General features: G+C 48.6%; 1 protein-coding gene across 1 annotated transcript; it reads right to left on the reverse strand.

The window, feature by feature from the left end:
• Positions 1 to 1,554: 1,554 nt before the first annotated feature.
• On the reverse strand, positions 1,555 to 40,413 carry LOC142311614 (keratin, type I cytoskeletal 47 kDa-like). Its single transcript, XM_075350176.1, has 8 exons — positions 39,988 to 40,413; positions 39,074 to 39,156; positions 37,401 to 37,557; positions 36,351 to 36,512; positions 35,893 to 36,018; positions 34,477 to 34,694; positions 22,137 to 22,276; positions 1,555 to 1,750 (listed from the first exon to the last, which is right to left on the reverse strand). Exons 1-8 carry the CDS (start codon positions 40,411 to 40,413, stop codon positions 1,650 to 1,652), a joined length of 1,413 nt encoding a protein of 470 aa, XP_075206291.1. The 3' UTR covers positions 1,555 to 1,649.
• Between the last annotated feature and the right edge of the window lie 31,676 nt (positions 40,414 to 72,089).

A 72,089-nucleotide genomic window follows, 5' to 3' on the forward strand; every position in this document is an offset into this window, starting at 1 on the left:
AGGATCGCTACTTCCAATAGGTGGCGCTGTGCTAGAGTTTGTCTCCTTTACTGGAGAGACAATTTGAATATATCCTTCAGGTCTATGGATACAAGAAAAAAATTGAATGCGGTACAGAGACACAGTATAACATCTGATTTTTATGGATACATTACAATTCTTTAGCATAGGAACTTAAAATGGTCCTGTAAATGATTAGTAGCTGCTATTCTCAAAAACATATTGCACATGGATAAGTGAGGAAAAAAATCATCCCACTTTTCTGGATGAAACTATGACCAATTTTTTTATATGTGGTTGTTTGAACCTACCCTATCTGTAAGATACGCCTATTCTACTAGGTGCCTGGAGAACTAGCTGTGTTACTGGGGTTTAGGAAGATATACAAACATTTAAGGGTACTTTGCACGCTGCGACATCGCTACTGCGATATCATCGGGGTAAAATCGAAAGTGAGGCACATCCAGCGCCAGTAATGGCGTCGCAACATGTAAAGCCTAGATGCACCGATAAACGATCGCAAAAGCGTCGTAAATCGTGATCTGTGTAGCGTCGGACATTTTCATAATGTCGTTCCAATAGGAGATACGATGTTATTCCTCGCTCCTGCGGCAGCACACATCGCTGTGTGTGAAGCCGCAGGAGCGAGGAACATCTCCTTACCTGCCTCCACCGGCTATGCGGAAGAAAGGAGGTGGTCAGGATGTTTACGTCCTGCTCATCTCCGCCCCTCCGCTTCTAATGGCCGCCTGCCATGTGACGTCGCTGTGACGCCGCACGACCCACCCCCTTAGGAAGGAGGTGGGTCGCCGGCCAGAGCGACGCCACAGGGCAGGTAAGTGCGTGTGAAGCTGCCATAGCAATAAGTTCACTACAGCAGCTATCACAAGATATCGCATGTGCGACGGGGGCGGGTACTATCGCGCTCGGCATCGCTAACATCGGCTAGCGATGTCGCAGCTTGCAAAGTACCCCTTAGAAATCATAACACACAATGAATCCCAAACGGCAGACCTCTACATATCTGGATCCGAAACAAAAATCTGTAACAGGGTCCTCTGACTTACAATGGGCCATTTATAACACTGGTGTCTTCTGAAGTGATAGAGGTACCAGAGCCAGGATGAGTGTTACCTCTAATCCTCCTCTATGTATGGGACTGATGGACCTCAAAATTTTAAACTTGTATACAAGTGATTGATCAACTCTGTTTATACAAGAGTTCTGCCTATAGGATCATTTACGGTATACACACGCTTTCAAAAAGCCAGAGGTGTGCACCATCGAAGTCGGATAATTAAATAAAGATTTCCCTCCAAGTCCCAAACCTAACCCCCTGCATCATCCCAGGGATGAAGTACCTGTCACACCTCCTAACAGCACCCACAAAGGTGGCAACCCCTGCCTCCACAGTAGACCATCACCACAAGGGACCCTCTATTTGTTCTATTAAGTAGGAGAATCTACTATGAATACCCTCTCAAGAAAAACAAAAAGACATAAGCAGTGGGATTACTATGCAGACAGATTTATTTAATCATGTAAAGTTCCCAATTTCATTCATTCTCATCACAGTGATAACAGAGGATTATACTTCATAAAGCCCACAAGCTCCATGTCCAGTTGTGGTGAGGTCTTGGTCTATCTTCTTAATTCAACTTCTCTTCAATTTCATTGACAGAAGAAGAAACCACCTTTCCATTTACCACTTCTTCTATGATGGTCTTTACCCTTTTACATTTGGTTGGGTCTGTAATAAAATGAGTGTGTAAGTAGAATAATAATGTGCTTTTCTATACAAAGGACATTTCTCCATATCACAATCATCATACTTAAAGGGAACCGGTCAGGTACAATATGCACCTAGAACCACAAGCAGTTCTGGGTGCATATTGCTAATCCCTGCCTAACCGTCCCTGTATCTAGTAGCAAAGATAAAGAAAGCTTTAGAAAAAGTATTTCTAAAGATTCTTTATGATATCCTAATGAAGCCAGGGACTAGTCGCAAGGGCATTAGTTCCCTTGGCTAGTTGGCCCCTTAGCATGTTAGCATGCCCCTGTGGGTGTACTAACATGCTAATGAATGCACGTCAGAGGCATGGTTGCTCTCATCTCCGCCGCCATTGCTGGTTTTCGGCTCAATGCACATGATCAGAATGACCCCGGACTTCCGGTCATGCGCATTATACCAGTTTGAAGCCAGGACGCGCACACCCGGCTTCATAGTATGCAGGACTTCCGATCATGCGCACTGAGCAGAAATCCAGTTGGGCACGGTGGCAACAGAGAGTGGTGAGATAGACCCTGACTTGACTCTAAAGCTGGGTTCACACATAGCGACAGCGACAACGACATCGCTGTTACGTCACCATTTTCTGTGACGTAACAGCGACCTTGTAAGTCGCTGTTATGATCGCTGCTTAGCTGTCAAATACAGCGACGCAGCAGCGATCATAACGTTGCTACATGTACAGAGAGCAGGGAGCCGCGCACACTGCTTAGCGCTGGCTCCTTGCTCTCCTAGCTACAGTACACATCGGGTTAATTAACCCGATGTGTACTGCAGCTACATGTCACAGTGCAGAGAGCATGGAGCCGCGCACACTGCTTAGCGCTGGCTCCTTGCTCTCCTAGCTACAGTACACATAGGGTTAATTACCCGATGCGTACTGCAGCTACATGTGTACAGAGCAGGAGCCGGCACTAGCAGCAAGAGCGGTGGAGGCTGGTAACGAAGGTAAATATCGGGTAACCAGGGAAAGGTCTTCCCTTGGTTACCCAATGTTTACAGTGGTTACAGCTTTCCGCAGCTGCCAGACGCTGGCTCCTGCTCCCTGCTCGCTTCATTTCGTCGCTCTCTCGCTGTCACACACAGCAATGTGTGCTTCACAGCGGGAGAGTGACGACGAAAAAATGAAGCAGGACATTCAGCAACGAGCAACGACCTCACAGCAGGGGCCAGCTCGTTGCTGGATGTCACACACAGCAACAGCGACGGGACGTCGCTGCAACGTCACAGAAAATGGTGACGTAGCAGCGACGTCGTTGTCGTCGTCACTGTGTGTAACACCACCTCTAAGGTCCAGTCACACTAAACAACTTACCAGCGATCCCAACAACGATAGGGATCGCTGGTAAGTTGCTAGGAGGTTACTGGTGGGATCGCTGGAGCGTCACAGTGTGACATCCCACCAGCAACCTGACCTGGCAGGGATCGCTGGAGCGTCGCTACACGAGTTGCTGGTGAGCTCACCAGCAACCAGTGACCAGCCCCCAGCGCCGCGTGGAAGATGCTGCGCTTGGTAACTAAGGTAAATATCGGGTAACCAACCCGATATTTACCTTGGTTACCAGCGCACGCAGCTACACGTGCAGAGAGCAGGGAGCGCTGGCTCCCTGCTCTCCTAGTTACAGCACACATCGGTTTAATTACCCGATGTGTGCTGCAGCTAAATGTGCACAGAGCAGGGAGCAGCGCACACCGGGTGCAGCTGCACAGGGTACATATATAGGGTATAGAGTACAGGGTGCAGCTGCACAGAGCAGGGAGCAGCGCACACCGCTTAGCGCTGGCTCCTTGCTCTCCTAGTTACAGCACACATCGGGTTAATTACCCGATGTGTACTGCAGCTAAATGTGCACAGAGCAGGGAGCAGCGCACAATGCTTAGTGCTGGCTCCCTGCTCTCCTAGCTACAGCACACATCGGGTTAATTAACCCGATGTGTCCTGCAGCTACATGTGCACAGAGCAGGAGCCGGCACTGACAGTGAGAGCGGCGGAGTCTGGTAACAAAGGTAAATATCGGGTAACCAAGGACAGGGCTTCTTGGTTACCCGATGTTTACTGTGGTTACCAGCCTCCGCAGAAGCCGGCTCCTGCTCACTGCACATTTAGTTGTTGCTCTGTCGCTGTCACACACAGCGATCTGTGCTTCACAGCGGGACAGCAACAACTAAAAAATGGCCCAGGACATTCAGCAACAACCAGCGACCTCACAGCAGGGGCCAGGTTGTTGCTGGAAGTCACACACAGCGACATCACTAGCAACATCGCTGCTACGTCACAAAAGTTGTTCGTTAGCAGCGATGTTGCTAGCGATGTTGCTTAGTGTGACGGGGCCTTTAGGCTGCGCATTTATTAGCATGTTACCACCACCACAGGGGTGTGCTTACATGATAAGGGGGCCCAGTAGTCAAGGGAAGTAACGCCCTTGCGACTAGTAGCAGGCTTCATTAGCATATCTTTTTCTAAAGATTTCTTTATCTAGGCTACTAGATACAGAGACACTTAGGCAGGGATTAGCAATATGCACACGGAACTGCTCATGGTTCTGGGTGCATATTGTACCTGACAGGTTCCCTTTCAAGGGTTTATACAGTTTTAAACTTTCATAAGCCATCATATTAGATCCATGAAGTTCCGGATATTGCCCCTCTTTTGATCAGCTGTTGGAAGGGGCTGCAATCCATACTGTTTACGATGTCTATACCTGCTTTTTTGCCTGCATTATAATTTTATATTGGCCATTCAACATATTGCAGATTTCTTCCATTTGCTTTAGTGCAACATTTTGAATGACCAATAAAAGCTATGGTGGTCACAAGTACGAACCATTCTGTAACATATTATTTAGTTGGATATACGAAAGAATATTTGCAAACTTTTCAAGCAATAGACAACCAATAAGCTACTGTTTATTATGGTTCTACCCAATGATATTAATTTCATTCTACTATTTGTCAAAGATTAGGAAACATGGCTGCTCCATGAAATGATCTTGTCTGTAGCTTGTGAATATGAGTGACACTATTTCTCAGATTAAGGCCGCTTTACACGCTGAGACATCGCTCAAGCGATCTCGTTGGGGTCACGGAATTTGTGACGCACATCCGGTCGCTTTAGCGATGCCGTTGCGTGTGATACCTTTGAGAGATTTTGCATCGTTGCAAAAACGTGCAAAATCGCTCATCGGTGACATGGGGGTCCATTCTCAAATATCGTTGCTGCAGCAGTAATGAGATTGTTCCTCGTTCCTGCGGCAGCACACATCGCTCCGTGTGACACCGCAGGAACGAGGAACCTCTCCTTACCTGCCTCCCACCTGCAATGCGGAAGGAAGGAGGTGGGTGGGATGTTCGTCCCACTCATCTCCACCCCTCCGCTTCTATTGGGCGGCGGTTCAGTGACGCAGCTGTGACGTCGCTGTGACGCTGAACGAACAGCCCCCTTAGAAAAGAGGCGTTTCGCCGGTCACAGCGACATCACAGGGCAGGTAAGTAGTGTGACAGGTCTGGGCGATGTTGTGCGGCACGGGCAGCGATTTGCCCATGTCGCACAACCGATGGGGGTGGGGTCCCACGCTAGTGATATCGGTCACGATATCGCAGTGTGTAAAGCGGCCTTAAGTCAGAGATGTTTTTTAAAAATTATGGGTAGAGCTGGGCTCAACCGCCTAAGGAGGAAGGTGCTTAAGGGAAAGAAAGCGCTAAGTAATATATTGGATCCCAAGCACTCAAATTAGGACAAAGAGAATAACTGCAAAAAAGTGTTATTTTATTGGACTATTTGCAAAAAAGAAAACGCCACCACAATATAGCAAAAGCCGACGTTTCGGCCTGTTAGGCCTTTTTCAAGGTTTTTGCCTATGAAAAATGATAGAAAGTATATTACAAACCACAAAGTGTCAGAAAAAACAAAAAAGTTTAACAAACATATATATGTACACACGCATATTTATATACAAGGTATTTACACGTACGTATAGTGGGAGGGTGGATAGGACGAATTAGACGTCACGGGATTGTACCATGTGGCGTTTGCTTTGCTTTGCAAGGGTACGTCACTGAATAGAGTAGAAAGCAATTAATTAGCACCAAAAAAGGGAAATGTCATAGTCATACAGTAACATGCAATAAAAGTCAGTGAGCTCATATTAGATAGCTGTCCTAGGTCAAACCAGGAGGAGACACATGAATAGACAGGGAATCATACTAATGAAGGGACATCGTAGAGAGGGCTATATGCATCAGAGCAACAGCAGATTAAGGCAATGCAGAGTACATAAACAAAGGGTACATCAGAGCATAAATTCAGACAAGCATGTTATCATTGTCACATACCGGAGGCCAGGGAGGCCCAGAAGACAGGTGGAGGAAGAGAAAGGATGCCTGTGGAGAGAGATGGTGAGGCAATGGTAAATACAAGGACGTGCCTGGTGAAGTAGATCAGCAGTTGTGGACTGGTGAGAGCAGAACGCATCTATAGCAAGTTACCTGGATATCACAAGGAGTGGGGACAGGGTCCCAGGGGTCTGTGATGGAGGCAGGAGGCATGTCGGTGTGGTGTATGGCGCGTATTTATAGCCACTTCCGGGTGTCCGGTACTAGGGCTACTGCGCCTACGTGTATGACGTTGGTGGTGGCGTGGGAACGCAGCTGCGCCTGCGTGGAGCGTCACACTAGGGGCGGGGACAGTACTGGTATGTTGAGAGGTGTGTGCGATAAAGCGTCACTTCTGTAATGTCTATCGCGCATGTGCGCGTGACGTCACTGCAGCGCAACTGCGCATGCGTGAGGCGTCATAACGGAGGCACTGTTTTAGGAGGTGTGTGCTAGTGCTAGTGTGCATGGAGGGGGCGTCATCTAGTGGGTGTGGGCCAAGTCCACAATAGGGCATATGGATGATAGTAATAAGAGGCATCATCCATATCCCCTATTGTGGAATTGGCCCACACCTACTAGATGACGCCCCCTCCATGCACACTAGCACTAGCACACACCTCCTAAAACAGTGCCTCCGTTATGACGCCTCACGCATGCGCAGTTGCGCTGCAGTGACGTCACGCGCGCATGCGCGATAGACATTACAGAAGTGACGCTTTATCGCACACACCTCTCAACATACCAGTACTGTCCCCACCCCTAGTGTGACGCTCCACGCAGGTGCAGCTGCGTTCCCACGCCACCACCAACGTCATACACGCAGGCGCAGTAGCCCTAGTACCGGACACCCGGAAGTGGCTATAAATACGCGCCATACACCACACCGACATGCCTCCTGCCTCCATCACAGACCCCTGGGACCCTGTCCCCACTCCTTGTGATATCCAGGTAACTTGCTATAGATGCGTTCTGCTCTCACCAGTCCACAACTGCTGATCTACTTCACCAGGCACGTCCTTGTATTTACCATTGCCTCACCATCTCTCTCCACAGGCATCCTTTCTCTTCCTCCACCTGTCTTCTGGGCCTCCCTGGCCTCCGGTATGTGCCAATGATAACATGCTTGTCTGAATTTATGCTTTGATGTACCCTTTGTTTATGTACTCTGCATTGCCTTAATCTGCTGTTGCTCTGATGCATATAGCCCTCTCTACGATGTCCCTACATTAGTATGATTCCCTGTCTATTCATGTGTCTGTGGCGCCCCTGACCTGGTCAGGCACCACTGAGTGCTGCACCCATGCTGGGAACAGTACAATACAGGTAATCCAGAAGGCTGACAGGGGTGTGGAACACAGGCGCATAGTGATCAGGTCTCACACATGTACCCATGAGAGGACCCCTGGGGGTCCCAGGAGGGGGCAAAGCCTATACCTCCACTGGAATAGTGGCAGGGGGTCAAAAGCCTCCATCTCCTCTCAAGGGGTGTGGTGGAGAGTCTGGTTGCTAGGTGGCGTAGGCAAGAACAGGAGAGGAGGAGCAGTGAGTCAGTTAGAGCAGAACTCCATAGGGCTCAGTGAGGAGCAGACCTGTGGGGCTGTTGCTGTCTAACAGCGCCCGCGCAGTGGCTACAGACGGGGGAGAACGGTCAACTAGGAGTGCTGCCTGAAAGCCAGCTTCAGCTAGAGAGTGCAACGGAGTGGGAAGTAAGGAGACTGCTAGAGAGCACCAGGCCCAACCGGGCGGCAGATCCCGAAGCGGGGATAGATTCAACTTTCTTCTGCTAAACCTGCCGGTGTGGGGCTCTTAAAGCCCACACCACAACACTACAAAAGCCGCAGCCACGTAACCACAGTGAGGGCCCATAGGTCATAGGAGGCAAGAGGCTGGAGTGGCCTGGTCCGGGGAACAAGCACACGGCAAACAACAAGGGGAGAGAGGCTGCAGCATCTTCCCTGGGTGACCCCCATAGGGACTCAAAGTCGGGGTCACCCCAAACCACCAAGGGCTAAGGAAGGCGAGTCAGTAGTCACCCTCATAAAGTCAGCCTGAAGGATACCTGGTTCCTACCTGGTTCATCTCAGCTACGCCCGGGTTACTCACCCTGCCACCTGAAGTGAGTAAAAACCCTGAAAGACATCCTGCCTGTGTGGTCATTCTGCGACTTGTGGTACTACAAACCTACACAGGGCCCTGGGGCTTGCCTCACTCTCAGGAGGCTCCTACATCTAACTGCACACACCATCAGCCCCAGGCGACCCTCAACCTGCAGTGGCGGTCCCTACTGGCCGCAATACTGAGAGTGGCGTCACGATCAAAAACAGAAGATTTCCTACCAGTGACGGAGATCCAGCAACGTGGAGTCCCTGAAGGTAACGCACCGACACCGACACTACACCTGCGGGGCTTCACATCTGGCGTCACGAACAGGATAAGGACTAGACCTGTTCAGACAGGTGACCATGTGCCTGGGCGGTCCGCTTGAAAAATTGGAAGCGCCGCCATATTGCCACCATGAAAAGCGCGCTGGAAAACAACAGCAGCCCGCGCTGGAAGAAGTTACCGCCCACGAAGAGGTGTGGCTACCCAGAGATCCCCTGCAGAGTTCTGACCTTGCCGGCTGTGAGAGCGGAAGCGTCCAGAAACGGCGAGAGAGAAGGGAAGCCACAAACCTGCTGCTGCGGAGAGCAGAAATGGAATCCAGACGCGGATACCCAGAACCAGGCTCTGCTGCCTGGTGGTGCCGGGAGCTTGCCCTCTTCTGTGATCAGCTGGAGGCCAGGATTATGCGACGGCTCTATGAGGAACGCAAGGAGCTTCTAGAGAAGGCTGCAGCGGTCCGGACCTATGAGGAGAGAGCCGCGCGGAGCCTGCCGGATCGAGCGGCGACGACGATTCAGACCCCGCTGGGTGAGTCCGGTGTTGCCCCGGCTAGAACAAGAGCCCCGACCCTAGCTGCTACGACCGCGGTCCCAGAGGAGGCGCCCGGTGCGGCGACGCTGAGTGAGGCCGCAGCCACGCTAGGTGCGGCCCGCCAAGCCCAGGCCGCTGCAGCGATGCCCCGCCTGTCCCGCAGGGCTCCGACCACCACGGCAGTGCTCATCCGTGCTGCAGGTGTAACGCTGACCCAGGCTGCCACCCTGCTGAACCCGGTCCGCCAAGACCCCAACGCAGCAGTGACGCTTGTCCGCGCCGCAAGTGATATGCTGAACCAGGCCGCAGCCCCGCCGGGTGCGGCCCGCCAAGCTCCGATAACTGCAGCGACGCCCGGCTCAGCCTGCACGGACCCCATCGAGGCTGCGACGCCAAGTGAGACCGCGGCTGCAGTGTCCAGTCCGGCCCGCCGGGAACCGGCCGCGACAGGAACGCCAATTCAGGCCGCCGCCATACAGGGCGCGGCCCGCCAAGACCAGGCCGCCGCCATGCCAGGCGCGGCCCGCCAAGAAAAGAAGACTACCTCATCATTTTCCCCGGCCTGCAAGGCCAGAGCAGACACCGCTCCCCAGTCCAAAGAGGTCCCTGCTAGGAAGACCCTGATAGGAGAGGACCCCGAATACTGGAAGCTGAAGGCTGATCTGGAGGCCCAGTTCCCGCAAGAGATGGTGGATTGGTATCTGCTCCCTCCGCATACCCCCAAGGAAATACAGGCAACCCCTGCAGCTGCGCCGAAGAGTCCGCCGCCTGGGCCAGCTGAAGAACACTCATCCCCAGCGCTGCCACAACCAGAGTGCAGCGAAGAACTAAGGGGGAGAGGAGACCAGGAAGCAGAAGGGCTGACTCCGACGCCAACCGCAGCAGACCCCTACCCAGAGCCGGAGATGCTGCCCTATTCCCGCTGGGAGGAGGAAGACTTGACACCGTCAGCAGATGAAGATCAACCCAAAGACCTCACCTGGGAGCCCACAGGCATGAACCCAGCCCGCAAGACACGGCGCAGCAGAACAAAGTATCCTCCAACACCACAGTCTCCAGAGCAGAGAGAGGTCACAGCCAGAGACCTGGAGGAGAAAAGGTGCCTAAGAAGGTCCAAAGCCCAGGCCAGAGGACCCCTGTGTTATGGCGTAGTGGAAGATTTCAATCTGAAAAGTGGTTATGGATTCATTGTAGCCCCTGGCATCAAGGAGGGGATATTTGTTAACAGGAGAGATGTAAGCGCTCATCTGCCTAGAGGACACCCTGGCCGAAATCTAAAGATGGGAGACTCAGTTCAGTTCACCATGCATCAGGGCGAAAGGGGATTGTATGCCCTGGACGTAGCGCTATGTCCCAGCAAACCTTACAGCCATCCCATGCTACAAGAAAGACAAGAAAGACAAGAAAGACAAGAAAGACAAGAAAGACAAGAAAGACAAGAAAGAAAAGACAGAGATAAAGAACCAGATGTAGAAACAGACGAAGATCAAGAAAGGAAAGATAAAGAACCTATAGATGAAACAACCACAGACAAAGATCCTACAGATGAAACAACCACGGACGACGACGGAGAGCAAGAAAGTCACAGGTGCCGGTGCCCTACATGCCCACGCCCTGGTGAAATGGAGGAGTAGAGTAGAGAGAAGTAAAGAAATACAGCAAGTTACCAGTTGAAGTTTTGATAAGTTTTGTTTGCAACGTTTAAGAAATGCGCCCACAAAAACTATTGTGAGAAAACCATAAACCTTAAGGCTATGAACTGGCTATAGCCACAAACTCTCGCAGTGTAAATAGTTACACCAGTGGCACCACCACCAGGGCCAGCCTGTTTAGGGGCTTGGCTCGTCTGCAACCAGGGGGGGCCCGTCCGTAGAAAAGGGCCTTGGCTCACCTGCGACCAGAGAGCACGCCTGTTTATGGGGCCTTGGCTCACCACCACAAAGAGGGTATCTGGCCAGCACCAACTGTGGAGGCCGCCTCTGCATCCTGCCAGAAGAGGCTGAAGGCGCGGATCCACCAGGCCAGGTATACCCTGAAACCACCAGCCCATGAAAGCCGCCTCTACATCCTGCCAGAAGTGGCTGAAGCCGCGGCCAACGGGAGAGGAAGATTGGAGGAAAGGTCTGGGGAAACGGATGGCCCAGACCTGGTTACCAACAGGACCGGTGACCTGCCTCCTGAGAGGGTTTTGGGTGGGTTAACGGACTTGTGGGTGGAGGGTGGTGATGTACGATAACTGGTGATCTTAAAATGTTTTACCATGTTTTAATGTTTTATGCATTTTAAAATGTTGTCTTGCAGCCCGAGGACGTGCTGGTGATAACTAAGGGGGAATGTGGCGCCCCTGACCTGGTCAGGCACCACTGAGTGCTGCACCCATGCTGGGAACAGTACAATACAGGTAATCCAGAAGGCTGACAGGGGTGTGGAACACAGGCGCATAGTGATCAGGTCTCACACATGTACCCATGAGAGGACCCCTGGGGGTCCCAGGAGGGGGCAAAGCCTATACCTCCACTGGAATAGTGGCAGGGGGTCAAAAGCCTCCATCTCCTCTCAAGGGGTGTGGTGGAGAGTCTGGTTGCTAGGTGGCGTAGGCAAGAACAGGAGAGGAGGAGCAGTGAGTCAGTTAGAGCAGAACTCCATAGGGCTCAGTGAGGAGCAGACCTGTGGGGCTGTTGCTGTCTAACAGCGCCCGCGCAGTGGCTACAGACGGGGGAGAACGGTCAACTAGGAGTGCTGCCTGAAAGCCAGCTTCAGCTAGAGAGTGCAACGGAGTGGGAAGTAAGGAGACTGCTAGAGAGCACCAGGCCCAACCGGGCGGCAGATCCCGAAGCGGGGATAGATTCAACTTTCTTCTGCTAAACCTGCCGGTGTGGGGCTCTTAAAGCCCACACCACAACACTACAAAAGCCGCAGCCACGTAACCACAGTGAGGGCCCATAGGTCATAGGAGGCAAGAGGCTGGAGTGGCCTGGTCCGGGGAACAAGCACACGGCAAACAACAAGGGGAGAGAGGCTGCAGCATCTTCCCTGGGTGACCCCCATAGGGACTCAAAGTCGGGGTCACCCCAAACCACCAAGGGCTAAGGAAGGCGAGTCAGTAGTCACCCTCATAAAGTCAGCCTGAAGGATACCTGGTTCCTACCTGGTTCATCTCAGCTACGCCCGGGTTACTCACCCTGCCACCTGAAGTGAGTAAAAACCCTGAAAGACATCCTGCCTGTGTGGTCATTCTGCGACTTGTGGTACTACAAACCTACACAGGGCCCTGGGGCTTGCCTCACTCTCAGGAGGCTCCTACATCTAACTGCACACACCATCAGCCCCAGGCGACCCTCAACCTGCAGTGGCGGTCCCTACTGGCCGCAATACTGAGAGTGGCGTCACGATCAAAAACAGAAGATTTCCTACCAGTGACGGAGATCCAGCAACGTGGAGTCCCTGAAGGTAACGCACCGACACCGACACTACACCTGCGGGGCTTCACATGTCTCCTCCTGGTTTGACCTAGGACAGCTATCTAATATGAGCTCACTAACTTTTATTGCATGTTACTGTATGACTATGACATTTCCCTTTTTTGGTGCTAATTAATTGCTTTCTACTCTATTCAGTGACGTACCCTTGCAAAGCAAAGCAAACGCCACATGGTACAATCCCGTGACGTCTAATTCGTCCTATCCACCCTCCCACTATACGTACGTGTAAATACCTTGTATATAAATATGCGTGTGTACATATATATGTTTGTGAAACTTTTTTGTTTTTTCTGACACTTTGTGGTGTGTAATATACTTTCTATCATTTCTCATAGGCAAAAACCTTGAAAAAGGCCTAACAGGCCGAAACGTCGGCTTTTGCTATATTGTGGTGGCGTTTTCTTTTTTGCAAATAGTCCAATAAAATAACACTTTTTTGCATTTATTCTCTTTGTCCTAATTTGAGTGCTTGGGATCCAATATATTACTTAGCGCTTTCTTTCCCTTAAGCACCTTCCTCCTTAGGCGGTTGAGCCCAGCTCTACCCATAATTTTTGACATTTATTTATGCTGGCACTCCTGCGCAGCACCTTCAATGTCTCTCCCCACACTGTCATACAGTAACGATCAAGCTGCGACTGTCCTGGCTGGGATAGCAGCAACTAATCAATTTCTTACTGTATCAACAGAGGAGCTCCGCACTAGAGATTACCTTAAAGAGTTAAAACGGCACACGTCGTTGGAACTCCATGCAATAACTCTTGCGGAATATCACAAAGCACAGCGTACCCCCGAGGGCTTAGAGTCCCTTTAAAGCCCACCCTTTTTGCAGATAATCCCTCATACTGTGACCAGTTTGAGAGTATCCTGAACAAGTGTTCTCTTGATATTATTATCTTGACATTGGACTATTTGCAAAAAGAAATCAACACAGTGGACGTCAATATAAAAACTATAGAGGAACAGCTGACCCAGACCCTTCCTGCAGCGGACTTCTCTACACTAAGAACGAAAAATAAAGAAACCATCACAGAATTCCAGCAAACTCTACAGACCCGTAAACGTTCGAAATTCATACGTGACCAGGACGACTATCTCAAAAACCGGGTCTACAAATGGCGTACCCCCTCATTTCTATCCGAGAGAAGGCCCTCCCATCGAGGAAACTACACAAGTGCATACAGTTCGGACAGCGATCAGAGCAATTCTGGTCCCTCCCCTTCTTTTTTAGGCACAGGTCTACAACCAAGAGGCAAACCAGGAGGGGCAAGAAACAGGGCTCCCCCCCACAGGATAACCACGCGGTCCCAGGTAGGGAAAACATCGTGTACAACATTTCCTCAACAATCCTCACACCCACAGAAACCAAGGTTCTACAGAAATGTCTGACATTTTGCCCTACACCCCCACTCAATACCTTCACTTTAGAGCAGGAACTTAATCGTTTCTTTAGGAACCTCCGTCTGAAGGCCCATTTTTCCACCCCTCTGAATTCCCTGGACAGTAACTCCGCTACCTCCACAACAAACTCTCCACCTTTAGCCTCCATTACACTACATGGCTTGGGTCTTCGCAACCCAAGCTCCTTCCAACCCCCGAGGAATTATCACCCCATCGAAACCTACGTATCCTTGGTCACACGGGATATTGATAAAATTAAATCTGACATCGGACATGGACACATGCACCTGCGCCACAACATGACTAACGAGGAATCCAGAGCCCTTACTTCACTCAAGAACAATCCCCATCTGGTGATTAAACCAGCAGATAAAGGGGGCGCTATTGTCGTCCTTGATAAATCATATTACATATCTGAGATTAAAAACCAGCTCAGTGACACGAACACATATACCCCAATCCCACGGGACCCTACCACAACAATCAATTCAATTATCCGTGACCTTGTTGATTTTTATTCTAAAAATGCAACAATAGATCACAAATTGTCTGAATTCCTAATCAATAACCATCCAATCACACCCGTATTTTACACCCTTCCGAAAATTCATAAGAATCTCACCTCACCCCCTGACCGACCCATTGTCGCTTCCACAGACTCCATCCTATCTCCCCTAGCCCGCACCTTGGAAAAAATATTCACTCCTCTCATTCCCAAGACCCAGTCACACCTAAAGGACACCACCCATTTCTTGGAAGTTATATCCAACACTAATTGCATCACCAACAACTGCCTTCTGGTCACCATGGACGTTACCAGTCTATATACCAGCATCGACCACCAGGGGGGCCTCGAGGCGGTGATGTGGTTCCTTGACAAACACACCGATTTTGACAGACTCAAAAAACAGTTCTGTTTGGATACCCTGAGGGTGGTCTTGGAGAACAATTTCTTCCTATTTGAGGACACATTCTATTTACAGCGTAAGGGGACCGCTATGGGGTCAAACGTAGCGCCCCCTTACGCAAATATATACATGGCCAAATTTGAGGAAGATTTCGTCTACTCTCACCCCCTCTTCTCCACTCATATCCCCTTGTGGAAAAGATACATAGACGATATATTTTTCGTCTGGAATGGCAACGAAGAATCACTTACCGAATTCTTCCACAGCATCAATACAGTTTCCCCCAATATATCGTTCACCCTACATTACGACAAAGATTCCATCAACTTCCTTGATACCCTGGTCAATAAGGATTGCAATGGGAGGTTATTTACGTATATCTATACCAAACCCACTGATAAAAATAGTCTACTCCTGTATAGTAGCTGTCATCCTAAACACATCAAACAATCCTTACCGATCTCCCAGCACTGTAGAGTGGACAGAATCGTCTCTGATCCCACAGTCCGTCAACTGCGACATGAAGAGATGAGCAGAAAGTTTCTGGCTAGAGACTATCCTCGCCATATTGCAGCCTCCACTACCCGGGTACATGATTCAGAGCCCAAACCTAATCCGCGCATCCCATTCATTAACACTTACCATCCCTTTTCCCCATCTTTTAGCCAGGTCATCAAAAGACATTGGCCAATCCTTGGCAATGCCTATCCCGGAATTGCAGAATTCCAAAATCCACCACTTATTTGCCACAAACGTCCTCGCAACATTAAGGACGCTGTGGTACGAGCAGACATTGGCTCCTCCACATCCAAGGACAGACAGAATTTTCTCTCCACGCCACGCAAGGGTACATTCCCATGCCTCCATTGCGTTCAGTGCTCTAATGTCACAAAAGGGGAGAATTTCACACATCCACGAACCGGCAAAAAATACCCTATCAAGGGTTTCTATACTTGTGACACTAACTTTGTTGTTTACTTAATCAAGTGTCCTTGCGGTCTCGGATATGTTGGGGAGACCACCCAACATATCCGAGACCGCATCAGTATTAATTTTCAGCTACCATCCTATTCAGCAACTGTGATATACAGTTAGGTCCAGAAATATTTGGACAGTGACACAATTTTTGCGAGTTGGGCTCTGCATGCCACCACATTGGATTTGAAATGAAACCTCTACAACAGAATTCAAGTGCAGATTGTAACGTTTAATTTGAAGGTTTGAACAAAAATATCTGATAGAAATTGTAGGAATTGTACACATTTCTTTACAAACACTCCACATTTTAGGAGGTCAAAAGTAATTGGACAAATAAACCAAACCCAAACAAAATATTTTTATTTTCAATATTTTGTTGCGAATCCTTTGGAGGCAATCACTGCCTTAAGTCTGGAACCCATGGACATCACCAAACGCTGGGTTTCCTCCTTCTTAATGCTTTGCCAGGCCTTCACAGCCGCAGCCTTCAGGTCTTGCTTGTTTGTGGGTCTTTCCGTCTTAAGTCTGGATTTGAGCAAGTGAAATGCATGCTCAATTGGGTTAAGATCTGGTGATTGACTTGGCCATTACAGAATGTTCCACTTTCTTGCACTCATGAACTCCTGGGTAGCTTTGGCTGTATGCTTGGGGTCATTGTCCATCTGTACTATGAAGCGCCGTCCGATCAACTTTGCGGCATTTGGCTGAATCTGGGCTGAAAGTATATCCCGGTACACTTCAGAATTCATCCGGCTACTCTTGTCTGCTGTTATGTCATCAATAAACACAAGTGACGCAGTGCCATTGAAAGCCATGCATGCCCATGCCATCACGTTTCCTCCACCATATTTTACAGAGGATGTGGTGTGCCTTGGATCATGTGCCGTTCCTTTTCTTCTCCAAACTTTTTTCTTCCCATCATTCTGGTACAGGTTGATCTTTGTCTCATCTGTCCATAGAATACTTTTCCAGAACCGAGCTGGCTTCATGAGGTGTTTTTCAGCAAATTTAACTCTGGCCTGTCTATTTTTGGAATTGATGAATGGTTTGCATCTAGATGTGAACCCTTTGTATTTACTTTCATGGATTCTTCTCTTTACTGTTGACTTAGAGACAGATACACCTACTTCACTGAGAGTGTTCTGGACTTCAGTTGATGTTGTGAACGGGTTCTTCTTCACCAAAGAAAGTATGCGGCGATCATCCACCACTGTTGTCATCCGTGGACGCCCAGGCCTTTTTGAGTTCCCAAGATCACCAGTCAATTCCTATTTTCTCAGAATGTACCCGACTGTTGATTTTGCTACTCCAAGCATGTCTGCTATCTCTCTGATGGATTTTTTCTTTTTTTTTCAGCCTCAGGATGTTCTGCTTCATCTCAATTGAGAGTTCCTTAGACCGCATGTTGTCTGGTCACAGCAACAGCTTCCAAATGCAAAACCACACACCTGTAATCAACCCCAGACCTTTTAACTACTTCATTGATTACAGGTTAACGAGGGAGACGCCTTCAGAGTTAATTGCAGCCCTTAGAGTCCCTTGTCCAATTACTTTTGGTCCCTTGAAAAAGAGGAGGCTATGCATTACAGAGCTATGATTCCTAAACCCTGTCTCCGATTTGGATGTGAAAACTCTCATATTGCAGCTGGGAGTGTGCACTTTCAGCCCATATTATATATATAATTGTATTTCTGAACATGTTTTTGTAAACAGCTAAAATAACAAAACTTGTGTCACTGTCCAAATATTTCTGGACCTAACTGTATAGCGGCTAAAGCCTATGTCGTTTTGTATAAACGCTTCAGACTACCATGTACATATCCAGGTATTCATGTATTCATGTACTTTTGCAAGTTCTAATTTATTCTTATTTTCTTTTTCAGAGGTATTGACCACCTTCATCACGGGCAGGATTCCACTCTCACATCCTTATCATGGGCACCACCTTTCTATAAGGTACCATCCCTAAACACCCCCCTCTCCCCTTTTTTCTTCCAGGCACACAGATTAGTCTCAGGTTACAGATGGACTCCCAACCCACGGTCTCTACTTCATATACTACACTACATCTGCACATCCATTTACTTCCCTGCAGCTTTATATCATCACTTTCAGACCTTCCTCTTCTCTCCTTTCTCTTTCATATCTCTTTCACACACATCTTAAACCACCCCCCACCAACCTTCCCCCCCCCCCTTTTTCCTACTCCTCTGCCCTAACAATCTGTACACACACACATTAACATAACCAGTAATAAGAGGGAATTAGCCATACCCCTCATTCTGCCTTCCTACAGTTTTTACTTTTTGCATAACACACCCCCATATCCATAAACATCCTTAAGCGCATACAACTCCTTATTGATAATATTCTATGTTTAGAAGTATCCCGCATCAACCTGCCTCTTATTACCATCATCCATATCCCCTATTGTGGACTTGGCCCACACCCACTAGATGACGCCCCCTCCATGCACACTAGCACTAGCACACACCTCCTAAAACAGTGCCTCCGTTATGACGCCTCACGCATGCGCAGTTGCGCTGCAGTGACGTCACGCGCGCATGCGCGATAGACATTACAGAAGTGACGCTTTATCGCACACACCTCTCAACATACCAGTACTGTCCCCGCCCCTAGTGTGACGCTCCACGCAGGTGCAGCTGCGTTCCCACGCCACCACCAACGTCATACACGCATGCGCAGTAGCCCTAGTACCGGACACCCGGAAGTGGCTATAGATACGCGCCATACACCACACCGACATGCCTCCTGCCTCCATCACAGACCCCTGGGACCCTGTCCCCACTCCTTGTGATATCCAGGTAACTTGCTATAGATGCGTTCTGCTCTCACCAGTCCACAACTGCTGATCTACTTCTAACTTTGTTGTTTACTTAATCAAGTGTCCTTGCGGTCTCGGATATGTTGGGGAGACCACTCAACATATCCGAGACCGCATCAGTAAACATAAATCTACCATACGTTGTGGTCAAACTGCACTTCCGATTCCAGCACACTTCATCGCTAGGGGTCATTCAATATCTCAACTTAGGTATCAGGTTTTGGAACACGTGCCGTTACCCAGGAGGGGTGGGAACCGTGTTCAAATCCTTAGGGACCGCGAGGCCTACTGGATACATACATTGCAGACTCTAGAACCATGGGGCATGAACAGAGAATATGAAGTTAACTATTAATTTTCAGCTACCATCCTATTCAGCAACTGTGATATATAGCGGCTAAAGCCTATGTCGTTTTGTATAAACGCTTCAGACTACCATGTACATATCCAGGTATTCATGTATTCATGTACTTTTGCAAGTTCTAATTTATTCTTATTTTCTTTTTCAGAGGTATTGACCACCTTCATCACGGGCAGGATTCCACTCTCACATCCTTATCATGGGCACCACCTTTCTATAAAGGCCCATTCACACTAAGCAACATCGCTAGCAACATCGCTGCTAACGAACAACTTTTGTGACGTTGCTAGCGATGTTGCTGTGTGTGACATCCAGCAACAACCTGGCCCCTGCTGTGAGGTCGCTGGTTGTTGCTGAATGTCCTGGGCCATTTTTTAGTTGTTGCTGTCCCGCTGTGAAGCACAGATCGCTGTGTGTGACAGCGAGACAGCAACAACTAAATGTGCAGGCAGCAGGAGCCGGCTTCTGCGGAGGCTGGTAACCAATGTAAACATCGGGTAACCAAGAAGCCCTGTCCTTGGTTACCCGATATTTACCTTTGTTACCAGCCTCCGCCGCTCTCTCTGTCAGTGCCGGCTCCTGCTCTGTGCACATGTAGCTGCAGGACACATCGGGTTAATTAACCCGATGTGTGCTGTAGCTAGGAGAGCAGGAGCCGGCACTAAGCATTGTGCGCTGCTCCCTGCTCTGTGCACATGTAGCTGTAGCACACATCGGGTAATTAACCCGATGTGTGCTGTAACTAGGAGAGCAGGGAGCCAGCGCTAAGCGGTGTGCGCTGCTACCTGCTCTGTACACATTTAGCTGCAGCACACATCGGGTAATTAACCCGATGTGTGCTGTAACTAGGAGAGCAGGGAGCCAGCGCTCAGTGTGCGCTGCTCCCTGCTCTCTGCACGTGTAGCTGCGTGCGCTGGTAACCAAGGTAAATATCGGGTTGGTTACCCGATATTTACCTTAGTTACCAAGCGCAGCATCTTCCACGCGGCGCTGGGGGCTGGTCACTGGTTGCTGGTGAGGTCACCAGCAACTCGTGTAGCCACGCTCCAGCGATCTCCCTGCCAGGTCAGGTTGCTGGTGGGATCGCTGGAGCGTCGCAGTGTGACATCTCACCAGCAACCTCCTAGCAACTTACCAGCGATCCCTATCGTTGTTGGGATCGCTGGTAAGTTGCTTAGTGTGACTGGACCTTAAGGTACCATCCCTAAACACCCCCCTCTCCCCTTTTTTCTTCCAGGCACACAGATTAGTCTCAGGTTACAGATGGACTCCCAACCCACGGTCTCTACTTCATATACTACACTACATCTGCACATCCATTTACTTCCCTGCAGCTTTATATCATCACTTTCAGACCTTCCTCTTCTCTCCTTTCTCTTTCATATCTCTTTCACACACATCTTAAACCCCCCCCCACCAACCTTCCCCCCCCCCTTTTTCCTACTCCTCTGCCCTAACAATCTGTACACACACACATTAACATAACCAGTAATAAGAGGCAATTAGCCATACCCCTCATTCTGCCTTCCTACAGTTTTTACTTTTTGCATAACACACCCCCATATCCATAAACATCCTTAAGCGCATACAACTCCTTATTGATATTATTCTATGTTTAGAAGTATCCCGCATCAACCTGCCTCTTATTACCATCATCCATATCCCCTATTGTGGACTTGGCCCACACCCACTATATGACGCCCCCTCCATGCACACTAGCACTAGCACACACCTCCTAAAACAGTGCCTCCGTTATGACGCCTCACACATGCGCAGTTGCGCTGCAGTGACGTCACGCGCGCATGCGCGATAGACATTACAGAAGTGACGCTTTATCGCACACACCTCTCAACATACCAGTACTGTCCCCACCCCTAGTGTGACGCTCCACGCAGGTGCAGCTGCGTTCCCACGCCACCACCAACGTCATACACGCAGGCGCAGTAGCCCTAGTACCGGACACCCGGAAGTGGCTATAAATACGCGCCATACACCACACCGACATGCCTCCTGCCTCCATCACAGACCCCTGGGACCCTGTCCCCACTCCTTGTGATATCCAGGTAACTTGCTATAGATGCGTTCTGCTCTCACCAGTCCACAACTGCTGATCTACTTCACCAGGCACGTCCTTGTATTTACCATTGCCTCACCATCTCTCTCCACAGGCATCCTTTCTCTTCCTCCACCTGTCTTCTGGGCCTCCCTGGCCTCCGGTATGTGCCAATGATAACATGCTTGTCTGAATTTATGCTTTGATGTACCCTTTGTTTATGTACTCTGCATTGCCTTAATCTGCTGTTGCTCTGATGCATATAGCCCTCTCTACGATGTCCCTACATTAGTATGATTCCCTGTCTATTCATGTGTCTCCTCCTGGTTTGACCTAGGACAGCTATCTAATATGAGCTCACTGACTTTTATTGCATGTTACTGTATGACTATGACATTTCCCTTTTTTGGTGCTAATTAATTGCTTTCTACTCTATTCAGTGACGTACCCTTGCAAAGCAAAGCAAACGCCACATGGTACAATCCCGTGACGTCTAATTCGTCCTATCCACCCTCCCACTATACGTACGTGTAAATACCTTGTATATAAATATGCGTGTGTACATATATATGTTTGTGAAACTTTTTTGTTTTTTCTGACACTTTGTGGTGTGTAATATACTTTCTATCATTTCTCATAGGCAAAAACCTTGAAAAAGGCCTAACAGGCCGAAACGTCGGCTTTTGCTATATTGTGGTGGCGTTTTGTTTTTTGCAAATAGTCCAATAAAATAACACTTTTTTGCATTTATTCTCTTTGTCCTAATTTGAGTGCTTGGGATCCAATATATTACTTAGAGATGTTTTTTAAGTCTTAAACCCAAATGATCAGGCCACCTTAGCAACCCATCTTCTTTGAAATTTTTTCGAACATAATCCAATATATGACAATTATGGTCAATCTCTAAGTATATTTTAAGTCATGGTCAATGACTGTTCCAGTTTAGGCAGTTTCTTTCTGTGGGAAAATTATTCCATATAGGAGTGTTTCTATGTTTCATAAAGGTATAGGATAATGGAGAACATATATTACCTTTTTTTGAATCTAACGATGCCATGTTCACAGCCGCTGAGGATGAGGATGAGGAAGAGGATGAGGATGATACAGTGGATGACTTGCTTTTGCTGGCGCTTGAGCCTGAGCTTGAGCCTGAGCCTGAGCTTGAAAAGTTCCTGTTAATAGAATATCATAAATTAGTTTATAGCTTTCTTATCTATTTGAATATCAATTTTGTATGTTGTACTCCCAAAGATAATTCCATGACCTTTCATGAATACAGTAAACCAGCAGGAAAGTGATGAGATAGAAGTTTAAATATTAGTGAGGTTTTTATAGTTTAGAAAATATATTTGAGCTTCTCTTTCTTGGAATCAGAATAAGTCTCTGAGAATGTCCCCTCCTCAGTCTGATCACACCCACTCTCCAACCTCAGATGGTCAACCATTGACAACACCCCTCTGATTTGGTAGATGGTACTGATAAAAGTAGCATGAACATTTTTGTTAAATGGGTTTCTCCTTTTAGAAAGTGATGGTATTCAGAAAGTTTATGTTACTTTCAGCAGTGTTATCTACGAAAGTAGAGGGGCTGGTATAGAAGTTTGGCTAAGAAAATAGCTTAGGTTGGAGGGTGGGTGAGATAGAGAAAGCACAATGAAATGTTAGGTCATAAACATGGAACTCTTGTGTTTTAGGTAGAGGTGGAGTATTGTGAACAAAGGACAGAAGAAGGATGGCTTGATAAAGAATGGGGAGAGAGCATGAGGTTTGCCAGGATACATTCAAGATTGATGGTAGGAAAATTTGTAATACAGAACAGAAATCAAAAGCCTGGGTCAGCTATTTAATTTTATTATGTGTGAATGATGATGTCTCTACTAGGACTACTACTTCTGGTATACTACATGTAATATGTGGTTTCCTATAAAGCAGAGGAATTCACAACTAAGTCAGAGCAGAGGAGCTTCCTTTAGATGAAGAAATGATGTATTACTTCAAGATCACAGCCAAAGCCAGGCTTGGAAGTGAAGCAGATAAACTGTAGGTGTAAGCCTGAAGCAATACACAACTTGACATGCTATTAGCATTACGGTCTGTTGTAATTACGGTGTGCGAGGTCTTACTGTGAAGCAAAGCTGAATTTCTGAGTTATGATACTGACAATGAGAAGTGTTAACAGTATTATTAAGTGACACATTTTAGAAAAAATTGCCATACTTGGGGAATTAAATTTGAAAAAGATTAAATTATCTCTAATAAATGGATGATGGCTCAGTTAGGCTACATTCCGACAAACCGGATGACACTGCGTTCTAGATGCAGTGTCATCCCTCTTGAAGAGATGCGCGTGTTCTGAGCAGGAGAACGCACCGTCTGTGCCCACGGTTCAGGGCACTGCGGACTTTCGCTGTGTTTTACCCGTTGAAAAAACTCACTTCTTTGAAGCATAAATTGACATGCTGCGGCTCAGGAAGCCACGTCGTACGTCAGTTTACAGTGAACATGATATTTCTATAAATCCCATCCATTTGGCTTCTATAGTACAATGCAGCATTTTGGACACAGCGGAAATATGCTGCTTCAAAAACGCTGCTCATCCTGATCATGGGAACCCGGCCTTACATAATATGCAACGGGCAAAGTAGCTTTGATTTCACTTGTGGAGCCAAATGGCAAGTGCAGTTTTTCTATACCTAATCTTAATATTTGCACGTTTTGCCACTTATCTGTGGTAAACTTAAGGCTATGTGCACACAGTGCGTTTTTCTCGGCGTTTTTGCGCGTTTTTCGGGTGCGTTTTTGGCCTCAAAACTGCATGACATTGCTCCCCAGCAAAGTCTATGAGTTTTCATTTTTGCTGTCCCCACACATTGTTTTTTCTTTCAGCTGCGTTTTTGTGGTGACCACAAAAACGCAGCATGTCAATTATTCCCGCGTTTTTCACTGCGCTTTTCATCCATTGAGTTCAATGGGATGCTGAAAGACGCAATGAGAAACGTAAATAGCTGCGTTTTGGTGCGTTTTGGTGCGTTTCTAAGACCAAAAATGCAGCTATAAACGCAGGAGGTGGGTAGTAAAGTGACGTGTACAGGAAGAGGATTCCTTCTGTCAGTATATACAGAAGCGAGAATCCTCCCGGTACCGTCACCGTCGCTTCCATCTCCCGTCCTGTGCATGTATGTGTCGCGGGCGGGGAGGAGGGTGTCAGCACACCGCGCTCACCCCTTCTGCTCGGGTCCGGCAGTTGCTCCTGGTGGCTCGAGCTGTGGGCCGGATCCCGGGGTGTCTCGAGCGACACTCCTCGCCCGTGAGTGAAAAGGGGGTGTTTGTTGGGGTTATAGTTCGTGACGCCACCCACGGTTGTGGTGATTGCACCACCGCTGCTTTGGATGGGGATCCCGGGGATGGTGATGGGAGCAGCCAGGTGTTGTGTTGCCCCTCCGTGGGTAGGGGTTGGTGATCCCGGGGCCCAGTGGGGTGCAGGGGCGCAGGGGCAGCGCTGTGCCTTGCGGCACTGAGGTACTCACTCAGCCAGTAAACACGACACAGTTCTCGGTAAACAAACGGCTGGTTGGACGGGTCCCTCGGACGGTTCACGGTGCTGCGGTTCCCTGCAGTTAGCGGTGACGGTCTCTTCCCTGCACCTTTGAAATGTCTTGTGGTATCGGTGGATTCCCTCCGGTTACCCGCTCCCCGGCTGCAATCTGGGCCGGAGGAGCTCTACACTTTGCCCGCAGGCGCCGGCCCTCGGAAACTGGTGCCTTGGCGGTGGCGGTGTTTCCCCGTTGTGGTTGGACCTTTGCCGTCAATCAGGACTTGCTTGTTGGGAGATCTACGTCCCCTTCACTAACGGATTTAGCAATTTACAGCGACTCCAAGCCTTGCTGGGATCCGAAAGCCCCTGCTCTGGTACTGACTGCCCTTCGTATACTGCTCCAGGCCCTGGATACACATAGCCTCCGCGGCCCTTCCAGCAACCTCCAGACAGTCTCACTGCAGATCTTCACCGCTGTCTGCTGACCTTGCTGTTCTGGCCCTACACAAAGCTGGGCTCTCAGGCTTTCTTTCCTTCTGTCACTTTACTGGCTTCTCTCCTTTACATTTCTCTACTTTCACCACTTTCACTTCTCTGTTTACTCTAGCCCTCTGCTAGACTTCACTCTGCCTTCACTCTTGCCCTCCCTGGGCTAATCTCCTGAGCTCCTCTGCACTCTAGCCCTGCCTGGGCTAATCTTCTGTTCACTCTTTCATGTCCCTAGCTGGACTGCCTGGTTTACTTCCTGCCTCCAGAGTTGTGAGCTCCTAGGTGGGCGGAGCCAACCGCCTGGCCCACCCCCTGGTGTGCATCATCAACCTCTGGAGGAAGGCAACAAGGATTTCTGGTTAGCTGGTGTACCTGCAGGGAATGTGGGGTGCGTGTGTGTTGTTATCTGTGTCCCCTGGCTTGCCCAGGGCGACACATTCCCCCTTAGCAAAACGCAGACCGTCCTCGGGCTGCCCGTCCAACACCGGTTTTATTTTCCTTTTTGTTTTTCTGAAAAGGTAAAACGGTATAACATTATCAACGGTAAATAATATACATTTTTAATCAAAAACTCTTCCAAAAACGGGAGGCACATTTACTTAAACGTTTCAACGGTATACGGTCACGGTTTCCGCTCTCTCCCACCCAAGCAACCTGGCCCTGATGCTGCCCCTAAAACCCAGGCAGCACCCCTTGACCCACAGTCCAGCACAAGTCACCCGAGCGGGATCTGTCCTTGCCCTCCAGAGGGTGGCCACCGGTTCCTTTGGTGGCTGGGCCCTGGCCTGCTCTGCTCAGGGCCCTCCCTCTAACCTGCCTCTCCGGAGGCGGCATTGCGGAAACGGTAACGGTACCCAACATATTTACATGCCACTAACGTTTGTGGTTGCCCTGCAGAGTTCACGGGCTTGTCCATGGATAGTTCCCATGCATTTTAAACGGTCCCCACGGGGACAACGGTGCCGGCTCCGGCCGGTTCAATCAAGCAGACAATCAGGTGACAAACTTCGGTAAATCATTTTTCATTTTTCAAAACTTTCAAACTTTTTCAAACAAACACACACCAACCTTTTACATTTGCGGACCCCTTTCACTCATAGAACGGTCTCCCTGTACCTAAGTGGGGGTCTACCTAGGTTGGAACGGGTGGACCTTCGGGGCCCGGTGTCAGTGGTGCTAGACAGTGGGGTAGAGGGAACAATCGGTTCCTCCTCCCTGCTACAGTGTGGGGCAGGCGGAGGTGCAGGGGGGCTGGGTGCAGGTTCATCCCTGGGCACTGGCACTGGTTCTGGCTCACGGTTAACCTCTTCCACTACTTCTTCATCCACGGGTTGTGGGAACAGTATCACTGGAAGTATCACCGCGCCGTTCTGTGTAGGCCAGTTTGCTGGGAAGTCACCCATTACAGTGTGGATTACCTCTGCTGCCTTTTCCACTGGTGGAGGAACCGGTACTTCAGCCTCTGCTTTCAACGCTGGGGGGCATTTTTTTAGATGGTCCCGAGAAACTGTGGCCAGGGTGTCCCCTTGGTCACGACTGATCTGGTAGGTCTTCCCATTGTCCCACTCGGTGGGTTGTACGACGTAAGGGACTTGCTCCCACTGGTCATCCAATTTGTGGGCTTTTCTCTTCCGTTTCAGCACCACATCTCCTGGCTGGAAAGGACCTGCAGGCGCCTTCTGGTTGAACCGGTGCTCTTGCTGTTCTCGACTTCGACTGAGGTTTTTCTCCACATACTCCTGGATTTGCCGGTACTGGGCCCTCCTCCGACTTTCCCACTCTGCCGTTGAAGGGAGTGCTTCTGGGGCTTCCAACCCCATCTCCAGATCCACCGGCAGGCGGCCAGGCCGAGCCCTCATCAGATACGCTGGGGTGCACTTCGTCGAGCTGGACGGGATATTATTATACATGTCGACCAAGTCAGGTAGCTTTTCCGGCCACATGTTCCGTTCTTCCAGCGGTAGCGTCTTGAGGAGCCCCAGGACCAAGTGATTCATTTTCTCGCACATGCCGTTGGTTTGGGCGTGGTACGGAGTGGTCCGGATCTTCTTGCAGCCGTACAACTGGCAGAACTCGTGAAACACCTCTGCTTCAAAAGCCGGGCCTTGGTCAGTCAGCACCTTCTCGGGGTACCCATGGGGTCGGCAGAAATAAGCCTGGAACGCTCGAGCAGCGGTTCGACCAGTTAGGTCCTTAACGGGGACTACCACCATAAATCTTGAGTAGTGGTCTACCATGGTCAATGCGTAGGTGTACCCACTTCGGCTAGGGGTGAGCTTGACATGGTCCAGGGCGACCAGCTCCAGCGGCTGGTGGGTGACTATGGGATGTAACGGTGCCCTCTGGCTAGTCTCGTCCTTTCTCCTCAGTGTACAAGGACCACACTCTCGACACCAGGCTTCCACCGATTCACGCATCCCACTCCAATAGAACCGCTCCCTCAACAGCATCTCCAGCTTCTTCCACCCGAAGTGGCCAGCACCATCATGGTATGCCCGCAGTACAGTGGCGACATCAGCCTGAGGAACGATTAACTGGCATATTTTCTCATGGGTCTTCGGGTTGATCAGCTCACGGTACAGCCTCCCTTGGTGTAGGTAAAGCCGCTTCCGTTCTTTCCACAAGCGTTGGGCTTCGGCTGGAGCGCTGGGGTCCATTCCCATGGCGCCTTGTTCCACCAGAGTCTTGACAAGGCGGACAGCCGGTGCTTGGTCCTGGGCGTCCTGCCACTCTTGACTGGGCCGCGGGTCCAGATCCACCCTTTGCTGACAGACTTGTACTCTCTCAGTAGGCAGCTGGTGAAACGCAGGCAACTCGATCTCCTCGAGGTCGTCATCCTCGCACCCCTCTTCTGACAAATGGGGCATCCGGGAGAGTGCATCAGCATTTATGTTGACACGACCAGCGCGGTACTTTATGGTGAAATCATAGTTGGCTAGCCGGGCTACCCACCGCTGTTCCAGCGCGCCCAACTTGGCCGTGTTCAGGTGAGTCAGCGGGTTGTTGTCCGTAAACGCTGTAAATTTGGCTGCCGCCAAGTAGTGGCGGAACCGCTCCGTGATAGCCCACACCAACGCCAATAGCTCAAGCTTGAAGGAGCTATAGTTCTCAGGGTTCCTTTCGGTCGGCCGGAGTTTTCGGCTAGCGTAGGCAATCACCTTCTCCTTTCCATCCTGGACCTGGGATAGGACCGCTCCTAGCCCCACATTACTGGCGTCTGTGTGGAGGATGAACGGGCTCCCATAGTCAGGGTACACCAGGACCTCTTCTCCGGTCAAGGCCGCCTTCAACTGGCAAAAGGACTCCTCATGCTTGTCCTCCCATGACAGTGGGGCCCCAATGGGTCTACTACCTTTGGTCTGTCCCACGAGGAGATCTTGCATGGGGGCAGCCATCTTCGTGTATCCCTTTATAAAGCGCCGATAGTACCCCACCAGACCCAGGAACTGCCTTACTTCCCTCACTGTAGATGGTCTCGGCCAGCTCTGGATGGCAGTGATCTTCTCAGGGTCGGGGGCGACACCATCCGCACTCACCACATGTCCTAGATACTGCACCCTGGGTTTCAGCAGATGGCACTTCGAGGGCTTCAACTTCATCCCGAACTTGGCAAGGGACGCGAACACCTCGGCCAGGTGCTCCAGATGGGCCTCATACGTCTGGGAATAAACAATCACATCATCCAAATACAGCAGGACGGTCTCGAAGTTTAAATGTCCCAGACAGCACTCCATCAACCGTTGGAAGGTCCCGGGGGCATTGCACAGCCCAAACGGCATGCCATTGAATTCGCAGAGCCCCATCGGGGTGGTGAAGGCGGTCTTCTCCCGGTCCTCGGGGGCCACGGCCACTTGCCAGTATCCGCTGGTGAGGTCAAGGGTCGAGAAGTAGTTTGCAGTTCTCAGTGCAGCCAAAGATTCTTCAATACGAGGCAATGGATATGCATCTTTATGGGTTATCTGGTTGATCTTCCGGTAGTCCACACACATCCGCATGGTACCATCCTTCTTCTTGACCAGTACCAACGGAGCGGCCCAGGGACTACAACTGTCCCGAATAACCCCTGCCTCCTTCATATTCTTCAACATATCTTTGGCACACTGGTAATGTGCAGGGGGAATAGGTCTATACCTCTCTTTGATAGGGGGATGCTCACCGGTGGGAATGTGGTGTTGGACCCCCTTGATCTGCCCAAAGTCTCGGGGGTGCTCCTGAAAACCTGTTCGTATTCCTGCACTACCCTGTGTACTCCCGCCCTGTGATGTGTAGGGGTATCATCAGTGCCCACATGTAGCTGTTGGTGCCACTCCTTGGTGTCCCCCTGGGATGGGGAAGTGCTGGTGGTAGGTGGGAGTGTGGATGGACGGGCTTCCTGGATAGTGTGAGGGTCCAGGGTGAGCAGTTTGGCAATGGTGGCATACCGGGGGAGCCTGACTTCCTCCTCTCCACAGTTTAACACTCTCACAGGCACTCTCCCTTTCTTCACGTCTACCACCCCTCGGGCGGCCACTACAGTGGGCCAGTGCTCGGAAGGCATGGGCTCCATCATCGCAGGGTAGTCACGCCCCTGAGGCCCTACCGCTGCCCTACACCAGATCATCATCTCACTCCTAGGGGGCACAGTCAATGGAGCAACATCCATCACTCGCACTCCACCAATCTCCCCTCCGGTTGAGCTTACATGCTGGCGGTACATTAGGGCGCGGATCTCACGCTGCACAGCCCTCTGCCGGCTCCCCGCCGCCGTGGCGGCTAGCTGCTGCAAAAGGTTCAACACATCAGTCATGCAGTGTTCCATCACATTGGTTCCCAACACTATTTTCGGGTTATGATCACTAGGCTCATTCATGATCACAATCATACCCTGGTGTTGCAGTTCAGCTTGCCCCACTGTCATAGCCACCTCTTTATACCCCACCTGGGTCAATGGAAGTCCATTAGCGGCAATCAAATTTATACTATTGTCCGGAGGCGCCAGCTCGTCTGTGGCCCAATATTGCTGGTACAATGTGTACGGTATGGTAGTTACCTGTGATCCAGTGTCCAAGAGAGCCATCACGGGTATGCCGTCCACAGCCACAGGGATGATAGGGCGGGCCCCGACATATCGGTCTCGCCAGTCCGGGGGGCCACGGTGTTCTACTCCTGAGGATTGGCCCGGGGCCCCAGGGGTTGCTCGTTTAACGGGCACTGTCGGTAAACATGGCCCGGCTTACGGCACTTGTAGCAGATTGGAGGTCTGCTCCGCGGGTTGTTAGCGCTTCTCCGCTGCATCCAGGGAACATCTTCGGGACTGTCAGCAAGCTGTATCTGCGCTGGGGGCTGAGATCTGGTCAGAGGTTGTAGCGCAGCAAGGATTTTGGCAAGGTCTCCGTCCAGGCGACGGACCTGGGCTGCCAGTTCTTCCACTGTGCTGCTTGAGGCTGCAGATAGTAAGGAGGTTGGTTTGGCTGGAGCCGCCACAACGGGAGCTGTCTCGACGGGCCACGGGACGGGTTCCAGAATTTCAGCAGCTGGGGGCTGTAGTGCTTTGATAGCCCGCTCCTTTAACACAGCAAAGTCCACATCAGGGTGTTCCAGGGCCCACAGCCGGAGTTCTTTACGATCCTCAGGGGACCTCATCCCCTGCGCAAATTGCTCCACCAACATCTTGTTGCTATCCGCCTCATTAATAGAGTTCACCCGCTTCAGCGTGCGGAGGGCGGTCTGCAGACGTAGAGCATAGTCCCGAATGCTATCCCCAGCTCGTTGCCGGCACTGGTAAAACTGCATCCTCAGCTCAGCTTCAGTCCGGGTCTCGAAGGCAGTCTGTAGCTTCTCGAAGATGGTGGCTACAGAGAGCCGGTCCCCCTCGGCCCAGGTCTCCGCTTCCTGCTCCGCCGCACCGGTTAACTGGCCTAGCACTATCGCTGCACGTTGCTTATCAGTCAGGGGGTACAGCTCTAGCAACGGGTTAAGCTTTTTCCGGAAGGCCTGCAAGGCATCCGGTTTCCCGTCATACTGCGGTAGCCAGGCAGCTCCGGGCGCATAGGGCAAGGAAAACGGCATGATCTGAGCAAGCGCGGGGGCCGCGGCACCTCCCGCCAGTACGGCCGGGACCTGGGCAGGCCCATTCCCATCCGCGGGTGCCGCTACGGCTGCGACCACCGCTCCTCCAGCGGCTCCGTCGGGCGCAGACATCTTGTTTCCGTCCCCCTTAGCTCTTTCCGGCCCCTCCTCTCTCGGGGCGGGGTTTTGGCCTTCGCGCCTCTACTGCTCGAGAAGACGCTCGAGCGGGAACTTTTCGCGCCAAAGATGGCGGCTTCTGAAATTTTTCTGCCGGATGCCTCCGGCGGTAACAAGGCGCACCTCTACCTGACGGCAGAGCGGTAAGATCCTGTTCGTGACGCCAAGTTGTCGCGGGGAGGAGGGTGTCAGCACACCGCGCTCACCCCTTCTGCTCGAGTCCGGCAGTTGCTCCTGGTGGCTCGAGCTGTGGGCCGGATCCCGGGGTGTCTCGAGCGACACTCCTCGCCCGTGAGTGAAAAGGGGGTGTTTGTTGGGGTTATAGTTCGTGACGCCACCCACGGTTGTGGTGATTGCACCACCGCTGCTTTGGATGGGGATCCCGGGGATGGTGATGGGAGCAGCCAGGTGTTGTGTTGCCCCTCCGTGGGTAGGGGTTGGTGATCCCGGGGCCCAGTGGGGTGCAGGGGCGCAGGGGCAGCGCTGTGCCTTGCGGCACTGAGGTACTCACTCAGCCAGTAAACACGACACAGTTCTCGGTAAACAAACGGCTGGTTGGACGGGTCCCTCGGACGGTTCACGGTGCTGCGGTTCCCTGCAGTTAGCGGTGACGGTCTCTTCCCTGCACCTTTGAAATGTCTTGTGGTATCGGTGGATTCCCTCCGGTTACCCGCTCCCCGGCTGCAATCTGGGCCGGAGGAGCTCTACACTTTGCCCGCAGGCGCCGGCCCTGGGAAACTGGTGCCTTGGCGGTGGCGGTGTTTCCCCGTTGTGGTTGGACCTTTGCCGTCAATCAGGACTTGCTTGTTGGGAGATCTACGTCCCCTTCACTAACGGATTTAGCAATTTACAGCGACTCCAAGCCTTGCTGGGATCCGAAAGCCCCTGCTCTGGTACTGACTGCCCTTCGTATACTGCTCCAGGCCCTGGATACACATAGCCTCCGCGGCCCTTCCAGCAACCTCCAGACAGTCTCACTGCAGATCTTCACCGCTGTCTGCTGACCTTGCTGTTCTGGCCCTACACAAAGCTGGGCTCTCAGGCTTTCTTTCCTTCTGTCACTTTACTGGCTTCTCTCCTTTACACTTCTCTACTTTCACCACTTTCACTTCTCTGTTTACTCTAGCCCTCTGCTAGACTTCACTCTGCCTTCACTCTTGCCCTCCCTGGGCTAATCTCCTGAGCTCCTCTGCACTCTAGCCCTGCCTGGGCTAATCTTCTGTTCACTCTTTCATGTCCCTAGCTGGACTGCCTGGTTTACTTCCTGCCTCCAGAGTTGTGAGCTCCTAGGTGGGCGGAGCCAACCGCCTGGCCCACCCCCTGGTGTGCATCATCAACCTCTGGAGGAAGGCAACAAGGATTTCTGGTTAGCTGGTGTACCTGCAGGGAATGTGGGGTGCGTGTGTGTTGTTATCTGTGTCCCCTGGCTTGCCCAGGGCGACTCATATGCTGCCGTGCGGCGCCATGTACAGGCAGGAGGTGGAAGCGGCTGTGAAAACAAAAGTTAACAGTAGACAAAAAAAAAAAAGTTATACTCACCTGTCTGCAGACTCCCGGTGCCATGCCCGCTCCCAGCTCCTCTCACGGTATCGCCGCCCCGGCTGTGTGCAGACGGCCGGGAAAGCTCCGATGGATGCAGGACCTGGCGATGGATCACCTGATGCAGTCACCTGACGCCTCAGCTGATCGTAAGTATCGCGGTGACGCGGGCGCCCGGCCGGTATCAGCGGATGCGTCAGGAGACTTCATCCCTGATTACCGGCAGCTGCTGCAGTGATCGGACAGGATCAGACTCCCGCCCATCGCTGCAGGAGCTGCCGGTAATCAGCACATAAGTGAGTATTATTTTTTTTTTTTTTTTTGCACCGATGCATCTGCTGATTGTATAATCGGCTTTTATACAATCAGCTGATGTGTGATGGGATTCAGGCCCTTGATCCTGACACATCATCTGATCGCTTTGCCTTCCAGCAAACCGATCAGATGATATTGGATCCGGATTGGACGGCGCGGGACCCTAACCCAGGATTACTGTGGAGGGGGGTTCTTTATTTCAATAAAGATGGAGTCACTAATTGTGTTGTGTTTTATTTCTAATAAAAATATTTTTCTGTGTGTTGTGTTTTTTTTTTATCTTTACTAGAAATTCATGGTGGCCATGTCTAATATTGGCGTGACACCATGAATTTCGGGCTTAGGGCCAGCTATACAGCTAGCCCTAACCTCATTATTACCCGGCGAGCCACCCGGCATCAGGGCAGCTGGAAGAGTTGGATACAGCGCCAGAAGATGGCGCTTCTATGAAAGCGCCATTTTCTGGGGTGGCTGCGGGACTGCAATTCACAGCAGGGGTGCCCAGAAAGCTTGGGCACTCTGCACTGTGGATTCCAATCCCCAGCTGCCTAGTTGCACCCGGCTGGACTCAAAAATTGGGCGAAGCTCACGTCATTTTTTTTTTAAATTATTTCATGAAATTCATGAAATAATTTAAAAAAAAAGGGCTTCCCTATATTTTTGGTTCCCAGCCGGGTACAAATAGGCAGCTGGGGGTTGGGGGCAGCCCGTACCTACCTGCTGTACCCAGCTAGCATACAAAAATATGGCGAAGCCCACGTCATTTTTTTTGTTTGGGGGGGCAAAGAAATCCTGCATACAGTCCTGGAAGGAGGATGCTGAGCCTTGTAGTTCGACAGCTGCTGTCTGCTCTCCTGCATACACTATTGGATGGAGGATGCTGAGCCTTGTAGTTCTGCAGCTGTCTGCTCTTCTGCCTACACTAGTGGAGAATGAAGAACACATTGAAGAAGGAAATGACATCAGACCTACCTTTTTTTTTTGTTCACTGATAAAAAACGCATAAAGACGCAGTGAGCAAAAACGCAGCAAAACGCAGCAAAAAAACGCACCAAATCGCGGCAAAACGCGTGCGTTTTTTGCCGCGTTATTTCGACGCAGGTGCGTTTTTGTGCGTTTTTAGCGGCCAAAAACGCACAAAAACGCAGCGTCAAAAAGACGCACTGTGTGCACATAGCCTAAAACTATTTTATTAAAAAAAAAAGTTATTGTTTCGGTCTAAATGTTTGCTTTGTTGATAATGAGTTTTGTATATTTTTATGTTGCTTACCCCAATTCTCCCTCCAGCAGGCGGCGGTATGTTTCAATTTCCATTTCCAGCCTTGCCTTGATATCGAGAAGCTCTCTGTACTCTTGGCCCTGTCTTTCTATGTCCGATCTGATCTGTAGCAGCTGCTCCTCAATTCCATTGATAGCAAGCTGGAGCTGCTGCAGTTGTACTCCGTAGCGGCCATCTGTCTCAGCCAAGGTATCTTCAAGAGATTTTTTCTAAATGCAAACATAGTTTACAAATTCAACAATGATCAGTTTATCCATGGTGCTGTAATTTAGCTGAGAACCACCAAAGGCCGAGTAGTCAAGGGAAGTAACGCCCTTGCGACTAGTAGCAGGCTTCATTAGCATATCTTTTTCTAAAGATTTCTTTATCTAGGCTACTAGATACAGAGACAATTAGGGGTGCTTCACACACAGCGAGCTCACTGCCGAGATCGCTGCTGAGTCACGCTTTTTGTGACGCAGCAGTGACCTCATTAGCGATCTCGCTGTGTGTGACAATGATCAGCGATCTGGCCCCTGCTGCGAGATCGCTGCTCGTTACACACAGCCCTGGTTCGTTTTCTTCAAAGGCGCTCTCCCACTGTGACACACAGATCGCTGTGTGTGACTGCGAGAGAGCGACAAATGAAGCGAGCAGGGAGCAGGAGCCGGCGTCTGACAGCTGAGGTAAGCTTGTAACCAAGATAAACATCGGGTAACCAAGGTGGTTACCCGATATTTACCTTAGTTACGAGCCTCTGCAGCTCTCACGCTGCCTGTGCTGCCGGCTCCGGCTCTCTGCACATGTAGCTGCTGTACACATCGGGTTAATTAACCCAATGTGTACAGCAGCTAGGAGAGCAAGGAGCCAGCGCTCAGTGTGTGCGGCTCCCTGCTCTCTGCACATGTAGCTGCATTACACATCGGGTTAATTAACCCGATGTGTACAGCAGCTAGGAGAGCAAGGAGCCAGCGCTAAGCAGTGTGCGCGGCTCCCTGCTCTCTGCTCATGTAGCTGCATTACACATCGGGTTAATTAACCCGATGTGTACTGTAGCTACGGTAGGAGAGCAAGGAGCCAGCGCTCAGTGTGCGCGGCTCCCTGCACACACAGCTGTGCGCTGGTAACTAATGTAAACATCGGGTAACCATACCCGATGTTTACCTTAGTTACCAGTCTCCGCAGCTTCCAGACGGCGGCTCCGTGCAAGCGCAGCGTCGCTTGCACGTCGCTGCTGGCTGGGGGCTGTTCACTGGTCGCTGGTGAGATCTGCCTGTTTGACAGCTCACCAGCGACCATGTAGCGATGCAGCAGCGATCCTGACCAGGTCAGATCGCTGGTCGGATCGCTGCTGCATCGCTAAGTGTGAAGGTACCCTTAGTGTTAAACATGGGTACAATGCATGTGTCTAAAAAGACCTTGCCTTACCAGAGCAAGCTGTGATTGAAGCTCAATCTCCAAGCCTTGAAGGGTACGTCTGAGATCTGAAATTTCACTCTTGCTCGTTGCTACTTGTTCCACGCCAGCTGAAATTTCCTTGTTCAGTTCCTTACCCTGAAACAAAAAAAGTATAAAACTTTTGCCACCAATAAGATAAATTTGATCATGACTACTCAAAATTTTAGATTTTAAGATGGGTCAAATAATATATTGGCTTGGACTATTGTAAAGGTCCCTCATCAGTAGAACTCTAATATCTAATATAGTGAAACCTCTTTGATATGACCACCTAAAATTGCATTGAATAATAGTAATCTAAAGGAATTGGTTCTCCTAAAGGATAGTATATACATAAAGGAAATCTGGTCCTAATAAAATGGGTGATGTTTTGGAGAGCTTTCAGTGTATTTAAAGAAATAAAAACTAAAACACTTTAAGGGTTTCACCTTGGCATTGAACCATGCCTCTGCGTCCCTCCGGTTCTTCTCAGCCAGGGTCTCATAGTCTCCTCTCATGTCATTCAGAAGCTTAGTGAGATCCACACCTGGTGCAGCATCCATCTCTACGTTCACTGTTCCAGCAGCGCTGCTCTTTGCAATGCTCATCTCCTAGAAAACATAAACAATTTATTCATAACATTCTATGTTCTTCTCTGCCTGTTTCCTCTCCCTGCTCCTCATTCATCATCTCCTTTCAAAATAGAGTATAGTGGACTATGTCATATGACACATGAAACTTGCAGTCTTCTTGTCTGAGAAAGATGAATTTGAGCTGGTTGTTTTCCACAATGGTAAATCCAGTAGGCAGTGGGAAGAGGAAGAAGTGGCTGATAAGTGGGAAAGGAACATGATTTTCTCTAATAAGTTATACTATAAAGTTTCTTCTAATCTGTGCTATTAACTTATGCAACATTTGTTGAAGTATAGTTGCATTTCAATTAATATAAGAATGTTATTCACTCACTGTAGTTATTGACTCTGATTCATTAAGACTGTCGATGTTCACACCAGTCTTGATGAAGGGGCATGTTGGAGTCAGAGGCACCTTATTGATTAAGAGTTACACACCTCTTATTGAATTAGAAACTTCTAAAAAGTAGTGGCATCACCACAAATATCACTCTAAGGACTAAATTGAGATTTGTGGCAAAAGGTAAGCCACTACTTGTCATGAATTAGACAAACAGGTGTTGCTATGCCCTTTCCTGTGCCATTTCCACTCCAGCTCCACACATTTGTGCAGAGCTAGCCAAAACTGGTATGAAAATGCCAAAAGTTCTTAAAAATTTTGTGCAAGCTTGCATTGCACAAAAATTGGCTTATTAGAGTCTTTTATGCCAAATTTCTAGTGTATAGAGTTTGATAAATCAATGCCATTGTGTTTTAGCATTCTGTTTTTGGAAATGTAAGTTGTAGCTAATTCAAAATACTGTAGTACAGATGATAATGCTTTTTCATTAATAGAAGAAAAGTTGGCTACGTGTCCCCATATTTTACCTCCTCATGGTTCTTCTTCAGGTAGGCCAGCTCTTCAGACAAGCTCTCAATCTGGATCTCCAAGTCTCCTCTGGACAGAGTCAATTCATCCAAGACTCTGCGGAGTCCATTGATATCAGCCTCCACACTCTGGCGGAGAGCCAGTTCATTCTCATACCTTATAGACAAAGAAAATAAATATTTTTTTAGTGTTGGTGTAATTTTGGGGGACCAAATTTTCCTCCCTAATATCAATATGTCTAAATGAATCTTTGTGTATGTAGTAAATTAATCTATAATTATTTCCTTATTACAAAGGGGTATTCATAAGGGGTTACTTGTGTCTGAACCCTGATCCCGATAAGATGACACTAGTATTATAAATGGCACATTATAGGTAGTGGTTCTGTTACAGATTTTATATTAGGGTTTAGGAGCTTCAATTTTTTTATTATATGTATCTCGCTTACTGTCATTTACTTATTTCATTAACTTAATAATAAGTTTTATTTCTATAGCGCCAACATATTCCGCAACGCTTTACAATTAAGAGGGGACATGTACAGTCAATATGAGACAATACAAAATAACAAAATTAAGATACCAGGAGGAGTGAGGGCCCTGCTCGTAAGCTTACAGTCTATGAGGAAATAGGGGAGACACAAAAGTTGAATGGGGGGAGAAAAGCTTGTCATATATGGTCCAGCCATCGATTTAATAGGGGATGCAAAAGCAGCTGCATGAAACCGTTGGTGAGAATTTATACAGGTACATGGGACGAGAACTGGAAGTAAATTTTTTGAAGGGCAGAAAGGGACTATATTAGATCAGGGCAGTGAGTTGATAGGCTAGTCCAAAGAAATGCGTTTTTAGGGCCCGCTTAAAGGTGTGGATGTTGGGAATTAATCGTATTTCTCTTGATAGTGTGTTCCAGAGCATAGGCGCAGCTCGTGAGAAATCTTGAAGACGGGAGTGGGAGGTTCTAATTGTTGAGGATGTCAGTCTTAAGTCATTAGCAGAGAGGAGGGCACGGGTGGGGTGATAGACAGAGATGAGGGAGAAGATGTAGAGTGGTGCAGAACCGTGGAGAGCTTTGTAAGTGAGAGTGATAAGTTTATATTGGATTCTGTAATAGATAGGCAACCAGTGCAATGACTGGCAAAGAGCAGAGGCATCAGTGAAGCGGTTGCAGAGGAAAATGATCCTGGCTGCGGAATTCAGAATGGATTGGAGAGGGGAGAGTTTAGTAACAGGGAGACCAATTAGTAAAGAGTTACAATAATCCAGGCGAGAATGAATGAGAGCGACAGTAAGAGTTTTTGCAGAGTCAACGGTAAGAAAAGGTCGAATTCTTGATATGTTTTTCAGGTGGAAGTGACACGAACGAGCAAGTGAATGAATGTGGGGAGTGAAGGAAAAACTTAAATCATATTTAATTTTTAACCCAGGATTAATAATTATTGTATTCCCTTTAAGACAAAAGTTAGTCTCTTTGTCTGACGTAGCTTCATTTGACCTTAAAATTGCCTAATCAATTTCCAAGTCTTTCATTGCTGTGAGACATTGTGCACCTTAAATAGATCCCATCCTCCACACCTAACTCAATCCAAACTTTTACATTTAAAAAAATATTTCCAAAAATATACTGTATTTTGAAGTCAAGGTATTAATATTTAATTAAGTCTTCGACCTACTTCAGTCTGAAGTCATCAGCTGCCAGTTTGGCATTGTCAATCTGCAGAACAACTCGTGAATTTTCAATGGTAGCCGCAAGGATCTAAAAATAAATAAGAAAAGTTTAAAGAAAAATGTTGGATAATAATAGACAATGGCATAAAACAATACTCGAGCAGATTTAGAGGGGTCGTGCAGAGGCTAAGCTGTACGTGCTCTCAAATACCTAAGAGAGCCCATCAATGTTACTATTAAAGTGTTATAAAAGGGGCCCTATAACAGGTTTGGATTGGAGCCCAGGAGCTTCAAGTTTGAGGGGCACTGCAGCCAGAAACTTGAGATGCTGCCCCCTGACTGCTGGCCCCTCTGCATGTTTAAAGAGAGGTCTCCCCCTGGAAAGACACTGACCTGCCGCCTCCGCCTCCTGTGGTGTGACTGGCCTAAGCTCCGCCTCCTGGATACATATCACCGTGCTGCCCAGCTTCCGGCCTCTTGGCTGCAGGACCCGGACCTGTTTCCCGCCCTCCCTCCCCTTTGTTTTCCAATTTTGATTGAGTTTACTGTGTTTAAGTCGCAGCAGCGGAAGGGGTAGGAAAAGTGGTGGTGAAATACCCGCGCCGGACGCCCGGAAGGCGGTACATTTCCCTGAACCACGTGATGTTGGCAAGTTAATGCCTGGTTAAAAGCTGCGACCATATTTTATGCCAAAGTAAAAGATGAGAGTGGTTTTTCTCCATGCCTCTCTTCAAAATGGAAATTTCAAATAAAAGTATTTTAATTTATAAGAGAACGGTGTTGTGTCTTTCTAGGGGGGAAAATGGTGGTAGTTGGGTCCTGGCAGTCATGCCTTTATGCCTCAGAGAGTAGCACACTACCAATGTGCCAACTACAACCAAGGTTATTATTTAATAAATCATAGACCATGGTACTGTACCTTGCTTCTCAAGTCGTTGATAATGTCATAGTACTTGCTGTAGTCTTTGGAAGCTGCACCAGCTCCAGCACCAACTTGTTTCTCATACCATTCTCGGATCTTCAATTCCAGCTCAGCATTGGCAGCCTCAAGTGCTCTAACTTTCTCCAAGTAGGAAGCTAGACGGTCATTGAGGTTTTGCATTGTCTGCTTCTCACCTCCACTAAAGGAACCAAAGCCACCAGATGCTCCACCACCAAAACCACCAGCAGAGAACCCACCACCGGATCCACCAGCAGAGCTCAGGGAGAATGCTCCACCGGATCCACTACCATATCCTTCACCAAAGCCCCCTCCATAGCTGCTACCACTGAAGGCACCTCCATAGCCTCCAGATGAGCTTGAACCTTGATAAGATCCTGCAGAGCTTAAAAGATAGGAGCTCATGATGGATACACTGGTGTAGGTGTTCTGAACTATTCAGAGAAGACAAGGCAATGTGGATGCTGATAAAGGTTTTCACGTCTATATATATACAGCCTTTAATGGGCGTTTAAAATGTATAGGTCAACGTTAGAAAAAAAATATCTCAGTGAACACCTGTTTCTACCATAAATGTCTTTCCTCATTAAAATTATATCATACCTTCAGGGAATTTTTCATTACTTTGTATTTGTAAAGGTGGGTGGAGACAGTTCTATTTTTCTTTGTATTTCCCCCAATTGCCTACCTTTAGCTTCTATTTATCTTTACAGACATCTTCAAGCTTTAGGCAAAATAGATGACAGACAGTAATGGTTTTTTAAAATGAAGATTTTACCAGTAAACTAGGACTAAATTTTTCTTTTGAAAGCCTGTCATTTTCATTGTTGGAAATCTTTACTTTGAATAAAGAATTTGTATGAAAACAGTTAATGAAGATATCTTTAATACACTTTCACACTGCTCAAATAACAATATTCTTACAGCAAAAACTACGGTCCTTTGTGTTTTTACCATTTCCAGAAGCAGGCTTCTCATACATATGAGAAGAACTAAATATCAAGTCTGTAGCTGTACATTGGAGTATTGATGTCCTAAAAAACCCCACATCAGAGTCACTCAGCTCACCACCATTTTGAAGCAGGAAAGGGAGAATAGTGTCATAACGAAGTAGATATTTGGATATCTGGATTAAGAGGAACTCAAATAGTGACAGACTAACCTAAAATGTGAAGGGCATAGATACAAACTTAAGCTTAGTATGCCTCGTTTGTTTTGTTCTATCAAGGTATGTGCTTTGTGTACATGAAAACTCCGGTGTGCAGCCGAGAACTGTCTCTTTCTTGGCGCAGCTTGACTTGACTTTTGGAATGGGTTCCAATTAGCATTCTCCTATGTAAGAACTTAGAAGTACTAAATTAGAAGAATTGATTATTGACCTGAGACCATGACTGATGACGGAAAAGCATTGATTATGGGTTGGTCTTTAGACATTACAGTAGTGGGGTCATGTGCATATAGGTGTCACAGTCCTCAGTCAGCAAGCATGATTTTTAATGTAGTTTATGACCTACAAAATCTCAAATATATCCTGTTTGGTAAGGGTCTCATGCCCATTTCAAAGTTTTCCCTTCCCTAAAAACAATGGGATATTTTTAGGATTTTTCATCATTAAGGTCCCTGTCAATCATGACAATTAAAGGATTGTAGTTCCTGCACTGCGGGCTCTCAAGGTTTCTGCTGTACAGCGACAGTCCTGAGTACTGACCATCTTAGAACCTGTAACACAGATCCTCCTGGAGTGCCACAGCGCAAGGAAAAAACTTTTGAAGGGGCAAAAACGCTAAATTCTAAACTGTAACATCTTCATTCTCAGGATTGTGGTGGTTTCAGAAGTAGAAAATTATAGCAGAGCCGTAGGTTATGTCATCACTCTCTGGAATGTTAGAATTCCTGTAATACCATGAAACCACTCATAGTGCAAACCCCACCCAAACACTTCTATATTGGCTCTCAATGATATGATCTTATTAATGTTCTAAAACCACTATTTGCCAAAGTCCGTTCTTTTTACACCCAGTAGTAGACACCCACTAAGGTTGTCTTCTGCCATGTGTCAATAGTCTGGCCCTACACTATATACAATGTGATTTCTGACCTATCATTGGTACATGATCAAAGAACCATTAATTGTTGACTCTGTGTGAACTAAGACTTGTGGTGTGAATATTGACATAGAGTTTGAAGGGACTTAAGCCCCCCATGTCAAATGACATGAGTATTTCGCAGTATTGTAAATGGTAAAAGCCAGGGGAAAGCCAGGTATAGAATTATATCTCTTTAGCTTTGAGCTATTTCTCTGTAATTTTGGTGTACTTTAATGGAAGGAATGCTGAGTGACTTTTTCAATAGTTAAGGCATGTCAATGACAAAAAGTGCTAGCTGAACGTGTTCATGACTCTCACATATACGGGTTGACATACTTGACATCTGTTTTTTCTATGTAGACATACAGGTTTAGGAAAAATATGTCCAGCGTGCAGAATAATGATTTTTAGCCTCCTTAACTTGTCATGTATTGATCAAGAAATGATTTATTAGTAGATGAATGACCACAATGCAACTGCTATTCAGCTCAATATTCTGCATTCTGCCTTGATGAAGAGGCTCCAACTGCAAGTTGATTTCCATGTGCTCTATGAATCTTCAAATTATTTTTTCCCTAAACATGCCCCACTATCATAATAATGGAAGCAAGTTTGAAGCAACAGCAGTGTTTGGCACAAATAATTTACTCCATAATTAATAGGAAGCATTTGAAGAGGAAAAGTCTTTAGAAGCCAATGGAAAAGATGGAAAACATGTAGAAAGTAGAAAAAGAGTGTAAAGCAGTGGATAGAGATGAAGTCGGGTTTTGAGTCCAGGGTTTTGGTACCTTGAGAAAGCACAACTTGGATAAAGAGCAAATACATGGCACTCAAATAGTTGAAGAAACTTGTATTTTATTGAGTAAGCTTGACCAGATACAGCACAGACATTTAGGTCTAACATAGACCTTCATCAGTGTGCAGTGTAGATGGTCTGCTCAGCTTGCGAGTGAAAGTAGCGCTGGTGTAGCCATGACCCTTACCGGCCCAGTGATGAGCTCTTGCCATCCAGAACTAAGGCAAATCAATGGTTCAGCAGGACAACTTTCTTAGGTGAAGATGTAGTCTTGTTGTCTAAAAGACTTGCTGCATAGAATGACAGTAGGCAGACAGGCAAAGGAGACACCTGCCAATTAGGAACAATCCTTTCACACATAATACACACAAAATGACATGTTTATGCACTTTACACAGGCTAAGTGATCACGTCATGTGCTTGCCAATCGGAACATAGCATGGTACGCCGCCGTGCCATTATGCGTTAAATGCCGCTGTTACAGTTTGACAGTGGTATTTAACAGGTTAACAATGATGTCAGGTCCTGGCTGTAACACACAGCAATTATGTGCCAAGTCTGGAGTGAGCTCATTCCATGAGCCCACTCCATACACCTGCGTCCGACTTATGGTGTGCATATACAGTGAAGGAAATAAGTATTTGATCGCTTGCTGATTTTGTAAGTTTCCCCACTGACAAAGACATAAACAGTCTATAATTTTAAGGGTCGGTTATTTTTAACAGTGAGAGATAGAATATCCAAATTAAGGTCCAGAAAATCACATTATATAAATTATATACATTTATTTGCATTTTTCAGAGAGAAATAAGTATTTGATCCCCTACCAACCATTAAGAGTTCTGGCTCCTACAGACCAGTTAGATTCTCCGAATCAACTCGTTACCTGCATTAAAGACAACTGTCTTAAATTGTCACCTGTATAAAGACACCTGTCTACAAACTCAATTAATCAGCCAGACTTTAACCTCTACAACATGGGCAAGACCAAAGAGCTTTCTAGGGATGTCAGGGACAAGATCATAGACCTGCACAAGGCTGGAATGAGCTACAAATCCATAAGTATGACACTGGGTGAGAAGGAGACAACTGTTGGTGCAATAGTAAGAAAATGGAAGAAATACAAAATGAGTTTCAATCAACATCAATCTGGGGCACAAGGCAAAATTTCACTTCATGGGGTATCCAGGATCATAAGGAAGGTTAGAGATCAGCCTAAAACTACACGGTGGGAACTTGTTAATGATCTCAAGGCAGCTGGGACCACTGGCACCAAGAAAACCATTGGTAACACATTACGTCATAATGGCTTAAAATCCTGCAGTGCCCGCAAAGTCCCACTGCTCAAGAAGGCACATGTGCAGGCATATCTGAAGTTTGCCAATGAACACCTGGATGATTCTGAGAGTGATTGGGAGAAGGTGCTGTGGACAGATGAGACAAAATTGAGCTCTTTGGCCTTAACCCAACTCGTCGTGTTTTGAGGAAGAGAAATTGTACCTATGACCCAAAGAACACCGTCCCCACTGTCAAGCATGGAGGTGGAAACATTATGTTTTGGGGGTGTTTCTCTGCTAAGGGCATAGGATTACTTCACCGCATCAATGTGACAATGGATGGAGCCATGTACCATAAAACCCTGAGTGACAACCTCCTTCCCTCCACCAAGGTATTAAAAAATGGGTCGTGGCTGGGTCTTCTAGCACAATAATGACCTAAAACATACAGCCAAGGCAACAAGGGAGTGGCTCAAAAAGAATCACATTAAGGTCATGGAGTGGTCTAGCCAGTCTCCAGACCTTAATCCCATAGAAAACTTATAGAGGTAGCTGAAGCTCTGAGTTGCTAAGTGACAGCCTCAAAATATTAATGATTTAGAGATGATCAGCAAAGTGGAATGGACCAAAATTCCTCCTGACATGTGCGCAAACCTCATCATCAACTACAAAAAATGTCTGACTGCTGTGCTTGCCAACAAGGGCTTTGCCACCAAGTATTAAGTCTTGTTTGCCAGAGGGATCAAATACTTATTTCTCTCTGCAAAATGCAAAATAAATTTATATAATTTATACAATGTGATTTTCTGGATTTTATTTTTGATATTCTTTCTTTCACTATTAAAATTAACCTACCCTTAAAATTATAGACTGTTCATGTCTTTGTCAGTAGGCAAACTTACAAAATCAGTAAGGGCTCAAATATTTATTTCCTTCACTGTACAATGGATGTCGTGAAGGGGTTAAAGTGCTTGTTCAGAATTCTAAATATACACTCCCTGACAGACGTTCTGTCGCTTATCCATGTTATGTAAATAAAAGCTTATAACCTGACTGTAAATTCATCCATTGGTTTTATAAATTACTCATTTGAAAGCTGAAACCCTCCCAAATTTGGTTTAGGTTATGAAAATAAAGTTGATGCAAAGCTGAAATATTGATCATTTAATGAACACAGAAAGGTCAGATTTTGGCAAGAAAAAAGTTTTGTAGCCTTGTCATATAATGCACCCAATCCTAGCTTACATCCCCACCTTTGCTCACTAAATGATTGGTTAATTAGTTGGTGTGTATAAAAAGAAACCCAGCACCCCAGACCTTCACTTGAACTGCAACTTGACCTCTGACATCATGCCAAAAATCCACCCTGCGACCAAAGCCTTGATTATCAACAGACTGAAGACCAGATCCACTGCAGAGGTGGCTGGCCCCTTAAATGTGTCTCAGCGTCAAGTACAAAGAATTAAAAAAAGATTTGAAGAGACTGGAGATGTTTTTGACAAGCCCAGGTGTGGCAGACCCCGCAAGACAACTGCTTAGAAAATCCAAAGCCAGCCCCTCTTTTACTGAAGCAGAGCTCCAACAGGCATGGTCACCTCAAGTCCCTGTGTCAACTAGAACAGTTTGTAGGATTCTGTCTGGAAATGGCCTCCATGGTCGAATCAGTGCCCAGAAGCCAGCACGAAACAAAAGGCAATTAAAAATCCGTGTGGCATTTGTCAAGTCCCACAGCCTGATAAACAGATGGACGAAAAGAGGAGGGGAGCCAGCACTGCTTATGAATGGCATGCAACAATGACAAAATAAAAAATGTAATATTCACAAATTCATTCCTACTGTAACAATTCAATGAGATTTTTTGCAAATGATTGATCAATGATTTGAGCCCCCCTGCCATGTCACGGCAAATCTCTTTAGGGGGGTCCCTACACTATGTTATAAATTATTATCGTACCATAAGGTCTCATATAATGAGAAGGACCATATAAGAAACACCACCTACCCGAGACATGTCTGAACTGCTCCCATGCTGCAAGGACTGGCATTGTGCTGGTGTGTGTGGTTCTGCCACACACACTGGCACCTGGGCTGCCTTTAATCGCGGTTGTCAGTCCTTGCAGCCTAGGAGCGGTTCAGACATGTCTCGGGTAGGTGGTGTTTCTTATATGGTCCTGCTCATTATATGAGACCTTATGGTACCATAATAATTTATCACATAGTGTAGGGACCCCCCTATAGAGATTTGCCGTGACGGGCTCAAATCATTGATCAATCATTTGCAAAAAATCTCATTGAATTATTACAGTAGGAATGAATTTGTGAATATTACACTTTTTATTTTCTCATTGTTGCATGCCATTCATAAGCAGTGCTGGCTCCCCTCCTCTTTTCGTTAAACAGATGGACGCTGGAAAAGGGGCAGAAGGTGGATTTGTCTGATGAATCTTCAGCTGAATTACTCCACAACCACCGCAAATACTGCAGGAGACCTACTGGAGCCCGTATGGATCCAGAAAACAGTTAAGTTTGGTGGTGGAAAGATCATGGTCTGGGGTTACATTCAGTATGGAGGTGTGCAAAACATTTGCAAGGTGGAAGGCAATATCAACAGCCTAAAATATCAAGAAATATTAGCTACCTTTTACATTCCCAATCATAAAAGGAGTCAAATTCTGCAGCAGGATGGTGCTCCATCTCATACAGCCATATCTACAGCAAAGTTCCTCCTGGCAAAGAAGATGAAGGTGCTCAAGGACTGGCCAGCTAAGTCACCAGACATGAACATCATTGAGCATGTTTGGGGTAGGATGAAAGAGGAAGCTTGGAAGACAAAACCAAAGAATCTAGATGAAGGCATGTAAGACTGCATTCTTTGCTATCCCTGATGACTTCATCAATAAATTGTATGAATCATTGTTGAACCGCATGGATGCAGTCCTTCAAGCTCATGGAAGTCACACAAAATATTAAATATGGCTCTAATAGCACCACAACTTCATTCACCAATGTTATGCAACATATCTTTATATTAGAAGTTAATTATTTGTTTTAATTTCACATTACTTTCTGTGGGCGACAAAACTTTTGTCTTGCCAAAATCTGACCTTTCTGTGTTCATTAAATAATCAATATTTCAGCTTTGCAGCAACTTTATTTTCATAACCTAAACCAAATTTGGGAGGCTTTCAGCTTTCAAAAGAGTAATTTATGAAACCAATGGATGAATTTAAAGTCAGATGATAAGCTTTTAATTACATAACATGGATAAGCGACAGAACTTCTGTCAGGGAGTGTAACTGCCACTAATCTGTGTTGCGTCTGTGAATGAAGCTTAACTACAAATCACACAGAACCTCTGGATTGGTGTAGTGCTGTTTTTGGAAGAAAGCAGATAACAATTTCTAATTTTAGACAGCTCCTTTCAAGGGGCATTAATCTGCTATAAGGTAATAGAATGCTATATTATAAGATGTTATCATCACTTTGTGATCAATTGAGGTTCAACCATCGAGACCCTTCCAAATTTTAGAATGAACGGTCCCAAGAACAGAGTTAATGTTGTAGCCCGGTTACCTTTTTTCCTCTCTACACAGTTGATACTGGCCACTTGGGAATGTAGGGAACACCAGCTAGGCCCATTATTTGAATGGAGCTGTCATGCTTTATCATGCACAGACAGTAATTGAGGAGCCGCTATACAGGGAAAGAAGGTGGAGTGAAAATATTACTAAACTAAGATTGCCTGATCAGGGAGGGTCCTTTTTTTTTTTTTTTGTTTTTTAAAAGCACCAACATGTTTTGTATCACTGGAAGCACATACTCATTGTTCACATTTCCCTGTCCCCAATGAGGCTTAAAATCTAATTTTCTTTATTATCTCCCAAAAAGGCTGTTTTCAGTGTGTTTTTGAAAAGCTATGGGAGCAAAACAGATCGTATTAACCATGGAGCCGCTATGCTGTCCATATTTTCTAACTGACGCCATAGTGGTATGTGCGGAACTCAACAAAAGATATGCGTTAAGGTAATAATTTATCTGCCTTCAAGTATTTACGTAAAACTTTGGTCATTTTAGTTAGCACTGCAGTGAAATGGAGGAGAGGCGGATTCTTTTCATTTTTTTTTAACAGGTATTCTCATCTATCAGTGTATAGCTTTGGGCTCCCCATACTTCAAAAACCATTAGTCTGGCTTGCTATAGTGTGTTAATGGTATGCATAGACTTACATACAAGGCAGTAACATGCATAAATGTCCTCGAGTTCTAATATAAAGGCAATTCATCAAGTTTCATGACGTTATTCATTTGACATTTAATTTGCATATATGCGTCACATTTCTTCGAGTGATCTTCAAAAAAATCTCTTATATCGTTTGTTGTTTTATATTAGGTCAAGTACTTCACATATGCAGTATACAGTGATTCCCATCTCGTGCAGTACCACTGTTTACTACTGCTGGCAGCAAATTTCTTCTATAGTAACCAATGGAACAGGTAAGTCTACTGGTGTTGTATATAGTTAGCTATCAGGATCAATGTTCAACTAGGGCACATTTGTGCCGCCCCCGCGACAGCCGTTGGGCTGCTCGGACCCGGATCCACAGTGGCTCGAGTTGTCTCCGGATCCGAGGCAGGGTCGCGCGGCTACTTCGGAAATAAAAAGGGGGGATTTGTGTTTGGGGTGGTGAATGGGATAATGTTCGTGACGCCATCCATGGTGCGTGGTAATGGGAGAGACCACCGCTGCTGTTGGGGAGCCCGGTGACGATGTTGAAGCAGCAGGATGTTTTAACCCCTCCGTGGGTAGGTGCCTGGTGTCCTGGGGCCCGGTGATGGATGGAGTGGGGAACCCATTGGGGTGAAGGGATATCAGGTACTCACACAGTCCAAAGTCGCTGACACCAGGTAAACCAAACTCTTGAATGCTCTGTTTCTCTTGGTTGAGCACGCTGGGTCTGTACCCCTTTGGTGTTACTGGTTGGTCTGAAGCCTTGTCCTTTGGCACTGTGTGTATCTTGGTGGATCCCTTTCGCCTAAGACTACTCGGGTCCCGCTCACCTGCGTGGCTAGCAAGGTGAGCCTGCTCTCAGGGTTCACGCTTGGGATTTTCTTCATGATTTTGTGAAGTCCTATCCCCCTCGTTGCGCTAGTACCCCGATTCTGGAGCAGGTGGGGAACGGTTGCTGAAGACTCCATTCCCGTCGGGTGAATTACTGGGCTGCGTGAAGCTACTTCCCAGCCTAGGGTCCGCGTACCCCGTCGTGCCCGGGCCCCTGCCCGGTTGTAGCACAAGGCAGCCAGCCTGCTCTCTGTAGCAGCACCGTACCCCCTGTCACTACCCCCTGTGACCGGGGTTCCAGCTCCTTCTCGCCAGGCCAACGTCTGGCACCTGGGACTGGTACAGGAGCCCAGCTCCACAATGTGACCTGCACTGTCACCGCTGTCTCACTGCTCAACTCTACTCAACTCAACTATTGACATTTCTGCCCTCCCTCTTCCATTCCCCCATCTGGGTGGCCCTATTCCCCTCAGGCTGCCCAATGGGTGGATGGTGGGTGTGGTGCAGAGTGTTCCTCAGGATTTATGTACACCTGTTGGTAGCAACACTAAATTGACAGGACCCGTAACCAAGGAGGAGCAGGTACCATGCAGAAGGGCAGGTTGCACGGCACCCTTGTGATGACCTGATAGGCCAGGGCGTTACATTCCCCCTTGGTTAAACGTAGGTCGTCCGCGAGCAACAGAACACCAAGCATTTATTTATTTTTTTAAAGGAAGGAAAAAGGTTAACATTTATTTACCAGATTCATCCCACATTAGGGAGGCACTTTCTTAAACTGTTACTAACGTTATGAGTTTGCCTGCCAACAGGGGACGCCACTGGTTTTAGTGGCAGCGGGGACCCAAACTTCCACGTTGCGGTCCTCGCTGCAACAGTACAGTCCCAACGTCCCGGATCCGAATAACCCCCCTCTCAAACAACCTGGTTCCCCTGGAAACCCAGATGGGTCCTTGGGCCGTGTTAAGGTCCCGGGGTGTGCCAGACGACTCGAGTTGGCACAACAGGTGCAGTTTTTTTTACAAGACGCAAGTTGGTGTTGGTCACGCCAGTCCTGTGACCGTGGTCCATTTTTAACTATAGAAACGTGGAAGTCTTTGCAAAAACACAATAAGAGTCCCTGTACCGTAGTACAACTGCTGTCAATCTAGGAGATAATCAGGTTACTTTCCAAGGCAATTAGCTTTTCATTAATTCTTTCATTTTCTAACATTTTCTATATGGAAAATAACAAACTGTTGAAAATAACAAACGGAAAACACAGATACCTAACAATGTTACGGTACCACATTTTTTGCTACGTCAACATTCTTCTCTGTACCTCCGTGGAGGCTGGCCAAAGTTAACACGGGTGGACCTTCTTAACTCTGGACTCTCATCCCCTTCTGATGACACAGCTGCATACCCTACAATTTCCTCACTTCCTGCGCTGGGTGTTGGAAGCAAGACCCTACGTGTGCGTGGCAAGGGAATAGGTGTTACCCTAGGTGTTGGAGTGGGTGCAGTGTCAGTAAGCCCTTCCTGTTCTGTTTCTTCCACAGGTTGTGGGAATGTTAACACAGGGACTATTACTGCTCCATTCTGCATAGGCCAGTCTTCCAGAAAGTCACCTAGAATGGTTCGAATCACCCTTCTTTCCACCACCGGAGGTTGGAGTTGAGGCTCTTCTGCTAGCCTGAGCGGCTCTGGGCACTTCTTTAGATGGTCCCGGGACACCGTGGCCGTAGTCTTCCCATGGTCCTTGCTGATCAAGCAGGTTTTATAATTATCGAAGTTGGACGGCTGTATCACATACGGCTCTTTTTCCCATTGGTCATCTAACTTGTGCTGCTTCCGTTTTTGTTTTAGCACTACTTTGCCGGGGGCAAAGAGAGCTGCTTTGGCTTGTTTATTGAAGTTCCTTTCTTGCCGCTCCCGGGAGTGATTCAGATTCTCTTCAACACACTGCTGGATTTGCTTATACTGGGCCTGGTGACGGGTGTCCAAATCTTCCCCAGGTGCGTATGTCTCTGGTAGTTCAACCCCCATCTCCAAATCTATTGGGAGTCTTCCGGGCCTAGCCCTCATCAGGTACGCCGTGGTGCACTTCGTGGATCCAACTAGCATATGGTTGTACATATCCACCAAGTCCGGTAGCTTCTCAGGCCACAGATTCCGTTCTTCCAAGGGAAGGGTCTTCAGCAAGTTAATCTCCAGGTGATTCATCTTCTCGCACATCCCATTTGTTTGGGCATGGTAAAGAGTAGTGCGAATCTTCTTGCACCCATATAGACTACAAAACTCTTGTAAGGTGACGGCTTCAAAAGCAGGGCCTTGATCTGTCAAGACTCGTTCAGGATACCCATGCGGTCTGCAGAAATTGGCCTGGAACGCCTTGGCTGCGGTGCTGGCTGTCAAATCCTTAACGGGTACTACCCCCAGGAACCGTGAATAGTGGTCGACAATGGTGAGTGCATACGTGTATCCATTGCGACTGGGAGTTAGCTTCACATGGTCCAGCACCACAATCTCCAAGGACTGCCGGGTGATGATCGGTTGAAGTGGTGCTCGCTGACTGGTGCCATCTTGCCTCCTCAAGGCACAGGGGCCGCAATTCCTGCACAAGGCCTCGATGGAATCTCTCATCCCAATCCAATAAAAGCGACTCCTTAGTAGCATCTCCAACTTCTTCCATTCAAAGTGCCCAGTCCCGTCATGGTAGGCCTCCAGCACTACTGGGACATGCAATTTGGGAACCACTATCTGGCAGATCCTCTCATGAGTCTTGGGATTGGTCAGATTCTGATACAGCTTGCCCTGGTGTAAATAGAGCCGGCTCCTATCTTGCCACAACTTTCTGGCTTCCTCCGGGGCATTCGGTCCCAAACGGGCATCAGCTCTGGACAGCAGCAACTTGACTAGCTTGATTGCAGGATCCTGGTCCTGAACTTCTTGCCAACCATGGTGGGGCAGGGGGTCGCACGTTATCTCCTGCTGGTAGACACTTGTTCGGGGTCGCTCTTCCGCAGAGGGTTGGTGGAAAGCAGGTAGCTCATCCCCTTCTTCATCCAGCAGTTGGGGCATGCTGGACAGCGCATCTGCACTGGTGTTCTTACGGCCAGCCCTGTATTTGATAAGGAAATCATAGTTAGCCAATCATGCCACCCACCACTGCTCCAGGGCTCCCAGCTTCGCCGTATCCAGGTGGGTCCGTGGGTTGCTGGCCGTGTACACAGTGAATTTGGCAGCAAGGTAGTGCTTGAACCTCTCCGTCACAGCCCATACGAGTGCCAAGAATTCCAGCTTAAAGGAGCTATAATTCTCTGGGTTTCTTTCCGTTGGCCTCAGCTTCCGGATGGCATAGGCAATCACCTTCTCTTTGCCCTTCTGTACTTGGGATAGGACAGCTCCTAGTCCCACATTACTGGCATCTGTGTACAACACGAATGGGAGGCCATAATCCGGATAAGCCAGAATCTCGTCCCCAGTTAGGACAGACTTCATTTGTTCAAAAGATTTCTCTTGTTCCGGGCCCCATGGGAGTGGCAGTCTTGAGGGTCGCCCATGTGTGGTCTGACCCACCAAGAGATCTTGCAAGGGGGCTGCCATCTGGGTATAGCTCTTGATGAACCTCCGATAATACCCCATAAGGCCCAAGAATTGCCGCACTTCCTTGACAGTGGTAGGCCGTGGCCAGCTCTGGATGGCGGTGATCTTTCCAGGGTCTGGCGCCACGCCTTCGGCACTTACCACATGCCCCAGGAACTGGACTTTGGGTTTGAGCAGATGGCATTTGGACAGCTTGAGCTTCATCCCATATTTGGATAGGGCATAGAATACTTCGGCCAGATGTTCCAAATGGGCCTCATACGTCTTAGGCTATGTTCACACACTGCGTTTTTTACCTGCGTTTTTGGTCCGTTTTTGCTGCAGAAATTTCTTGAGAAATTCTTGTAACCTTTCTGCAGACATTCCCCAGCAAAACCTATGGGGAAAAAAATTAGATGTGCGCACACTGTGTTTTTTTCTTAAGAAAATTCTTTCAGTAGATTTTCTTAAGAAAAAGAATGAGCATGTCACTTCTTTTCTGCAGCTAACTGCGTTATTTCACTCCATTGACTGTAATGTAATCATGAAATAGTGCAGGTATAACGCAGGTAGCAAGTGATGTGCGCTATTCCTGCGTTATACCTGCAAAAACTGCGTTTTTTACCTGCGTTTTTGGTCCGTTTTTGCTGCAGAAATTTCTTGAGAAATTCTTGTAACCTTTCTGCAGACATTCCCCAGCAAAACCTATGGGGAAAAAATTAGCTGTGCGCACACTGCGTTTTTTTCTTAAGAAAATTCTTTCAGTAGATTTTCTTAAGAAAAAGAATGAGCATGTCACTTCTTTTCTGCAGCTAACTGCATTATTTCACTCTATTGACTGTAATGTAATCATGAAATAGCGCAGGTATAACGCAGGTAGCAAGTGATGTGCGCTATTCCTGCATTATACCTGCGTTATACCTGCGATATTCCCGCGTTATTTCGCGTTATCAAGACATAGTGTACTTCCCTGCACTGCGTTTTGCAGGGAAGTGATGTCACTAGGACAGGAAGAGGAAGGAGAAGAGAAAAAAAAAAAGCGTGGGCTCCGCTGTATTTTTACCTTCCAGCCGGGTAAACACACAGCGGCGGCCCGGTATTCTCAGGCTGGGGAGAGCGAGGGACAGGGTTAATGCCCCCTCCCCCTCCCGCAGCCGAGAATATCAGCCGCAGCTGCCCCGGGACTGTCGCATCCATTATGCGACAGTCCCGGCGTGTTACCGGCTCCTCCAGATGCCGTGATGCTGGGGCAATCCAGGTAATATGGAGTTAACGGCAACTAATAGCTGCCGCTAAGTCCAAGATTAGTGATCACAGCGTCTATGACACGCCGTCACTAATCTGAAAGTGAAAGTAAAGAAACACATACCGAAAAATCCTTTATTTTGAATAAAAGACAAAAAGCCCCTCTTTCTCCACTGTATTAACCCCTCCCAGACACAGCTCCGACGTAATCCACAGCGATGTCCCCCGGCGCTTCCAGCCCTGCTCCAGCCGCATGTGACAGTTCTCCACGGGTCAGTGAGCGAGTGCTGAATCCGGCTCCTGAGCGAGGCTGCGGGTAACTACAGGACATTTCTCACGGCCGCTGATGTGAACACATTACCGGCCATGAAAAGTGCAGTGTGTGGGGGGAAACATCATAAATAAAGCTGGAATATCTATCCCTCTATTATCTATCTATCTATGTATCTATCTATCCCTCTATTATCTATATTTATCTATTATCTATCTATCCCTCTATTATCTATCTATCTATCTATCTATCCATCTATCTATCCATCTATGTATCTATCTATCTATCTGTCGTGGGCGGAGGAGGGGACGCCGCGCTCTCCCACTGCTTGGGTCCGGCTGCCGCGGCTGCTGCGGCCTGCTGCTGCTCGGTGGCTCGAGCGATGGGCCGGATCCCGGGGACTCGAGCGGCGCTCCTCGCCCGTGAGTGAAAGGGGGTTGGTTTTAGGGATAGTTTATTGTCCGTGACGCCCCCCACGGTTGTGGTGATTGTATGGACACCACCGCTGCTCTGTGTGGGGATCCTGGGAGCGGTGACAGGGAGCAGCAGAGTTGTTAGTTCTCCCCTCCGTGGGTAGGGGGTGGTTGTCCCGGGGCCCAGTGATGAGGTGCAGGATGCTGGATGGTGGGGCCGGTGCAGGGCTTGACGGGGTGCAGGGACGCGGGGGCAGCGCTGTGCCTTGCGGCACTGTGGTACTCACTCAGCCTGAGACAGGGACACAGTTCTCGGTAAAACACACGGCTGGAAAGACGGTTCCCACGGACGGCTGCAGTTGCTTTTCCGCAGTAGTTGACGATAACGGTCCCTTTTCCTGCACCTAATGTTTCTGTGTTGGTAGCGATGGGTTCCCACCGGTTACCCACTCCTCGGCTTCAATCTGGGCCGAAGGAGCCCCTCTCTTTGCCCGCAGGTGCTGGCCCTGAGAAACTGGTGCCTTGGCGGTGGTGGTGTCTCTCTCCAACGATTGGACTGTTGCCTTCAATCGGGACTTGGTTGTTAGGAGACCCAGAGGTCCCCTTCACTAATGGATTTGGCAAATTCACGGCGACTCCTAGCCTTGCCGGGATCCGAAAGGCCCCTGCCACTGGTGCTGGCTTCACTTTGTATACCGCTCCGGTACCGCCGGGCCACCACCCGTCCGCGGTCCTTTCGGCAACCTCCGGTCAGCCGCTCCTGCGGACAGTCACCGCCGTCTGCTGACCTTGCTGTCTCAGTCCGGGGCACACACCCGGACCAGCTTCAGGCTTTACAAACTGTCACTTTTTCTTGTCACTACTCTCACTGTCCTCCTTTACCACTTCCTTCTACTTCCTCCTCCTAAACTGAACTCTTCACTCCTTGCTTCCACTTCCTCCTCCAAACTCTAACTGCCTGGTTCTCCCGCCTCCAGGGCTGTGAACTCCTCGGTGGGCGGAGCCAACCGCCTGGCCCACCCCCTGGTGTGGACATCAGCCCCTGGAGGAAGGCAACAAGGATTTTTGGTTAGCCTTGGTGTTCCTAACTGGGGTTTAGGGTGTGGTGGTGTTATGACCTGTGACCCCTGGCTTGCCCAGGGCGTCACATTCCCCCTTAGCAAAATGCAGACCGTCCGCGGGCTGCCCGTCCAACACCGGTTTTATTTTCTGTAAATATATAAAAAGGTAAACGGTAAACATAACAATTTATGGCATCATCCCACATCGGGAGGTTCGGTACTTAAACGTTGCAAACATTTTAAACGGTTGTGGCTGCCGCTCTCTCCCACCCAAGTAACCTGGCCCTGATGCTGCCCCTAAAGCCCAGGCAGCACCCCTTGACCCCAGTCCAGCACAAGTTACCCGAGCGGGATCTGTCCTTCCCCTCCAGAGGCTAGCCACCGGTTCCTGTGGTGGCTGGGCCCCAGCCTGCTCTACTGCGGGCCCTCCCTCCAACCTGCCTCTCCGGAGGCGGTAATGGTAGCTGCACAACATATTTTTATTTACAAGCCACTTAACGTTTGTGGTTGCCCTACGAGTTCTCGGGCCTGTTCATAGGAGTTCCTATGTAAATTTTTCAAACGGTCCCCACGGGGACAACGGTGCCGGCAACGGCCGGTTTTTCAAATCACGGTAAATCAGGTGAAGCTTCGGTTCCATTTACTTATCATTTTTGCAAAAACTTTCAAACACACTCAGACTGGTGGTCCCAACGGGGACGGTGCAACGGTGCTCCGCTGCCGTTATTCCAAGTCCTCCACATCACCTGAGGGAGGGGGCGCGGCGCTCACACGGGACTCCTGGCTGCCCCTTAACTTAGCATCCAGCGCGAACCACCCCCTCTCCCCACAGTGCCGGGTGTACTGCACGATGTCGCCCGGCATCAGGTTACGACCGGGATGCTCCTCAGGCAGGTGGGCATTCACATCCCGCCGGGCTATAAACACTTCGGCCTCCAGGCCCGGTTCATATATAAACCCATAGCCCCGGCGGACATCAAACCGCCTCACCTGCCCTTCGTACAGCGGGCCCCGGACACGGAACGTTGCCTGACGGAGGCTCTCTTTTCCCCGGATTGCACGGGCCACCAACTCCGCCTTCTTTCTTTCCCGTTCACCGATTTCCAGGCCCAACGGTACCGGCTCCCTGTCCCAATACGGCGCTGCTGCGAGCTCCGGCGCACGGGTCGGGCCCCGCAAGACCTGTTGGACATTGCCCACTGCTGGTACTCTGGGCGTCAGGTCCTGCGGTGACTTGGCCTTAGACGCTGCCTTGCATCGGCAACCCGGCGCAACCTCAGCCGAGGTGTGGGGGATGGGCACAGGGGCTTTCCGCAGTTGGGCCTTCGGCACGGAGCGGGTCATCGGCTCCGGCTCGGGGACTTTCTCGGGGGACGCCTCCGGTTCGGTTTTCGGGGCTTTCCAGGGCAGCACCTCCGGTCGACTACGGGCTCCGGCTGCAGGTCGGCCCGCCTGGGCGGGTATGCTGGGTATCGCTACCGGTTGCGGTGGTAGCGGGCCTAGTGGCGGGGTCACGGCTTCCGAGACGGGTGGCGAGGGAGGCAGCAGGGGGAGAGGGTTTGGACCGGGTCCCGCAGCCGCGATGACCGGCCTTCAAGGGCATCGGGGCGTGGGTCACTCACCCTCCCTTCCTCCGCTTCCGCCTCGCGTCTCCGCACAGTCGCTATGACGTTCGCCATGTCGGTCTCCCACTCCTCCATGAGGAGCTGCATCTTGACCTGCAGCCTTTGGTAGAGCTGCGCGGTCCGGATCTCCACCCACGCCGCGGTTCCAGGCGCGGGGGCTACGGTGCTGCGGGACGGCATGAACATGTTGCTGGCGGCCTCTCCCAGGAACAAGATGTCTGCAGGGTCCTGGCGTCCCTGCTTTTATAGCCGCTCTCACATGCAGCTCTCCTTCAGCCTCTTTTCGGCCCCTCCTCTCTCAGGGCGGGGTTTTGGCCTTCGTGCCTCTACTACTCGAGAAGACGCTCGAGCGGGAACTTTTTGCGCCAAAGTTGGCGACTTCTGAAATTTTCCGGCCGGATACCTCCGGCGGTCACAAGGCGCACCTCTACCCAACGGCAGAGCGGTAAGATCCTGTTCATGACGCCAAGTTGTCACGGGCGGAGGAGGGGACGCCGCGCTCTCCCACTGCTCGGGTCCGGCTGCCGCGGCTGCTGCGGCCTGCTGCTGCTCGGTGGCTCGAGCGATGGGCCGGATCCCGGGGACTCGAGCGGCGCTCCTCGCCCGTGAGTGAAAGGGGGTTTGGGTGTTTTGGAATAGTTTATTGTCCGTGACGCCACCCACGGTTGTGGTGATTTGTTGACACCACCGCTGCTCTGTATGGGGGATCCTGGGAGTGATGGTATGGAGCAGCTAGATGTTAGTCCTCCCCTCCGTGGGTAAGGGGTTGGTTGTCCCGGGGCCCAGTGATAAGGTGGGTGATGCAGGGCTTGGTGGGATGCAGGGACGCGGGGGCAGCGCTGTGCCTTGCGGCACTGTGGTACTCACTCACCTGAGACAGGGACACAGTTCTCGGTAAAACACATGGCTGGAAAGACGGTTCCCACGGACGGCTGCAGTTGCTTTTCCCCAGTAGTTGACGGTAACGGTCCCTTTTCCTGCACCTAATGTTTCTGTGTTGGTAGCGATGGGTTCCCACCGGTTACCCACTCCTCGGCTTCAATCTGGGCCGAAGGAGCCCCTCTCTTTGCCCGCAGGCGCTGGCCCTGAGAAACTGGTGCCTTGGCGGTGGCGGTGTCTCTCTCCAACGGTTGGACTGTTGCCTTCAATCGGGACTTGGTTATTAGGAGACCCAGAGGTCCCCTTCACTAACGGATTTGGCAAATTCACGGCGACTCCTAGCCTTGCCGGGATCCGAAAGGCCCCTGCCACTGGTGCTGGCTTCACTTTGTATACCGCTCCGGTACCGCCGGGCCACCACCCGTCCGCGGTCCTTTCGGCAACCTCCGGTCAGCCGCTCCTGCGGACAGTCACCGCCGTCTGCTGACCTTGCTGTCTCAGTCCGGGGCACACACCCGGACCAGCTTCAGGCTTTACAAACTGTCACTTTTTCTTGTCACTACTCTCACTGTCCTCCTTTACCACTTCCTTCTACTTCCTCCTCCTAAACTGAACTCTTCACTCCTTGCTTCCACTTCCTCCTCCAAACTCTAACTGCCTGGTTCTCCCACCTCCAGGGCTGTGAACTCCTCGGTGGGCGGAGCCAACCGCCTGGCCCACCCCCTGGTGTGGACATCAGCCCCTGGAGGAAGGCAACAAGGATTTTTGGTTAGCCTTGGTGTTCCTAACTGGGGTGTAGGGTGTGGTGGTGTTATGACCTGTGACCCCTGGCTTGCCCAGGGCGTCACATATCCCTCTATCTATCCCTCTATTTATCTATCTATCCCTCTATTATCTATCTATCTATCTATCCATCTATCTATCCATCTATCCATCTATCTATCCCTCTATCTATCCCTCTATTTATCTATCTATCTATCTATCTATTTATCCCTCTATTATCTATCTATCTATCCATCTATCTATCCCTCTATTTATCTATCTATCCCTCTATTATCTATCTATCTATCTATCTATCCCTCTATCTAGCTATCCCTCTATCTATCTATCTATCCATCTATTATCTATCTATCTATCTATCCATCTATCTATCTATCTATCTATCTATTATTTATCTATCTATCTATACCCTAAATATCTATTATCTATCTATCTATTTCTCTATCTATCTATATTATCTATCTATCTATCTATACCCCTTAATATCTATCTATTATCTATCTATATCTATCTATTATCTATCTTTCTATATTATCTGTCTATCTTTCTATATTATCTATCCATCTGTCGATCTATCATCTGTCTATCTATCTATCTATCCATCTATCTATCTATCTATCTATCTATCTATTATTTATCTATCTATCTATACCCTAAATATCTATTATCTATCTATCTATTTCTCTATCTATCTATATTATCTATCTATCTATACCCCTAAATATCTATCTATTATCTATCTATATCTATCTATTATCTATCTTTCTATATTATCTGTCTATCTTTCTATGTTATCTATCCTTCTGTCGATCTATCATCTGTCTATCTATCTATCTATCTATCTATCTATCCCTCTATCCCTCTATCTATCTATCTATCCATCTATCCATCCCGCTATCTATCTATCTATCTATCTATCTATATCCCTAAATATCTATCTATTATCTATCTATTATCTAGCTATTATCTATCTATACCCCTAAATATCTATTATCTATCTACCGTATATCCCTCTATCTATTATCTGTATCTATCCCTCTATACTCTATCTATTCCCCTAAATATCTATATCTATCTATCTATCTATCATATATCTATCTCTGTATTATCTATTTTTATTTTTTATTTTCAATGTGCTTTATTGCTGTAAAGGCATTAAAAAACGCAGGGACCAACATGATAGAAAACGCACCAAAAACGCACCGAAAACGCGTTATTGGTGCGCTTTTTAACGCAGGTGCGCTAATCCTTCACTCTATCAAAAATCATTTTTCTAGTGTGAACATAGCCTTAGAGTAAACAATGACTCCGCTCCGTCCTTTGTATGCAGAGGTCCGTCTCCTCATCCAAGGGACATCCTCAGGGCAGTCGGCCAGTTGAATCTCCTTTGGCGAGGTGGTCTTAAGGGTGCTTCACATGCTGCGACATCACTAGCGATTGCTAGCGATGTCGAGCTCGATAGCACCCGCCCCCGTCGTTCGTGCAATATGTGGTGATCTCTGCCGTAGCGAACATTATCGCTACGGTAGCATCACACGCACATACCTTGTCAGCGACGTTGCTGTGACCGCCGAACAATCTTTCCTTCAAGGGGGAGGTGCCGTTCAGCGTCACAGCAACGTCACTGCGGCATCACTAAGCGGCCGGCCAATAGAAGCGGAGGGGCAGAGATGAGCGGGACATAACATCCCGCCCACCTCCTTCCTTTCCTCATTGCCGGTGGATGCAGGTAAGGAGATGTTCGGCGTTCCTGCGGTGTCACACTTGTGATGTGTGATGCCGCAGGAACGACGAACAAAATCGTACCTGTGGCAGCAGTGATATTAAGGAAAGGAGCGACGTGTCAACGATCACCGTTTTTGAATGATTTTGCGATTGTTGATTGTCGATCCTTGGTGTCACACGCTGCGATGTTGCTACCGGCGCCAGATGTGCGTCACTAACGACGTGACCCCGACAATATATCGGTAGCGATGTCGCAGCGTGTAAAGCACCTTTTAGTCTTGAGCTGCATAGCTTCCAGGATCCGGGCAACATCCCTGGTCAGTTTCTGCACCTGGGTAGACAGGTCACTGGTCTCGGGCCCGGACTGGGACGGTGCAGGCAGGGCCAATGCGGTTGCCCTCAACTGCAGCAGAGATGCCTCTGCTTGCCGTGCCAGGAGTGGGGAGTCAGGCGCCTCTAGGGGCTGCAGGGCCTTAATTGCTCGCTCTTTCAACGTAGCAAAGTCCAAAGCGGGATGTTCCAAGGCCCACAGCAGCAACTCTTTGCGGTCCTCCATGGATTCAAGGCATTGCAGGAATTGCTCCACCAGCATTCTGTTTCCTTCTGGCTCACCGATGTTGATAGTCAGCCTTAGGGTCCGCAATGCTGCCTGTAGCTTTAGGGCATAGTCCCTGATGCTATCCTGGGGCCGCTGCTTACAGCTGTAGCACCTCATCTGCAGCTCGGCCTCTATACGGGTCTCAAATGCAGCTCCCAGCCTTTGGAAAATGGCGGCTACGGAGGTCCAGTCCGCCGCCCATTCAGGGCACACATGTCCAGCACATTGCAAATCTTCCACCTAAGCCCTTGCAGCGCGTCTGGCCGGCCGTCATACTGGGGAAGCAAGGCCGCACCCGGCACATAGGGCAGGGTTATGGGCATGATGGGCGCTACAGCGTCAGATGCCCGTGCCGCCACTGCTGCGGCCGGAGGGGCACTCGCGGCATCAGCGTTACCCTGATCGGCAGGAGGTAGCGCCGCCACACTACCGTCATCCAGAGCCGACATCTTCGCGTGCCCCCTTGGTATTCTCCCAGCAGTCTTTCACGCGCTGTGGCCCTCTGGAAACTTCCGGTTCCTGTTTCAGGCTGAAGACGAAGGGCGGGGCTTCGGCTTTGCACACTTTTCCAAGAGGATGGCGTTTTTGGTGTAAAAACTGCAGAAAAATGGCCTACGTCGCGGAAAACGGGATTTCGGATTGCGATTTTCACTTCTCAAAGCGGACGCCACCCAGGTGAGTGGGTCCTGCTTTCATCCTGTTCGTGACGCCAAGTTTTCCTAAGGTGTGCCGCCGCGACAGCCAATGGGCTGCTTGGACCCGGATCCGCAGTGGCTTGAGGGGTCTCCGGATCCGAGGCGGGGTTGCGCGGATACCTCGGAAATAAAAAGGGGGGATTTGTGTTTAGGGGTGGTGAATGAGATAATGTTCGTGACGCCATCCACGGTGCGTGGTAATGGGAGAGACCACTGCTGCTGTTGGGGGACCGGTGATGATGTTGAAGCAGCAGGATGTTTTAACCCCTCCGTGGGTAGGGGCCTGGTGTCCCCGGGCCCAGTGATGGATGGAGTGGGTACAGGAGCCCAGCTCCACAGCGTGACCTGCACTGTCACCGCTGTCTCACTGCTCAACTCTACTCAACTCAACTACTGACATCTCTGCCCTCCCTCTTCCATCCTCCCATCTGGGTGGCCCTATTCCTCTCCGGTTGCCCAATGGGTGGTTGGTGGGTGTGGTGCAGAGTGTTCCTCAGGATTTATGTACACCTGTTGGTAACAACACCACATTGACAGGACCCGTAACCAAGGAGGAGCGGGTACCATGCAGAAGGGCAGGTTGCACGTCACCCTTGTGACGACCTGATAGGCCAGGGTGTCACACATTCACACAGCTATAATACAAATAATATTGTACAGATAAATAATACTACCCTGTGCTGCACATGTTAACACTACCTCCATGTATTCTAGTTAAAAAAAAATAATTATTGAGACTAAACTTGGACTAGAAAACTATCACTACAACTAAAGACATGAATAATGCTGCCATATACTACAACATTGATTAATACCGCCATGTATTTTTCAGAAAAATTACTCATAATAATACTATATTGTAATGCATTAAAATACAAAGCCAAGGCCTATCTATACCAATGGCGAAGGAAAACTTGTAGATCACTGGGCAGGGGCGGGCTGGGCCAGGGCATAGAGGGGCAAATGCCCTCCCAGCCAGTCCAACAGCAGCAGTTTTGGGCCACTCAGTCGTCTGCTGCTTTAGTATACAGCTGCCAGCACTGTATTTTAAATGAGTATACATTCCAGCACAGCCCTCCCAGCATTGCAGACACTGCGCGCTGTGTGAGCGCGTTGTGTGAGCGCGTTGTGTGAGCGTGTCTGCTGATCTCACTGCCTACTTTACTTCTCACTCTCAGGAGAGTTGAGGTCATCAGTGGGCTGTGACAGGAGGTATTTGACAGGACTTGATCCTGTGTCTTGTGTTGTGCCAGAGAAGGCCTACCTGAGGTCAGTGGGAGTTATCAGCTCCAGCATCACCCGATCTGCAGAAAAGTTCAAACTGCACCAATAACTCATAGTGATTATCAAATAGAGCAATTGCAATTGCAGACACCTGTGTAGATAATAATCCTGGACTATGTGATTCTGATGAGACAATAGGAGATAGCCACCATTTAGTTCGGGGCGATGAGGGGGGGGGGAATTTTGTCCACATTTAAAGACATTTGGGTATCATATATTTATTTTTTTTCCCCACTTATTTCTTTTCCCTTTTCCTTGTCTATGTATTTTTTTCCTTTTGTATATGTAATATTTATTGAATAAAATTTATATTTTTATACTTGATTTCTGTTTTGCTTCTGGTGTTATTACTCCATGTTCCTCTTTTATCTCATCTCATCTAGGAGGTTTTTGCGCTGCTCCGAAGGGTCACCATTAGAGATGAGCGAACCAGCCGCGGTTCGGCTCCAGCTCGGTTCGCCGAACCGAGGTCCCGTTCGAGTTCGGTTCGGCGAACCACTCGAACCAATAGGAAACAATGGGAGGCAATTTACAAACACATAAAAATGCATTATAAATGTACACACACAGTTAATTAACATTGCCATAAAACTTACCAATGCCCGCGTTGCGTCCTGCACTCTGTCTCCTGTCGCTATTCTTTCCGATGATCGCTGCATCCTCCCGATAACCAGCACTGACAGGACTTTCCGTGACGTCGTCAAAATAGCCATGTGACCAGTCACGTGGCAATTATCTCTTTGGCTACAGACTGGTCACATGGCTTTGACGTCATGTCCTGTCCTAGGTCCTGTCATTGCACTCTCCGGTACACGGTGCACGTTTGTGTATCGCCGTGTACCGGCGACATGATCTAGCACACAGTCGACTCCCTGTTCTGATTCGCCGTTCCGTTAGGGACCGGCTGACACAGCCGGTCATTACCGGAGATCACTGTTGCCATAGCAACGCAGTTGGCGGTGACGTCAACGCTAACCGCATCTCCGGGAATCACATGATCGGAGCACGGTTGCTGTGGCAACGCGTCTGTCAGCGTTACCACTGTTACCGCTAACAACCAGCAGCACTGATCACTCACGGAGTGAAGGCTGCACGGGAAGCAGCGTCTCCCCCCATGCAGCAGTGATGAAGCAGAGCTGCATTTGTTGAACGAGAAAGACAGAAGACCATGGATCGTGGAGGGCTGACAGTGAGTAATAAACATGGAGTCTCTAAGTGTGTCTGTGTATTTATTTCTTTTAAAGTTTTTTTTCTCTGTGTGGTGTCTTTTTTTAACCCTTTATTGGAGATTCTTAATGGCAGGGTCAAATGTGCCTGACATTAAGAATCTCTGGCTTAATACTAGCTAGTAAAACAAAGCCAGTATTAACTCATTATTACCCAGCGAGCCACCGGCATCAGGGCAGCTGGAAGAGTTGGATACAGCGCCAGATGATGGCGCTTTTAGGAGAGCGCCATTTTCTGGGGCGGCTGCGGACTGCAATTCGCAGCAGAGGGGCCCAGAAAGCTCGGGCTAACCTGTGCTGCGGATCCAATCCCCAGCTGCCTAGTTGTACCCGGCTAGACACAAAAATGGGGCGAAGCCTACATCGTTTATTTTTTTTTAATTATTTCATGAAATTCATTAAATAGTTAAAAAAAGAGCTTCCCTATATTTTTAATTCCCAGCCGGGTACAAATAGGCAGCTGGGGGTTGGGGGCAGTACGTACCTGCCTGCTGTACCTGACTAGCATATAAAAATATGGCGAAGCTCACGTCATTTTTTTTTGTAGTTTTTTGGCAAAAAAAATAAAAAATGCTTCCCTGGATTTTCCATTGTCAGTGAAGGTAACATCAAGCAGTGGGGGTTAGCAGCCAGTAGCTGCTTGGATTACCCTTAGCTAGCAATACAAAAAAATGCAGCGGAAGTCCATATATATTTTTTTTAATTATTTATTTAAATAACTAAAAACAAAATGGGCTTCCCTGTATTTTGATTGCTGGACATCACAGGGCTGTAAAAATAAATCTTTAAAAAAAATGACGTAGCGCTCCGCGGTATTTTTGATTCTCAGCGCAGATAAAGCAGACAGCTATGGGTTGCCACCCCCATCTGCCTGGCATTATCTTGGCTGGCAATCAAAGTACAGGGAAGCCCATTAATTTTTTCTATTTAAAAAATAGTTAAAAAAAAAAATGACGTTGGGTCCCCCCATTTTTGATAGCCAGCTAGGGTAAAGCAGATGGCTGTAGCCTGAAAACCACAGCTGGCAGCTTCACCTTGGCTGGCAATCCAAAACTGAGGGCACCCCACGCTGTTATTTTAAATTAAATAAATAATTTAAAAAAAAAAAACAACACGTGGGGGTCCCCCCAAAATTGGATCACCAGCCAAGGTAAAGCGGACAGCTGGGGTCTGATATTCTCAGACGAGGGAGGTCCATGGTTATTGGACTCTCCCCAGCCTAAATATAGCAGGCCGCAGCCGCCCCAGAAGTGGCGCATCCATTAGATGCGCCTATCCTGGTGCTTTGCCCCAGCTCATCCCGTGCCCTGGTGCGGTGGCAAACAGGGTAATATATGGGGTTAATACCAGATGTGTAATGTCACCTGGCATCAAGCCCTGGGGTTGGTGATGTCAGGCGTCTATCAGATACCCGACATCACCAACCCAGTCAGTAATAAAAAAAAATAGACGACAAACACATTTTTATTTGAAAAAACACTCCCCAATACATTCCCTCTTTAACCAATTTATTAGAAAGAAAAACAAATCTAGGTCTGCTGTAATCCAAGCGGTTCCCATGACAATCCACACTGTCCCAGTCAATGAAGAGCAGGATGTTCCCCATTCGCTGGGAGAGCAGTGCAGTGACCTGAGCTAACATCAATAGGTCAGCCTAGGTCACTGCAGGGGATGACAAGTGCTGCTGTCAGCGAGGTACATTTACCGTGGTTGGGGATCCAATGTGGAGGTCACCCCAGGCTCTTTTTTTATAATTATTTTATAAATATTAATAATTACAAAAAAAAAGTAGGGTCCCCCCCAAATTGGATCACCAGCCAAGGTAAAGCGGACACCTGTGGTCTGGTATTCTCAGGGTGGGAAGGTCCATAGTTATTGGGCCTTCACAGCCTAAAAATAGCAGGCCGCAGGCACCCTGACGTGGCGCATCCACTAGATGCGCCAATCCTGGCGCTTCACCCCAGCTCATCCCGTGCCCTGGTGCAGTGGCAAACGGGGTAATAAATGGGGTTGATACTAGCTGTAAAGTCACCTGACATCAAACCCAGCAGTTTGTGATGTCATGTCGTCTATTAGATACCCAACATCATAAACTGTCAGTACTAACAAAAAAAATAGACAAAAAAAAATTATTTGAAAAAACAGTCCCCAAAACATTCCCTCTTTCATCAATTTATTGTAAGAAAAAAAATAAGGGGGTCCCACAACGACTCTGGACCGTCTAGAATATGAGGGGAGACACTCAGGGAACGTATCCCCCATTTTCTAGGAGTGCAGACCCTTCATGTGAGGAGTGTGGGTGCAATGAATCTGCACTCACTCTCCCCGGGTCCACAGCAGCAGAGTCCATGTCGTAACGGTTGCTACCAAAGCTACAATGCCCTGCTCATGAGGTAAGGGCATGCCTAATCAGGAGAACTATTCTACATTTCCAAATATTGGTATTTGCTGATATTATTGCTATTCCACCTACTATATATTGGGGATAGGATCTTGGAGATGGAATACCCCTTTAAGTCCAGTTATCCAGCTGAATGAATACTAAACAACAGAGCTCGCTATTTAGATGTGTTTTCTTGTGGCGTATAACGGACTCTCATGTTTGGTAGTCATTCAGCAGGGCAACTATAAAATCAAATACCTCCATTTGAAAATGTAGTTTATAGCTCACCTGATCAACTATGTTCCTTACCTCATGAGCAGGGCATTGCAGTGATAATAATAATTTATTCATTTATATAGCGTTATTAATTCCATAGCGCTGTATGTCTTTGGAGTGTGGGAGGAAACCAGAGTACCCGGAGAAAACCCAGGCAAACACAGGGAGAACATACAAACTCCTTGCAGATGGTGTCCTTGGTGGGAATTGAACCCACGACCTCAGCGCTGCAAGACTGCAGTGCTAACCACTAAGCCACCGTGCCACCCATTTAGCTTACAGATGCATAACCACCACTCACTGTGTCTGAACACAGGAAGCTGAGCTGACAGCCGCTCTGTGCATGCGGCAGCGTCTATTGTGAAGGAGAGGGCCGTGGGGGAATCAACACTGCACAGGTACCGTGGGACACCGGGGAACACCGGTGGGGTTATAGGGGGTGACCTGGCAGGGCCTGGGGAGCAGTTTTCTGTCGCATGTGTCATGGCACATGCGACAGAAATCAGAGGAGTAGGGTGAATGCGGCCGGCGCACTGCTGTGTGCGCAGCCATCTTGGATTTCTGGGAGGGTGTCGGGGGGGGGGGCACTTTGGCGACACCGGGGGACCAGGGAGGAGATTTATCATGTTTGTTCATGCCAAATGGGAGATAAATAATTTTTTACCGACGCTGTCATTTTCTAGAACGTGATCATCGGTGTACGGTGTATACCGGTGATCACGTGAGCGGGGACCAGAAAAACCATCCTGAACCATGATCTCCAGGGTCTCAGCTACCCCTGAAACCCCGGAGATTTTCTGACGCTGGGGGGCGCTATTCACTTATTTCTGCCTGCTGTTTATAAACGGCAGATCAGAATAAGGCTACATTAACACGACCAATCCATTTTTGTGGTCTGCAAAAAACAGTCCGTTTTTTTTCACGGGTGCATCCGTGTGGTATCCGTTTCCGTTCCGTAGACGGTCCGTATGTCATCTGTTTGTCATCCGTGTGCCTTCCGTTTTTTTTGCGTACTGCAAAAAAACTGAAGGAGGGAAAATACATAAATTTACCCAGGGTCCATAGCTTCAACCTACATGAGGCGGTCACATGTTCACTCCAGTGCCATTTTCTACTGCCTTTCACAGCGTAGTGCGCTCTGGTGATTTTCCTGTGCTTGTACACTTCATATCAGTCTTTTCTGTCATTACAATGGCAGAAAGACACATAATGTCCCACTCTCCTGCATTTTGTAATTTTGCACCCTTTGGTGCCTTTCATGTGGCACTAAGGGGTGCTTAGCCTTGTATTTACAAAAAAAAATACATTTAAAAAAAAATGACGTGGGCTTATCCCTATTTTTGCAGCCAGCTAGGGTAAATTAGACGGCTGCAGCCTGCAGACCACAGCTGGCAGCTTCACCTTGGCTGGGAATCCAAAACTGAGGGTACCCCACGCTGTTATTTTAAATTAAATAAATAATTAAAAAAAAAAACAACACGTGGGGGTCCCCCCAAAATTGGATCACCAGCCAAGGTAAAGCGGACAGCTGGGGTCTGATATTCTCAGACGAGGGAGGTCCATGGTTATTGGACTCTCCCCAGCCTAAAAATAGCAGGCCGCAGCCGCCCCAGAAGTGGCGCATCCATTAGATGCGCCAATCCTGGTGCTTCGCCCCAGCTCATCCCGTGCCCTGGTGCGGTGACAAACAGGGTAATATATGGGGTTAATACCAGATGTGTAATGTCACCTGGCATCAAGCCCTGGGGTTGGTGAGGTCAGGCGTCTATCAGATACCCGACATCACCAACCCAGTCAGTAATAAAAAAAATAGACGACAAACACATTTTTATTTGAAAAAACACTCCACAATACATTCCCTCTTTAACCAATTTATTAGAAAGAAAAACAAATCCAGGTCTGCTGTAATTTAAGCGGTTCCCATGACGATCCACACTGTCCCAGTCAATGAAGAGCAGGATGTTTCCCATTGGCTGGGAGAGCAGTGCAGTGACCTGAGCTAACATCAACAGGTCAGCCCAGGTCACTGCAGGGGATGACAAGTGCTGCTGTCAGCGAGGTACATTACCTGCGCTGATCTCCTGCACTGCTGACAGCACCTGTCACTGACTTCAATGACCGCCGCCTTCACAGCCAAGTATCGTGAGCGGCCCGTGACGTCACCGCTAGTCAGTCTCGGGTCAGAAGCGAGAGAAGGTGATGTGACAAGCGGCGGCCATGGAGGACAGTGACAGCGCTGAGGTCGGGAGGGCGGGACTTCATCACCGTAGGTAAGCCGAGCGGGACCATGTGTGCAGAGTGCCAGGTGGGCGGAGCGTAGCGGGGTAATGTGTGCAGAGTGCCAAGTGGGCGGAGCCTAGCGGGGTAATGTGTGCAGAGTTCCAAGTGGGCGGAGCCTAGCGGAACCATGTGTGCAGAGTGCCAGGTGGGCGGAGCCTAGCGGGGTAATGTGTGCAGAGTGCCAGGTGGGCGGAGCCTAGCGGGGTAATGTGTGCAGACTACCAGGTGGGCGTAGCCTAGCGGGACCATGTGTGCAGAGTGCGAAGTGGGTGGAGCCTAGCGGGGCCATGTGGCGCTGAGGACGTCAGTGTCGTGGACTGCATGGCTGGGGACAGGTGAGTGTGAGTGTGTGTGTGAGTGTGTGTGTGTGTACATGCCGTGTGCAGGAAGGGGCGGAGCGAGCTGAACGGGGATGTGTCAGCTCCCTGCACACGTAACTAGGATAAATATCGGGTTACTAACCAAAGCGCTTTGGTTGGATACCCGATGTTTATCTTGGTTACCAGCTTCTGGCAGGCTGCCAGCGATGGCTCCTGCACACTGTAGCTGTAAATAGCCCTGCTTTTTGCTGCTAGAACCGTTCTCGAACGTAACTAGAACTATCGAACTTTAGCAAAAAGCTCGAGTTCTAGTTCGATCTAGAACACCCCCCAAAATCACTCGAGCCGGAGAACTGCGAACCGTGCTCAACTCTAGTCACCATGGTGTGAACTCTCCATGTTTTCTTCCTTATTATGGCTTTATGGATTATGCTAATACTGTGTAATTCTGAACCTGGCTCCAGGACATCATACATTATATATCAGATATAGTGTCATAGATTATAATGTGTCCTGCCGCCAGTACCAGGAGTGATTTGTTCGTGCATATAACACTTAATATACAGTATGTGAACATAGTATTGTATATAACACCCAGTGTACAGATTACTATATGACTTGTATATACCAGACCTTGGCAAAGTGCAGCCACGGATCACATCCAGCGCTCTGGCTGTTCCAGTCCAGCCCATGGACTAAGACAGCCAAAGGCCTGAAAAAACTGACACATGGGTCACACCATGGAGCTGCCCTGCCTCTCGATTTCACCATTATCTGCATCCTCAGAATGCAGAAAGTGATGAATATAAAGGTGGAAGATTGAGTCGCCAACTTCTTCTTCATTCCACCAGTGTGTATGACTCAGAGAGCAGACGCGATGACATCACTACTTCATGTTTGCTGTACGGAAAGTCAGTGAACACAGCAAAGAATGGAGCAGAGCGCCAGGGGAATGAGAGTGAGGTGAGTATGTGTTTTTTATATGTCTGTGGGATGTTTGCCTGTATATAAGGGGCTATGGGAGGGTTCATACCGTATATAGAGGGGAAATGTGGGGTCTTATAATGAATGACTATTGGGAAGATAAGTGAGGGCTCATATTGTATATTAGAGACTATGCGAGCGCTCACACTGCATATAAGGGACTATGGGGTTGTTCATACTGTATATAGAGAGGCTTCTGGTGACTCACACTGTATATAAAGTTACTATATGAGGGCTCATGCTGTATATAGGAGGGCTATATGGGGCTCATACTGTATATAGGGGGCTATGTGAGGGATCATACTGTAGATAAGAAGGCTATATGTGGGCTTATACTTTATATAGTGGAGCTTTGTGGTGGCTCATACTGTATATAGGGGGCTGTGTGGGCGTTCGTACTGTATATATGGGACTGTATGGGGGCTTATATGATATATAGGGGGCTATGTGAGTGCTCAGACTGTATTTAAGGAACTATGCGGGGACTTAGTACAGGGGCTATGTAGGGGTTCCTTCAGTATATAGTAGGGCTATGTGGGGGGCTCATAATGTATATAGGGGGCTGTGTGGAGGCTCATACTGTATATAGGGGCTGTGTGAGGGCTGATACTGGAAATAAAGATCTATGTGAAGGTCATACTGTATATAAGAAGGCTATGTGGGGGCTCACACTGTGTATAGGGGGACTGTGGAGGGGCTTATACTGTACATAGGGGAGCTGTTTGTGGACTCATATGGTAAATAGGGGCTGTATGCAGCTTTATACTGTTTATAGGGAGGCTGTTTCAGTGTGTGAAGTCATACCGTATAGAGGGCACTGTTTGAGCTCTGATACTGTATACTGTATAGGGGGTGCTATTGTGGCGCCCCTGAGGCTTCAGTCGCCACAGGGTACTGCACCTCACCAAAGGTGCAGTATTCATCCTGGGTACGGAGGAGGTCATTGCCGGTAAACACCACAATCCACCAAAACACACAGTTAGTTGCCCTCACCGGGACTGGGCTAGGGTAGAGACCTGGGGGGTGGCCATCACTAATATAGTGTACCCTCTGCTCACTGGTTCAGGAACCCGGGGGGAGGAGCTTGAGTGAGGGGAGCAAGGCGACACACGCTTACATAATAACTTAATCAGCAACCAGGGAACAAGTGAGATACAGGAGGACACGGGGAGGGGAGAGCTGCGCCATAGCTCCCTCAGGACCGAGCTGACACTTCAGGGTGCGGAGCCCTAGGCTGATGGGCACTTCACG

Source organism: Anomaloglossus baeobatrachus, chromosome 5 (genome assembly GCF_048569485.1).
Source record: "Anomaloglossus baeobatrachus isolate aAnoBae1 chromosome 5, aAnoBae1.hap1, whole genome shotgun sequence".
NCBI lineage: Eukaryota > Metazoa > Chordata > Amphibia > Anura > Aromobatidae > Anomaloglossus > Anomaloglossus baeobatrachus.

Excerpts from the sequence above, each read along its gene's own strand:
- LOC142311614 (XM_075350176.1), bottom strand. The coding sequence starts at position 40,413 with ATGAGCTCCTATCTTTTAAGCTCTGCAGGATCTTATCAAGGTTCAAGC. Across the intron at positions 39,157-39,987 it reads TCAACGACTTGAGAAGCAAG|ATCCTTGCGGCTACCATTGA; the intron begins GTACAGTACCAT and ends ATTTATTTTTAG. Across the intron at positions 1,751-22,136 it reads ATCGTTAGATTCAAAAAAAG|ACCCAACCAAATGTAAAAGG; the intron begins GTAATATATGTT and ends ATTTTATTACAG.